This window comes from Fundulus heteroclitus, chromosome 22 (genome assembly GCF_011125445.2).
Source record: "Fundulus heteroclitus isolate FHET01 chromosome 22, MU-UCD_Fhet_4.1, whole genome shotgun sequence".
Taxonomy (NCBI): Eukaryota; Metazoa; Chordata; class Actinopteri; order Cyprinodontiformes; family Fundulidae; genus Fundulus; species Fundulus heteroclitus.
The window spans coordinates 8,690,537-8,762,625 of NC_046382.1; the positions used below are offsets into that span (position 1 = coordinate 8,690,537).

Genomic DNA, 72,089 nt, shown 5'->3' on the forward strand with positions numbered 1-72,089 from the left:
TTTTATTTTTTGCACGTTTAAAAAAACAGCTTTACACCTTCAATTTTGTGAGTATACTCTTTTTCTTATGTTATAAACTTGCTCCTACTGAGCAGTCTCACGTTTTGTTTTTTCAATTTTCTTCTTTTTTTGTGCTCAATGTGAATCTGCATATTTCCATTTGCCTTTCACTTTGCTGCATTTTGTCCTGAGTTTCTCTACTGTGGAGGAATAAAGGACCTATTCTATTGTGGTGACGAAAAGCCCTCCGCCGCTAGATGACGTGAGAACGCGAGCTGACGTCACTACGTTGAAGGCTATATGGCCAGAGAGCGCGAGAAGCCGTCGCCGGGTGCGGTGGCGCGCGCCTGTAATCCAAGCTACCGGGAGGCTGAGGCTGGCGGACCGTTTGAGCTCAGGAGCTCTGAGCTGCAGTGGACTATGCCGATCGGGTGTCCGCACTAAGTTCGGTATCGATATGGTGCTCCTGGGGGAGCCCGGGACCACCAGGTCGTCTAAGGAGGGGTGCATCGGCCCAGGTCGGAAACGGAGCAGGTCAAAGCCCCCGTGCCGCTCAGTAGTGGGATCGCGCCTGTGAATAGACGCTGTAGCGCAGCCTGAGTAATACAGCGGGACACAGTCTTTTTACTCCAGCTGCACCATCACAACACCTCTTTCACTCCCTGCTGCATCAACCAAACACCTGAAAGCGCCACAAACCTCATCTTTTACACCCCACGGCCACGCAGGAGTCATGGGCTCACAGCGCCTCCACCTGGAGAACCACGCTAATAACCACCAGCCGCAGCTCCACACAATTTAACAAAACTCTTCTCTCTGAGACTTATAACTATTGATTTAAAAGAAAAAAAAGATATATATATATATATATATATATATATATATATATATATATATATATATATATATATATATAACAAGCCTCCTCTAATAAACTAACAATAAACTATTGAAGGTCTAAAGCTGAAAACTACTTGGATGGACCAGGAAACGACAATCTCTAAACCCGGGTGCCATTTGTGGCCCTTGGATTATTTAGTGCGGCCCCCGACCGCAGGTCAAAAATAAAAAAGGAGAAAAAGGATCAACAGAAGTAGATGGACACCTTTTGTAGCTTTTGAAAGTTGAGGTTTTCAATGAAAAATGTCTATATTCTATATTCTCTCTGACACTTATAACTGCTGACTTTTTTAAGATTAATATAAAACAAGCGCCTCCATTTTTCAAATAAGTAAAAATAAAAACAATCGGATAAAAAAAAAAACAATTTTTAAATCCACCACAAGGTGGCGGTAGAGGTGCAACAAATCGTCGCACTTCTCTTCCGGCGCCTCAAACACGTGCTTCCGGTGTCGGCATGTCCATGTGGTAAACAAGCTCCTGACTCCCTGGAAGCCCCGCCATGGATTTCTCCACCAAGTGGGTGAACCTGCCTCCGGGGCCGAGCCTGAAGAACCTGACCGACGGAGGGTTCGGCGCGCTGGGGGACCGGCAGCACGCCGCGGTGCAGGACCTGACCAAGGCGCACATCGAGTCGTTCAACCAGGCTGTTACCGAGGGACTGGCCCGCGTCGTACAGGTCAGTCCCACCAGCTCTGCGCCGGGCTTAAAACACAAAGTCACTAGAATGCGGCGCTGCGTGGATTTATCACTCACACTATCTCCTTTCTGTCCTTCCACTCCATTTATCATTCCTTGTTTCCTTCTGATATGTCCACTTTCTTTTTTCCTTCCTTTGTCCTTTCTCTCTTCCTCACTTCGATCCTTCCTACCTTCCCTCCTTCTTTTCTTGTTCTTCATTATTTCCTCCCTTGTGTCGTTCACAATCCTTCTGTTCTTCCTTGTCTCCTTCTTTCCTTTACTCCTTATATCCATCCTTCCTACCTTCCCTCCTGTCCTTCTTGTCTAGTCTTTTTTGTCGTTCCCTCTGCCCTTGCTCTAGTTTGTCTGTCTTTCCTTGTCATATCATAACTTTCTTGTCTTTTCTTCCTTCTGTTTTGTGTCCTTTCGTCCATCCTTTCTCTCTTGTACCATTCCCTCTGTCTTTTCTTTCCTCCTTACTCCGATCCTTCCTACCTTCCCTCCTTCTTTTCTTGTTCTTCATTATTTCCTCCCTTGTGTCGTTCACAATCCTTCTGTTTTTCCTTGCCTCCTTCCTTCTTTCCTTTACTCCTCATGTCCATCCTTCCTACCTTCCCTCCTGTCCTTGTCTAGTCTTTTTTCCCCTCTGCCCTTGCTCTAGGTTGTCTGTCTTTCCTTGTTATATCCTAACTTTCTTGTCCTTTCTTCCTTCTGTTTTGTGTCCTTTCTTCCATCCCTCCTTGCATCCTTCTTTCCTATCTATTTTTCTGTGGGGTTCCAGTAGAAAGAGTCTTAAATCCTGTTTTGTTATATATATGTTATATATTGTTATATATATAATATACAGTGTTTCCCGCAGCGCTATCTTGGCGTGGCGGCCGCCACGCCAAACTCACGCTACCGCCACGCCAACATTCCAAAAAAAAAAAAAAAAAAAAAGTGCCGTTAACACGCGGTTTGTTGTTGTTGGTATTGCGCGTGCGTGAATGGCAGGGAAAAAAACACATGGATACCCCCGCTCCGCCAGTATGTCCGCGGAAAACGTGTTTTATCCCCCCCCCCCCCCCCCCCCCGCTCCGCCGAAAACGTGTCGTCCACACCCCCCCTCGCTCCGCGATTCGGTCCGCGGAAAACGTGTCGTCAACAAGCACCCCCCCCCCCCCCCCCCGCTCAGCCCCGCCTCGCATAAGCTAATTCCTGCGGGAAACACTGATATATGATATAATATTATATATATATATATATATATATATATATATTACCTATTTTGTCTCAGCATTGTTTGTATTTTAGCCTTTATGGACTGTTGAAAAAAAGCTACATAAACAAATTTTTGATTTGATTTGAATGCGCCCATATTATTACATTTGATTAAAAAAAATGGGTGTAAGACACTGAAACTGAAAGTACAACTAAATAATGCACTTTCCCCCCCAATAATTTGAGTTCAGAGGCCCCTGTAATAAAAGTTATTACCAAGGATAATAAAATTTGCGTAAGATACTGAAAACTGAAAGTACAACCGAATAATTAACTTTTAGCCCAATAATTTGAGTTCAGAGGCCCCTGTAATAAAAGTTATTACCAAGAAGTTAGTTGTCACCCAGGTTCTCAAAGTGTCTAACTTTAAATATTTAATTAAACCCGGCGTGTCTCCCAGGCCATCCCACCCTTGGAGTTCATGTTCAAACAGGACAAGGTGACGCTTACCTTTGTGGAGGCCACCATCCACAAGCCAGTGGTCACCAAAGGCAGCGTCTGCTCAGAGATGAAGGTGTACCCCGCAGAGTGCCGAGGACGACGGTGTTCCTACAAAGGAAAGCTGGTGGTAGGAGGCCATCATTCACACGTTTGCTGCCTGTAACTGTCAGACAAGGCAGGAAGAGGGGGGGGGGGGGTCGTAATAGAGAGGTTTGTCCTCTGATTGTGTGATCATGTCTCGTTGTAGGCGGACATCAGCTGGGCCATCAACGGAGTGCCTAAAGGCATCATCAAGCAGTCGCTGGGTCATCTGCCCATCATGGTGAAGTCCAAGCTGTGCAACCTCCATGGCTTGTCCCCCAAGGAGCTGGTAAAGCACCACGAAGAAGCAGAGGTGGGCTTTTCTCCTGTCACTGCAGTTAGTTATGTTTTAAAAATCTTTTCAAGTCCAATGCGGAGTGAATACGCACCAATCAAGTTGTTGGATATAATCTAGACACTTTTTTGTAGGTCTTCCTTATAGCAGGGGTGTCAAACTCATTTCTATAATGGGGCCACTTTGGCATCATGAAGTCTTTAAAAGGGCCATTTGCTCGTTTATAGATGATACTTTTGATTTCATAATTTAATTTCAGTTCATAGAGAAATATAAAAAAAAATGCGCTGTAACATAAAAGCAGCGCTATTATGCTCGTTTTATAAAATTTATCTGCATTAATGGGGTGAGTTACACTTTAAACTCATCATTCTGCACCAATTTTACTCATTTTGGACATTTCTGGGTTGTTTTAATGTGTTGTGGGGAAACTGACACCTAGTAGCAGGATGCTGTTACTACACAGTTAAAGAAATCAATATTAGCTACATGAGGCACAGTTTTAGCCACTTTATACACTTTAAAGGGATACATGCCTCTACTTTATGACATTATATGCCGTTTTTGGCTCTTGATGGCCGGATAAATTGCCTTGAAGGGCCGTATTTGGCCCACAGGCCTTAAGTTTGACACATGTGGTTTAAAGCATGGTGGTGGCTACATCATGCGTTGGTGGCGGTCCCCCTGGCAGTAATCCTGGCACATCCCACCAGAGTCGGCATAATTTAGAGAAGGGATTATGTCCAAAGCTCTGCACCAGACAGCAAACCGCATTAAATGATTCTTGTCAAATATTCAGCCATCATTACACCAGCAGCTTGGAGGATTCAATACCTAAGCACTGCGATTCAGCTGTCAAGCACGGTGGTGGCAGCATCATCCTGCGGAGCTGATTTCTTGCCAGTATTACTGGTGCATTGCACAAAAATTATGAATTATTCAGTAGTGAGCAAATATCGTGCCAGAATGATAGCAGGTTAGAAAAACTCTGCTTTTTCTCTGTGGCCCGCTGAGCAGCATTTGTCCCATCATCGTTGTGGATTTATGTTTAAAGTAGGGCTGGGCGATAAATCGATTTAATCGATTAATTCGAATTTACAATTCTTTAAGATTTCCTTTTTGGAAAGTCTGGATTTTATTTTGCCAATACACTCATTGGGTTCCCATGAAGAGAACAGCATGTGATGCTGAATATATGTTTAGGCAAATGTATTGTCAAAATATTGTTAAGTGTAAACTTTTTTTTACCATAATACGAGGTACTTCATTTACTTATTTACTTTTTTTTTTTACTTAATTTGAAGTTCACAAGTGCAGTAAAGCCTGTTCTTAGCTCAATGTGTAATACCACTAGCAGCAAATGTTTTGTTATATTTTCATTGTTTATAATGGCACGGCTGCCATCTTGTTTTATAAGCATGTTTCACAGCTTGTTTTTAGTTGCACTTTGAATTCAAGTCAACTCCCTGACAAAATGCTTGACATAAAAGCAAGGTTCTAAAATAATTTCTTTAATTTCTTTTTATGAAACAAAAAGGAGGAAAAAATCGATTAATCTGATTTGGTATGATAAAATCGGAGATTTATTTTTTAATCCATATCGCCCAGCCCTAGTTTAAAGTTGTGTGCAGTATAATCATCCCACAGCTTAAATAAATCATTAAAAACCCAGAATTATTATCCCCCGCCTGGCTTTGATGCATGTAGGTAAACTTCAGGCCACAGCTTTCTGAACTCAGGACTTAAAATCCATTTAAAATATGCTTTAACTCGACAGGAAATGGGAGGTTATTTCATCATGAATGGCATCGAGAAGGTCATCCGTATGCTGATCATGCCGAGGAGGAACTATCCGATTGCTATGTCCAGGCCTAAGTGGAAGAGCCGGGGTCAGGGATACACCCAGTACGGTAAATATACCGGGGCAAACCGGAGAAGCTCCGTGACGTTCAGCGTTGGCACCTTTTACAGGGCAGTCAAACTTTTTTACAGTAGCAGGCCACACACTATCAGGTAGGAGGGTGCACTTATGCCGTTGCCTGAGCCCCGGAGGGGAGAATTTAGAAAAATAGTCTCCCTAATGTGTTTTGGAAGCTTTCAAGACAGGTGATTATTTAAAGAATAGAGTCAGAGTGCATGTTTTAAATTGAATAAAAGGCAAAAAAAAGAAGTGAATGATCAATTCTTCAAAAACAACCTTTGTTTTTTTATTATTATTATTCTTAAAACATTATTTTTTTCACATGATGTTATCATGTTTTAACAAGGTAAGGTATCATGTAATCTCAGTTAATCTCCATTTGCATAAAATTAGTTTATTTTGAATTACTAGCACCACATAAAACAGATCAGATTTGGCGAGGTCTATTCATCTTATTATTATTATTATTATTATTATTATTATTATTATTATTATTATTATTCACAGTTCTTTTCTTCACGAACCAAGTCGAATTTTTATGATAAAAATACAGGGTTGGAATTTGAAATTGAATTTACATTTCAGTCATATCGCTCTTTTCGAAATCTCTTATCTCAGTTTAATTTCACTTGCACTCATCACACACACGGTATATCATCTACGAGGATTCTAGAGATGAACACAAAATGCATCCCCTGAAAAACTTTGATAATTTGCTGCTGTAATATTATATTATATTATATGTAATATTATAGATTTTTCAGAATAAAAAGCTAACAGATGAGCATAATCAAAAAATATCAGAAATACAATTATAGAGCATTCAGTATTGTAAGAAAGCCCACGCTGTTTTTGGATAAATACATTACTGTATGAGTTCTATTCCGTTTTATGCCTCTTTCCTTGTAAGTTTGAAATGTCCCATGCTCCTGAATGCACCATAGCTTTCTGACGCTCGTGAATGCATCACACTGGTCTATGAACGCGGTGCTGTGCATGATTGATCTTCTGCTTAAGACAAAGCTTTGCAGTTTCAAAACTCACGTCGGCTCTCACGGTTTTATTGCACTTTTCTGCATAACATCGGTCTGTGTTTTGATGGGAAAAGTAGCATCTCGGTTGGAACAAGGAACCCAATCACTCGTTAATGTTGCTCTCAGTGGAGACAGATGCTAAGCTGATTCTTGGGATGTATAATCGGGGAAAAGTAGGCGGCGGCAGGAGCTGCTATAGACGGTGATTTGCCGCCGTTGACCGGCTACTTTTGACTGCCCTGCTTTTAAAATGACTTTCTGTCCCCCGTCTGGCAGGAATCTCCATGCACTGTGTGAGGGAGGAGCACTCGGCCATCAACATGAACCTGCACTATCTGGAAAACGGCACCGTGATGCTGAACTTCATCTACCAGAAGGAGCTCTTCTTCATTCCTCTGGGCTTTGCTCTGAGGGTAAGACGCGCGTTTATTAAATCGCCTTTAATCTGCTCTGGTGTTCCACTTTTTGACTCCGTCCTTCGCTCCGCCCCTCAGGCTCTGGTGGACTTCACCGATTTCCAGATCTACCAGGAGCTGATCAAAGGCCGCGAGGACAACTCCTTCTACAAGACCTGCGTGTCGGAGATGCTGCGCATGGTGTCTGAGGAGGGCTGCACCACCCGCAGCAAGGTGCTCGCCTACCTGGGAGGGCGCTTCAGGGTTAAGCTGACCGTGCCGGACTGGTACACCAACGAGCAGTGCGCCAACTTCCTCTTGAAGTAAGCACACCACTCTGGATACTTTTTCTTGATTTTATTTGGTGAAGAAGAAGGGAACAAAGCTACCGAGGCCCCGTTTAAATTACCATACACACACGGGTATATCTGAAAAATAATTGTAATATCAGGGGAAAGTTCTGCATTATTTTTGTCACACACTTTAGAAAGTGTAGCTCATAAATCTTGTAGAAGGGGAAACACTGGGACCTCCTGGTGTAACACCCTATGCAGCTGAAGGTTTCCTGAGCGTCTAAATGGCCTCTCTGTCTGGGTCAGTAGGCGACGCCATCATGGCGAAGACGGCCACTGACCGGGTCGTTCTGAGTCCTGTAGTCCTGCATATTCATAGAAAGTTGAGAGGAAGGAAGAAATCTTGTAGGAAAGGGAACCAGCATCAGGGAGAGGATTGTCCCTAGACTGAGTCTGGATGGGCGCATCAAGATCCACGGCGTTCAGAGGAACCCTACACACGGGTTTACCTTGGCTGGGGAGAAAAAGAACCGGACTGGTTATCAGTGGTCCAAGGTTCTGGTTTCAGGCGAGGGTAAAGCACTGAGCTATATTATACACTGGAGTGCTAATCGCTGGCTGTTAGAACGAGTCGCTTTGAAGCCACCAGCCGCCATATTGGTACTCCCTATTTTCTTCCAGTGACTAGGGAATATGTGCGCTACAGGGGGGGCTTAAAACTTTTAAAATGTCAAATGCCATATACTTTTATGTTATGTTCTAAAACTATCAAGTACTGAGAAAGTCATGTGCTGAAATATTTTGCATTTTATCTATTTAAATATATATATGTATAACATTTATAAATATATAAATAACAATATACAAAAACATATATTTACATATATGTATACATATATATATACACACATACACACATACTATATATATATATGAATAACATGCAAAATATTTTAGCACCTAATTTCCTAGTAGTTGATAGTGTTAGTACATCCACTGACTGTAGAATTACCTGTGAAATATTTTCACACAGCCAGAAAACTGCTTGTTGTTGCAACCAAATTCTATGGGATTCTGTGAGAGTAGGGAGTAGCAAGATGGCGGCCAGTGACTTCAGTTTTTCGGCAAAATCAGCACTCCATTGTATAATATAGCTCAGTGGGGTAAAGTCTGGATGTATGTAGAAATCCACAGTAACATAAAAGTAGCACCCTTAGGCCCATTTGAACAGTTTATTTGCATAAAATGTTGATATTAAGGCAGAGTTACACTTTAAACTCATCATTCTGCATCACTTTTTCCTCTTTTTGGACACTTCTGGGTTGTTTTAATGTGTGGTGGGAAAACTGACCTCTAGTGGCAGGACGCTGTTACTACAGGGCGACTGTGGCTTGATGGGTTGAGTAGCCAGCCGTCTTGCAATCGGAAGGTTGCAGGTTCAATTCCAGCCTCCCCATTGTGACATGTCGATGTGCCCCTGGGCAGAGCACTTTACCCCAAGCTGCATATCGGTGTATAAATGTGGGTGTGATTGGGTCAATGTGGCTCTAGTGTACAGCGCTCTGAGTGGTCAATATGACCTGAAAAAGCACTTTTCATTCCATTTACAGGTAAAAGAAATCAACATTAGCTACAGGAGGCACAGTTTTAGCCACTTTATACACTTTAAAAGGATATATGCCTCTACTTTATGACAGGATATGTCTTTGTTTGGCTCTAGAGGGCCGGATAAATTGCCTTGACGGGCCGTGTTCGGCCCGTGGACCTCGGGTTTGACACGCGTGCTCTGAAGGGTTCTAGTCCACCACGTACTTCATGTTCTAAATGATGCGTGTTCTGTGCAGCGAGTGCCTCTGCATCCACCTGAGGTCGGACCTGGAGAAGTTCTACCTGCTGTGCCTCATGACCCGGAAGCTTTTCACCTACGCCAAGCAGGAGTGCATGGAGGAGAACCCGGACAGCCTGATGTGTCAGGAGGTGCTCACTCCTGGTCAGCTCTACCTCATGTTCCTGAAGGTACGTTCCCGACACGCTCAGTCCTGATCTCTGCCTCCTCTGTCCACGGTTCCTTCACGGTTCCTTCACTGATTTCAGTGTTTTCTCATGTTTCAGTAACAGAAGGAGCAGATTTTATTTATTTTTATTTTAAGATGTGTGTATATCTCCTCACTGCTGTCCTTCCCTCTAGCCTTACTTGGATCCTTTTGGTCTTCTTTGTCATGTCCTTCTTTCTGTCCCATAGTTTCCTTACATTCTCCCTTATGCATTTATTTGTTGTCTCCTACATTCCTTGTATAATTCCTTAGTTCCTCCCTTTGCCCTTTATGTCTTGATTTGTTCCCTTTTTTTAATTTATCCCATCCTTGTTTCCTCACTCCATTGCTTCCTTGTGTCCTTCCCTTGTTCATCCTACCACCCTTCCTTAGTCCCTTATGACCCTCCTTTCTATCATTCATGGTTTAATTCCTTTGTTCCCTAAAATTGTCCTCCTTCCTTTGTGTCCTCCCTTTCCTCTAACCTCCTTTTCTTGATTGTGATTACGTTCTTTCGCCCTCTCCTTGTTTCCTTCCTTTCCTCTTTCCATCCTTCCTTTCTCCCTCCTTTTCCTTGTTTCCTTTCTATCCTTCTTTGTTGTCTTTCTTTCTTCCTTTCTTGTTGCCTCCCTCCCTTTCCATGTTTCCTTCCCTCCCTCCTGGTTGTTTTTGTGCCATATTTACAGGTTGACCACTTTTGATGTACGGTGTTTGCTATAAATCCATAGTGAACTGTGTCGTTTATATTATAAAGTGGCTGAACTGAGGATTTGGGGGAAATGCATATGGCCCCTGTCATTAAATAAGCATGAATTAGTCGCCTAAATCTGAAACGTAAAGGTCTGACTCTCGCATTGAAACTGTCGCAGGAGAAACTGACGACGTGGCTGACGTCCGTGAAGCTGAGCTTCGACAAACGAGGGTCTAGGCTGAGCGGTGGATGGAGCCCCGAGAATGTGATCAAGATGCTGAACATGGGATCGGATTTAACCAAACCTTTTGAATATTTGCTGGCCACCGGGAACCTCCACTCCAAGACAGGTATGGATGGACACAAGGACCTCAGAGAGGATTGAAATGAGCTGCGTTCACCTAAGCTCCATGTAAACAGTCTGAAGATACGGTAAAACTTTGAAGGATTCATCCTTTCACTATAGGGTTTAGAGGAGGGGGATTTCTTAATATTTCACTAGTTAGGATTTATATTTTTTCAAATATACACATCAGTTAAAGCTGGTCAGTGATTTTTTTTTTTATTTATTTTCCGGAAGTTTCCCCAGGTACCTTTTTGAATAACTGCGCAAGACCGCCTTACCTCGGTCTTCCGCTCTTCAGGGGGATCACATGAAAAAAAATCTCCCAAATCCACTCTGGTCTTATTTCTTTCTACTGAGGCCTTCCTGTTTTTTTCATAAACATGAACATGGTTCGCTTCTTGTGACTCTCAGCCGTGTTCAAAGAATACGGTGAGAGTGAACGGCTAACCGCTAAGCTAACTGGTGAGCTAACCGCTAAGCTACCGGTAACATAGCCGCTAAGCTAACTGAACACAATAAAACTCTGACAAATCCCTACCCTTCAGACCGAACGGCAGAGATTTGTTATATTTTTTCCAGGCCTGCAGCTCCTAAAGAAAATGATTTAACCTCCTTTTCCTGAATACATAATGTATTTACTACTTTCAGGATGGAAGGACGATTTTACCCAGTGTAACAAAGTGTTTCCGAACAGGATTACTGACTATAGCTTTAAGGATTATACCTGAAAAAAACCACACACAACAAATAATATAAAGAATAATTTATTACATAATTCTTTATATTATAATTTTACGCTCAGACAAAATTTTTATGAATTGAGGAAGGAGTCGTCAGGAGGTGCTGATCAGCCAATCAGAAGCAGATGTGCAGAAAAATGATTCTATTGTTATAAAAAAAATTCTAACACTTTATTTAATAGGTAGATAAATGGATACATTCCTTTTGTTGTCCCTTGTGTCTAATCACAACAAAATTTAAAGACAGATCAGATCTTCTGTTCACTGAAAGCCTGGTTTCCTCCCGCAGGTCTCGGCATGCTGCAGAACACGGGCCTCGCCGTTGTAGCCGACAAGCTCAACTTCATCCGCTACCTGTCCCACTTCCGCTGCGTGCACAGAGGAGCAGCGTTCGCCCGCATGAGAACCACGTCCGTCAGGAAGCTGCTGCCGGAGTCCTGGGGCTTCCTCTGTCCTGTCCACACTCCGGACGGAGCGCCCTGCGGTCTGATGAATCACATGACCGCCAGCTGTGAGATCATCACCACCACCGCCTACACCACGGCCCTGCCCGCTCTGCTCTGCTCCCTCGGTGAGCCGGGAATTTGGACAAGCCCTCCTCCGCTCTCCTCCCATCCCGAGTCTTTGATTTCAACGGCCTCTCTCTCTGCCGTTCCAGGTGTGACACCAGTGGACGGATCTCCGGGTCAAGCCTTTTCAGACTGCTTCCCTGTGGTCCTGGATGGAGCGGTAGTGGGCTGGGTGGAGGCCGACTTGGCGCCGACTGTCGTGGACTCGCTGCGCAGATTTAAGGTGCGTGAGCTGCAGGACTGGAATTCAAGAATAGAATTTAAAATTCTTCTTCTAACATATAAAGCCCTTAATAATCAAGCTCCATCATATATCAGAGCTCTGATTACCCCGTATGTTCCTAACAGAGCACTTCGCTCTCAGACTACAGGTCTGCTGATGGTTCCTAGAGTCTCTAAAAGTAGAATGGGAGGTTTGTGAGGCAGACACCCCGTCTACTTTTAAGACTAATCTTAAAACTTTCCTTTTTGACAAAGCTTATAGTTAGAGTGGCTCATGTTACCCTGAGCTATCTCTATAGTTATGCTGCTATAGACTTAGGCTACTAGAGGACATCAGGGTCTATTTTTCTAACTCTGCTGATTTCTCCTACTGCTCTCCAATTTGCATTATTTGTTGTTATTTTACCTTTTAACTTATTTTTTTTTCTCTTCATAGAAGGTACACCTGGTCTGGCATTCTGTTAGCTGCGACATCATCCAGGGGAGGCAGATCATCCTCTATTACCATCTAATATAGAAAGTACTCCTAGATCAATGTGAGCTTCTGTGCTTTCTGTGTCTCTGCTCTGTCTTCTCTAAGCCCCAGTGGGTCGTGGCAGATGATCATTCACACTGAGCCTGGTTCTGGTTCTGCTGGAGGTTTTCCTCCCTGTTAAAGGGGAGTTTTCCTCTCCACTGTCGCTTCATGCATGCTCAGTATGAGGGATTGCTGCAAAGCCATCAACAATGCAGACGACTGTCCACTGTGGCTCTACGCTCTTTCAGGAGGAGTGAAGGCTGCTTGGAGAGACTTGATGCAACCTGCTGGGTTTCCTTAGAGAGGAAACTTTCTGACCAACCTGGAGGATTTGATGGAATTTGACTTTGGAAAGAGCCTTGAGATGACATGTTGTGAATTGGTGCTATATAAATAAAAATGAATTGAATGCGTTGCGCCTCTCCTGGCCTATTTGCAGGTAAATGTTGATGTTTGGTTTCTGCTTCCAGGTGCTCGGGCAGAAGAAGGTCCCTCCCTGGACTGAGATCGTCCTGGTTCCTAAAACAGGGAAGGCCAGCTTGTATCCAGGCCTGTTTCTCTTCACAACGCCGTGCCGCTTGATGCGACCCGTCCAGAATTTAGCTCTAGGGAAGCAGGAGCTGATCGGGACCTTTGAGCAGGTAAATCATCAACACTAATTAAAGTTTATCTGATTTTCTCACATTACAGCCACAAAATAGTGGACTAAATAGTGCATAATTGTGAAGTGGAAAGGAAAATAATTGTCTGATATCTTTAAAGTACTAAAAATATGCTAAATATGGCATTGATTTGCATCAGGAAAGGGCGTCCAGTGTAAAAACTGTAAGTCTGTGAGCAAGTTGTAACGACTTGCAGTGGCGACCCCTGAATAAGGGAGCAGCTGAGAGGATAAATACACCTATAGAAGATTTAATTGTAAAGCGGAGTTCATAAACAGTAATTTTAATCTCAGTATAAACATTTAAACATTTTGGAACAAAAGCAAATAAAAGTACAAAAATATTTTTAATAGAAATGGAGCAATTAAAACCACAATATAAATAACTTTAATATATAAACAAAGGTCTAAAACACAATATCTTGAATTAAAAAGTATGTAGGAGAGAGAAATGTCTACACTGACAAGATGGAAAATTATTAAAAACACTTAAATACGCTAAAAATATTATAAAATAATTTCAAGTATTAAATATTTTAACTAAATCCAAACTACATTTATATATTTTTCTTCATATTATCAATTTTAAGCAATTGGCAGAGGCCCCCACAGTGAATGAAGTGAATAAATATCTGTGCGTGTGAATCAGTTACAGGGAGGATCCCTTTAGGTTTCAGTGACCCGTTAAAGATTATGTTTATAATATATTTACATCCCGCTTTGTAATCTAGTGGAAGCTTTTCTCATGCGTGGCTCATTTTCAGACAGACGAGTTGGTCTCGTCTGTCTGACCTCAGGCAGGTTTCGCTGCAGCTTCACAGCTGAAGAGACGGTAAACTCAGAGCGGTCGGTGCTTTAACTCGCTGCCAAAGTCTAAAACAACACAGAGAACATTCACTGGTTTCTTTGCTTCTCGCTTTTGAATATGAAAAAGTCACTAGAGGGTTTAAAAGGTTGCTTAATAGTTGGCAGCGGCGCTGATGAAAGTAAGCGAGGCGCACATGTGAGAGCTGAACGTTAGCCCCTCCCATCAGTCCCCTCGGCGTCTGTGTTTCTTAAGGTGGAGAAGATCAGCAAAACAATGAAAAATTGAGCACGAGCTTAAAAATAGCGTTAAGAGGACCAATAAGGGTGAAGCTTGTCGGTTTGACGGTGTAAAACTGGGCCGTTTTGATAACGGGTTTCGGTACACATCCTACTACTGAGTCATGGAGTTTTTTCTACACTGACTGGGAAGCATTAATGAGAGAAGCAACCTAGAGGCCTCGGGTAACTCTGGAGGAGCTGCAGAGATCCACAGCTCCAACAAAGCAGTTTTACCGCAGTCCAAAGCTAAATACGGCCATTTGGTCATACGTGGAAAACTCACAACAAAGAAAACGGTGAACAAATGCACATAAAGCAGATGGCTGCAGCTAAAAACGGGACAATGGTGGAAGAAAACCTGTTTCCTGCTGCAGGAGACCTGAGATCAGGGCGGAGCTTCAGCTTTCAGCAGGAAAACAACTTTAATTGCAGTAAAAGGAGGTTCTAAAGCCCGTCTACGCAGCAAGTTTGAATACAAATGCAGGTTGTTTTTTTGTTTTTTGGGGAAAAACTATCATTGTACTTTAAATTAGGGCTGAACGATTTTGTAAAATAATGTAATTGCGATTTTTTTTTTCTTAATATTGTGATTTAATGCGATTTATTTATTTATTTATTTTTTTTTTCCAGTTTAATTTATCATGTGTCTCAAAATATATACAAACAACAAATCATGTGGATTAGTTGCTAAAAGACCCGCAGCATCTAAACTCAGAGCAGTAATGATTGCGTTCTGCCTTCAATATATTTCAACCAACATTGCAATTTTGACTTCTCTCTGCATTAACCACAAGCTACAAAAATGGCCTCTAAATAAAGATGTTTGTAAACAAGGACTATTTTAAACATCAACTTTTAATGTTTCTATTGATCAGAATATTATTCAAGAGAACAGCTTTTAATTTAATTGGACATCAATCCTTGTTGAACATAAAGTGCAACCAACAAGCAAGTCTATGTATTAAACTGATTGACCTGTACTTAATGATATGCACGATTATATAAACTCTAAAACAAGTAATAAAATTAGATTATCTCACTGCTGCAACCATCTTCCCTTACATGTGGAGCAAACCCACTTTAAACATTTTACCAACACCTAATGGACACGTCTAATTCCCTAATTGTTACATAGCCAAAAATTGCAGACTCTGCGATTTGGAAATTGCGTTGTTTTAAATCACGATTATATTGAAAATGCGATTAATTGTTCAGCCCTACTTTAAATTAGACCTTTTTTTGTGCTGTTCCATCGTCTAAAACCCCAATAAAAGCCACTTCTGTGGTTGTAACAGGACATACTTTAAGGCTGTCTAACTCGTCTATCAGACCCCCTCAGAGGCTAGCATTGACCCGTTTCTGGTGTTCTGATAACGATGAGAATGCGCCGTCTGTCTCTCCCGCAGCTTTACGTCAACGTGGGGATCTCGGAGGGGGAGGTGGAGGCCGGCGTCACCACACACCAGGAGCTGTTCCCTCACTCCATGCTCAGCGTGGTGGCCAACTTCATCCCCTTCTCAGACCACAACCAGAGCCCCAGGAACATGTACCAGTGTCAGATGGGTGAGCGGCGCCGCCGGCCCGCCTCATATAAAGAGGTTAAGTTCCCGTCTAGGGAATACTGAAGCTGTGGCGTTTCTAAGGGTCTGTTTGCGTGGCTCAGGTAAGCAGACGATGGGCTTCCCGCTGCACTCGTTCACCGATCGCTCGGACAACAAGCTGTACCGGCTCCAGACCCCGCAGAGCGCCCTGGTCCGGCCCTACATGTACGACCACTACAACCTGGACAGCTACCCCAGCGGCACCAACGCCATCGTGGCCGTCATCTCCTACACCGGCTACGACATGGAGGACGCCATGGTGAGCAGCACTGAGCTATATAATACACTGGAGTGCTGATCTGTCCGAAAAACTGAAGTCACTGGCCGCCATCTTGCTACTCCCTACTCTCACAGAATCCCATAGGATTTGGTTGCAATAACAAGCAGTTTTCTGGCTGTGTGAAAACGTTTCATAGGTAATTCTACAGTCAGTGGATGCAGGGTTCCCACGGGTCCTTGAAATCCTTGAAAGTTTGTGAATCTGAAAAAATAAATTCAAGGCCCTTGAAAGTTCTTGAAAACAGCCAAAAAAACACCTTGTCCTTGAAAGTCTTTGAATGCACTGAAATTGTGTCTTTAACAAAGGTTACAAAAGCCTGAGAATGATTTAAATATATCTCTGAGCAGCTTTCTGGCAACCGTGGCACTTTAAACAGAAGTAAAAAACTAGCTTAATCAAAGATGAAAGTAAGTGAAACAAATTGTTATAATTCTGAACATCTCAATGCTGCACTTTTTTCCATAAAATTCCATGAAACTGTAAACTAATGTACATCTTATATGTAATGTAGTATGGCATAGCCATGTACTATGGACATAAATGTAGGCTATGAATATGATCAATATCAATGTAGGCTATAAATTAAGTCCATTTTCTTGCATTGCTTCTGACCCAACAACTTCTATGCCGTTTAGTCTTTTATTGAATTTGCATTGTATTAAAATATGATAACCTATTCAGCGGTCACAGTAGGTAAATGCCGCCACATGTGTGGTCCTTGAATTTGAGGAAATTGGTCCTGGAAAGTCCTTGAAAGGTCCTTGAATTTGATGCTCACCAAGGTGTGGGAACCCTGTGGATGTACTAACACTATCAACTACTAGGAAATTAGGTACTGAAATATTTTACGTAATTTATATTACATATATATATATATTACATATATATAGATATGTATATATAAGTATGTGTATATGTATAAATGTATATATTTGTATACATATATGTAAATATGATTTTGTATATTGTTGTTTATATATTTATAAATGTGTGTGTGTGTATATATATATATATATATATATATATATATATATATATATATATATATATATATATATATATATATATATAAAATGCAAAATGCAAACATTTCAGCACATGACTTTCTCAGTACTTGATAGTTTTAGAACATAACATAAAAGTATGTGGCATTTGACATTTTAAAAGTCTTAAGCCCCCCCTGAACATGAGAAAATCCTCGTTATTCGATGCTGTAGTGCACATATTCCCTGGTTACTGGAGGAAAATAGGGAGTACCAATATGGCGGCTGGTGGCATTAAAGCGACTTGTTCTAACAGCGGGCGATTAGCACTCCAGTGTATAATAGAGATCAGAGGTAAGCGGTGTTTCACGCCCCGCCTTCTGTGCGCCGTTTCGGGTGAATGAATGCCGACTCTTTTTTTTTAATTTATTCTTCTTTTTCTTCTCGGTCTGAGCAGATTGTGAACAAGTCGTCGTGGGAGCGAGGCTTCGCCCACGGCAGCATCTACAAGACGGAGCTGGTGGACCTGGCGGAGAAGATGAGGGGGGAGGACAGCGTGGTGTTCGGGACCAAGCCAGGCGACCCCAAGGTCGGCGACAAGCTGGACGCGGACGGGCTGCCTCACATCGGCTCGGTGCTCCGTTACGGAGACCCCTACTACGGCTACGTCAACCTGAACACCGGCCAGAGCTTCGTCACCTTCTACAAGTAATCCTAAAGTATTTCTCACTTCCAGCGCTTTGCTAAAGTATTCACACCCCCTATTGTCACGTTACGACACAAAAACTTCACTGAGTTTGGGCCTAAACTTAGACTTAGGCAACTTTATTTGTCATTTTGTATGCACAGAGTGCGTACAGAACGAAATTTCGTTGCATACATATTGTAAATTGCAGTAAAATTAAATTAGAGTATAGGGTGCAGCAGTGTTTTAAAAGTAAACAATTTAAATGTAGACAATGCAGGAGAAGTCACAGTGTACAGGTGAGTATTTTAAAACCATTTGTATGTGCAGAATTGATTGTGCAAAGGGCATTTGTGCAAGAATACAGCTTGTAAATTACAGTAGATTTAAAATACAGTATAAGGTGCAGCAGTGATTCAAAAGTAAACAATTGAAATGTAAACAATGCAGGAGAAAGTCACAATGAAACTGGGCTGCACGTCGCTCTGAGCTTTACAGATTTGTCCTTCAAAGGAAATCCGTAAAAGAGACGAGAACATCTGGATGTTTAGTCTTAGGAATAAAGTCCGACACAACCAGCTGCCTTCAGACCTCCACCAATCAGTTTAATCTCCGTAGATGCAGCTGTTATGTGAAGGCCTCAGAGGCAGGACCACGACAGCTTCAATCAGGGAGGCAGCCATGGTGGCTCTGGAGGAGCTGCACTCACCCTCAGCTCAGTATAATCTGGTAATGGGTCACCAGTGATCACATCAGGCCCGTGTGGAACAGCCGTTGTTGAAAGACCAGAAAGGTTAACCAGCGTCGGACGGCGCCAGCCTGGTGGTGAAAACATGGCGGTGGCAGCATCATGCTGCGGGGATGTTTTTTCTTCTACGGTCCAATCCTGGAAGAAAACCTGTCAGAGGCTGCAGAAGACTTGAGACCCACGCGTCTAAAGCTACGTTCAGGGAAATGTGACACGGTGGTGTGAACGGCCCAAATCTCATCTCTTCACCCCCAAAAAAAGGGATTTTTGCCACTTCTATATATAGAACTAATTCAGATACGAATCTGATATTTTATTACTTAGATTACTTTATTAGAGTTTATATAATCAATACGTTTTTACCAGAAACTTTCAGGAATCTCACCACAGCATTAAGTACTGGTCATCAGTTTAACAAGGATTGATGTCCAAATCAATTAAAAGCTGTTGTCTTGAATAAGATTCTGATACATAAAAACGTTAAAAGTTCTTGTTTTAAATAGTCCTCCTTTACAAACATCTTTATCTAGAGGCCATTTTTGTTGCTTGTGGTTAATGCAGAGAAAAGTCAAAATCAAATGGTAGTTATGGTTGAAATATATCGTAGGCAGAACGCAATTATTTCTGCTCCAAGTCGAGACGCAGCGGCTCTTTTAGCGCCTGATCTGCACAGCGATGAAACGGATTGATTTGTTGTTTGTATATGTTCAAAAAGACATGATAAATTAAACTGAAAAAAAAAATCGTATTAAATCGCAATATTAAGAAAAAAAAAATCGCAATTAGATTATTTTCCAAAGTGGTTCAGCTCTAATCGATATACGTCTGTCGATTGAGAAAACAAACACTGTAACCTTTGTTCATTGGCTGTCTGTTATGCGTACTCTTAGCTGGATTGTCCAAAACAAAGAAATTTCACGACCGTAAAGAAGCTTTTGAAGTTTGTGGTCGTAACAAGAAGGAAACTTTTTTGTTATTATTTTTTTAACGACTCGCTGTCTATGAAATGAACCCCAGCCTTAAAGACGTTTGTATCTCTGCGTCTGCAGGAGCCAGGAGGCCTGTGTGGTGGACAACATAAAGGTCTGCAGCAACGACACGGGCTCGGGGCGATTCAAGCGCGTCTGCATCACAACGCGGGTGCCGCGCAACCCCACCATCGGCGACAAGTTCGCCAGCCGCCACGGCCAGAAGGGCATCCTGAGCCGCCTGTGGCCGGCGGAGGACATGCCCTTCACCGAGAGCGGCATGGCGCCGGACATCCTCTTCAACCCGCACGGCTTCCCGTCCCGCATGACCATCGGCATGCTGATCGAGAGCATGGCGGGGAAGTCGGCGGCGCTGCACGGCCTGAGCCACGACGCCACGCCCTTCACCTTCTCCGAGGAGAACTCGGCGCTCGAGTACTTCGGGGAGATGCTGCGGGCCGGCGGCTACAACTACTACGGCACGGAGCGGCTCTACAGCGGGCTGAGCGGCCAGGAGCTGGAGGCGGACATCTTCATCGGCGTCGTCTACTACCAGCGGCTGCGCCACATGGTCTCCGACAAGTTCCAGGTGAGGACCACGGGGGCGCGGGACAAGGTGACCAACCAGCCGGTGGGCGGCAGGAACATCCAGGGCGGCATTCGCTTCGGGGAGATGGAGCGCGACGCGCTGCTGGCGCACGGCTCCTCCTTCCTGCTGCAGGACCGCCTCTTCAACTGCTCCGACCGCTCGGTGGCCCAGGTGTGCGTCGACTGCGGCAGCCTGCTGTCGCCGCTGCTGGAGAAGCCGCCGCCGGCCTGGTCGGCCATGCGCCACCGCAGGACGGCGTGCGCCCTGTGCGGGAAGAGCGACTCCATCGACTCCGTGTCGGTTCCCTACGTCTTCCGCTACTTCGTGGCCGAACTGGCGGCGATGAACATCAAAGTGAAGCTGGACGTGAAGTGAAACCAGGCCGGTGTGTCAGATGTTAATTAACACGTTGAAGTTCTGATTTTATAAATAAAAGACGTCTTATTTTGAAGGCTGATTCGTGATCATGATAAAATGATTATCAGTGGGTCCTTTTTTTTTTTCTTTAGCTCATCACGGGACTGTATATCATTTATTTGATTCTTTCTTCTCCAGGTTGGACTCGCTTTACATCAAACTAATTAATTTTTCACCACATAATCGCTTTTAAGCACCACCGGTACAGCAGGAGAAGCCAGCCTAAAAGATACGTCGGCAGGACTCCCTCTGAGGAGGTGCGTTCAGGGACAACTCAGAAATATTAGGAAACCCATAAAATCTTGATTGTAAAAACCTAAATCCTGCTGGATCTCCATGCTGATACAGAACGGCACGTTAGGAGCATCATTTGACTCTGTTTGTATGGACCTTTAAACACCCACCAGGTGCTGGACAGTTAATAAACATATTGGTTTAACGCCATTGAACCGATATGAAAGCTCTTTATTGGTCCTCAGTCGTTTGCACGGCTCCCAGGTGTCGGTGCGCACGTCTTGACAGCATCTGGGCTTCTTATCTGATGACGGACGGTCTCCTCCCACATCCTGAGCTGGAACGCCAGCAGTCCCAGAACTATACTGGACTGACATCATCAGGGGAGGCAGATCATCCTCTATTACCATATAACATAGAAAGTACTCCTGGGTCAATGTGTGCTTCTGTGCTTTCTGTGTCTCTGCTCTGTCTTCTCTAAGCCCCAGTGGGTCGAGGCAGATGAGCGTTCACACTGAGCCTGGTTCTGGTTCTGCTGGAGGTTCTCCTCCCTGTTAAAGGGGAGTTTTTCTCTCCACTGTCGCTTCATGCATGCTCAGTATGAGGGATTGCTGCAAAGCCATCAACAATGCAGACGACTGTCCACTGTGGCTCTACGCTCTTTCAGGAGGAGTGAATGCTGCTTGGAGAGACTTGATGCAACCTGCTGGGTTTCCTTAGAGAGGAAACTTTCTCACCAACCTGGAGGATCTGAATTTGACTTTGTAAAGAGCCCTGAGGTGACACGTTTCATGAATTGGCGCTATAAATAAATATATATTACATTCCCTGAGCTCCTGAGAGCAACCCGTTCTTTCACCAGTGCTGGTAGAAACAACCTGCACGCCATGATTTAATACACCTGATTTGGATTATCTGGATGGGAGAGCGAAGACTTTGGGGAATATAACGGCATATAAACCCGGCTGACATGAACCTTCTGGAAACATCTTCCCAAAGCTTTAACCTCGGGCCCCATTGAGCCCTTGTGACCCAACCGTGGAAGCCGGGTCGGTGGCTGAAAATTAACCAAAACCTGCTGAGACGAGTGTTCATAAATGTGTAATGATTTATTTAAAAAAAGAATCCAGAATAAACAAACTGTGCACCCAGTTCTTATTTTATTTACCTGCAGTTGTAAAATCATCCCAGCATGGAACAAGAACAGTTCAAATAAATCATTAAAAGCTTCAATTAAAGATTTAACAACAGTCTCACCCATAATGTAAACATCTGACTTTCCAAAAGTGTAGCTATAATAATTTATACTTTCATCCCTGCAAAAAGTCAGTCAGATTTTCTTGAAATAAGTTGATTTCTCCTTGATGTTAAATGTTCTGACTTAAAATAGCAACAACTCATCTCCATCATCTTATTTTAAGTGCAGGATGTCTAATTATGTTATTCTAGGGGTAAAAATACTCATTCCATCGGCAGATCGTCTTATTTACCAAACCAGGGACAAATGACACTTTCGTTTTGTTCCCTTTCTGCAGCGATAAATTCTCTCCACGTAGTGTTTTCTCCTTAAACTCAACCTATAATGAATATAAAAATATCCGCGCTCGTATCAAGAGTAGAAAACAGCTTATATAAGCGGCGGCGTTACTGCAGCTGCGCCAGGATCCCCGGCAGGTCGAGCACCGTGGGGATGACGTAGTCCGGCTTCACCGCCGCGTCTGACGCGTCCCCCTCCGCTGCGTGGATCCACACCGTGGCCCGGACCCCGGCGTTCAGCCCCCCCCGGATGTCCGTGTCCAGGGAGTCGCCCACCATCACGCAGTCCTGCGCCTCCACCCGCAGCGCGCCGAAGCACCGCCGGAAGATGGACGGGAAGGGCTTCTGCTCGGCGTGGTCGCCGGCGATCACCACGGCGTCGAAGAACTCCTCGCACCGCGCCGCCTCCACCTTCTCCCTCTGGGTCTGCGCGTCGCCGTTGGTGAGCAGCAGCAGCTTGTAGCTGCGGCGGAGTCCCCTCAGGAGGTCGCGCACCTCCGGGGTCAGGCGCAGGGCCTCCAGGCGGCGGCTCTTCCACAGGTCGTAGCACAGAGAAGCCAGGCCGGACGCGGGCGGGCCTCCCGTGGTTTCCGCGATGCTCTCCTCCCAGTGGCGCGCCCGCAGCTCGTCCAGGGAGGCGCAGGGGAAGCCGTCGGGAGCCTCGTGCCGCAGCTTCAGCTTGAAGCGGTCGCAGACGCTGCGGACGGCGGCGTCGTCCAGGCTCAGCTCGGCCTTCAGCAGCTCCCCGGCCTGAAAGAGTCACACACGGGCAGAGCAGCTCGTTAGGCGGAGACGGAGGCGCATCTATGAGAGAGAAATCCCCTGATCATGATGCAGCCACCACCGTGCTTCAGTGTGTAGTTGTTTTTCCCACCAAGCCTCCTGCATACGGACCAAAGAGCGCAAGTTTGAGGGACATTCTAAAGCGCTTAACGTTGCTTAAGGTAGGAAAACAACGAGGGATCATCACCAAATTTCGCATGGCCATATCTTGTCATGAAGACTTAAGCCTGTCAAAAGAAATAAACCCAAATCCAACGATTATAGAAGATATCTCACATTAACGTTTTCTTCTTCATTGGCGCCTATGGCGAGAAAAAGGCTTAACGCGGTTTAATGTACCTAATCAACGATCAATGATCACCAAATTTCTCTTTCATATTGCTCCTCATAAGCACATAAAACTGTCAAAAAAAATCGAAACCAAATCCAATTATTATGGACGTTATATGACATTAAGCGTTTCTGCTTCATTGAGGACTATTGAAAGGAAAAAAGCTTAACGCGGTTTAATGTACCTAATCAATGATCACCAAATTTCTCTTTCATATTGCTCCTAATAAGCACATAAAACCGTCAGCGTGAAGGCCTCCTGGGACCAGCAGAGCTGGGCTGATTGTTGATTAGGTACATTAAACCGCGTTAAGCTTTTTTCCTTTCAATAGTCCTCAATGAAGCAGAAACGCTTAATGTCATATAACGTCCATAATAATTGGATTTGGTTTCGATTTTTTTTGACAGTTTTATGTGCTTATGAGCACATAAAACTGAAAGAGAATATGAAAAGAGAAATTTGGTGATCATTGATCGTTGATTAGGTACATTAAACCGCATTAAGCCTTTTTCCTTTTAATACAGACCTTAATTGAGAAACGCTTAATGTCATATAACGTCCATAATAACTGGACTTTGGTTTCGATTTTCTGATAGTTTTTTGTGCTTATTAGGAGCAATATGAAAGAGAAATTTGGTGATGATCCCTCGTTGTTTTCCTACCTTAAGCCATGTTAAGCTTTTTCACGTTAAGCGTTTTAGAATGTCCCCAAGTTTGATCCCAGCTAAAAGGAGGTTGGTGCCTCTCCTCGCTCCTTGAGGCAAAAACTCCAATTAATCTTAACGGCTTCCTCCAATTACTAGTTTTTCTTCAATTAAGGCCAGATTTGGAGATCGCTCGACCACCAGCTGCCCTGTCCACCTGAGCTGCTGCAGCTCCTCCACAGTTACATTATGCACCCTGCTGCACCTCTAACAGTGTTTTCTGTAGCTTGTGTTTGTCATGCATAATTCACTGCAAAAAGGGAACTAATAGTAAGTAACAAAATTCTTGAAATCAGTATTTTTCCTTGATTTGAGTGTGTAAATAATGGAATAAGATTTTTGCACTTAAAATAAGAACAATTAATCTCCATCTTATTGCAAGTGCAGAATAGCTAATGATCTTTGTTTAAGGGTAAAAAAATACTCATTCCATTGGCAAATAGTCTTCTTTAGCTGCTCAAATCAAGAAAGATATAGTAACTTAATGAAAATTTTACTTTTTAGTTCCCTTTTTGCAATGTTCTGATTACATTCATCCAATGAACCGCTGTTTTCTACAAACATCACTGAGGTTTACCCCTCCTTGTTTCTAATTCTGCCCTAAAGTTATGACAGCAATCACCTGCTTAGGGAAATATAGGGTATAATGTGTCATGATTTTAAAATACTTAATAATGAAATAGTAAAATATGATAAATACACTTAACTTCCAAGTAATATGCCGATGTTTCCTCTACGAATGATTTAAAAAGTAGGAGAAGCATGAACCTAGAGCATTAAAGCAGTGGCTTTGCCCCATTTACATCCAGATGAAGCACACAGGTCGGCAGGCAGGTAACAGATTTAATAGAATATGAATATGAAATGTCCCTTTGGGGAAATTTGGGTGCACCAGCAGCAACGTGAGAGGCAAAAAGAAGCATGCAGATGCACATGTAAAATATGAAACGGCAGACTGTACAGTAAGGGCTAATTGACATTACTAGCTTACTGTACAGTTATTAAAAAAACAGATTCAAAGAAACGTGCAACTGATTAATTTAAAAAAATGTACAAACTTGTGGTTTATCTATAAAATATATAGACCATATGGGACAAACCGCAAATAACAGCAGACTTATTGAGTTCGCTTGGAGCCGAGATAAAGTCTAACAGCTGCTGGGAGAAAGTAGCTGTGAAGATGTATTTTGAAATTAAATCGTCTCAGCTGCTTTAAAAATGTCTTAACAAATTAATAAAAACCGAATCCGTCTGCCAGGCAGTCCCTGATTTGGGTTGTTTTTAAAAAATCTAAGCACCGCCCGCACAGACGCGGCGTCCCCGGCATTCATGAGGGCAAACCCCTCCCTCGCCGGTCGTCTTCGCTTCTACCCGGGCCATGCGCCGGCGGACTGCCAAGGAGCGGACACCCAGCTCCATTCACTTCACCTGTGTCTTATCTCTCTGGTTAATTGTGGCGTAAATAATAAAAAAAGCGGGTCGTGTTCATTTGGTAGATTAAAAACAAGTTAACCGGGTGTTGTTTCCTTTAAAACGGAGAACTTTAGCTGCCACCATGAATGAGCCGTGAAGGTTTTTAACCCTGAAGCCCCGCCAGGAAAACCCCGCCGCCATCACCTTCTGCAGAGCCACTTCTCCCGCTAAAGTAGTTTCTATCAGCGTGTTGTCCAAATCAAACAGGATCGCCTTCACAGCTTTGGCCTCCATCGCTGAAGCACGCCGTCATTCAACGCCGACCAGGAAACCACAACAACACAGCGTTACGGAAGCGGTGCTGGGTGGGGAAGAGCATGCTGGGAGTTGTAGTTCTGGAGGCGTGCAGCTCGCGATTGCACAATGTCTCCTCTAGATGGCGCCAGTGCACATTGAAACGGCACATGGGCACAGAGATGATAGATAGATAGATAGATAGATAGATAGATAGATAGATAGATAGATAGATAGATAGATAGATAGGCCAAGAAATCACTAAAATGAGCTAGTTTGTGTTTTAAATTTAATCTCAAACCAAGTTTTCAAGTAATGTACAGTATAATTACCAGAATAGAATCAAATAGATCGGCTTTATTGTCAATATACAAATGTACAATTAGATCAGAAAGCTTCTCCTCTGCAGTGCGGATGAGTCTGGGTAGTAAAAAACATACAAACTGTAGGAATACTTATACAGTAGTATAATATATAAATATATTGCATAAATAAATGAACATGTTGCTCAGTGGCTGTGCAGTGGCCTGTTCTGTGATTGTAGACACTGCTGAGCTTCCCTGATGACCGCTGCCACGGTCCGGTTGAGGGCCTACCTGTCTAAATGTGTTCAGGTTTGACACTGTGATGTATAAATAGAGTGCAAACGCTAACTCAGCACCAAAATATAAACCCCATCCGATGCTCAACTTGTAGATGATCCTTTTTTTTAGCACGCTCCCTCTGCTGTGTGTGGCCCTGGGTAGAATGTCAAACTAAAGTCAAACAGCCGTGGCCAAAACTGGCTAAATGTGTTTCGTCAATTAGCATTTTGCGCTGAGTCTCAGTGTGATCAGATGTAACACAATAACTATGATTTCATGTAAATTCCCTTAATTACAAAACCCTAATTACACCGTTAGGGATATTCCAGTGATTTTTAGCTTAGCGAGAGTTTTTCTGATAGAGTTAGACTAGACCAGGGGTCTGCAACCTGTGGTTCTGGGGCAAATCTTAATAACTTTGGCTACAAATTATATTTTTATTATGGTATTTAAATGTAATAATGATAATAAATGCAGGTTTTAGCAGTTTTTTCTTGGAATGATTGATTTTAATATTCATAACAGAATGACCCTGAAAGTGCCAGTAATATTTATTATTAAATTAATATTTTTTTCATTATGTTGGAAACGATTTTTTTTTTACATCATCCACAAATATCAAAATCCCGTCCATACTTTTTCTTTTAACCTCAAAATAGACATAAAATGGTGTTTCCTTAACAATGACACCATATTTCCTACAGTAGATCTTTAAAAATTATAACATGTCTTTTTTCAAAAGTCCAGGCAACATTTGCGTCTCTGAACGAGTTTAATTCAAGTGGACTGGAGGCAAAATGGCTCTTTAGACTGTAAAGGTTAAAGGCCCCTGGACCAGCTGAATGTTTGCTATAAAAGGTTAGTGATGCCTGAAATCATTCTTCTCTTGTCAGTCACTGTTGCCTCTAATGAAATGTGTGTTATTATCATTGCTTTGCATCAATGGGGCTTCCAAAGCAAATAAACTGGTCCAGGTAAGGCTGCACATAAATCAACCACTGATCAAATCTACAACACCAAGGAGAGAAGTCAGGTTGCTTCGAGCTGCCTAAGAAACTCCAGCAAGTGTTTGGAGTGACTAATTGAAGAGGATAGGGCCATGCGGTCGAGTTACCACCAGTGCAGAGCTTGCTGACCTGGTATCAGGAATGGCAGTAAATCAACTATCTCAGCCCAGTAGAAATAAATACCAGGATTGGACTCCAAAAGACTAATGGATTAATGACGTTTTCTGGCCCAAAGCAGAAAACCTGAAGGTTGAAGAATAACTTTGGACAACAAAAAAGGAATTATTTGGGAACAATTGAGCATTTCTGTCACAAAAGTCAGAACTGATAAGTTCAGGGATAGAAATTCTTGAAATGTTGTGTCCATACTTAGGACAATCCCTGGAAAAATAAAAGTTTTTCTCTAAAAATCTCCATGAACAAAGAACGTGATCAAACATCCTGCAGGAGCAACTTGCTTTTTCCAAGACAGTGAAGCAGCATTTAGTTCCTATGCTCCACTGATCTGGAACAAACTCCCAGAAAACTATAAAAGTACTGAAATCCTGAGATCCTTTAAATAAAGATTAAAAAAAACATTTCTTTAGGATGGCTTCGACTGTTCTAGTTAAACTGTTTCACTGAAACATCATTAGTTCAACTTTGTAGTTCAACAGTTTTTAATGCTTGCTTTTAGTTTCTATTTTTCCCATGGATTATTTTGTTTAATTTCTTGTACATTTTCTTCCAAGCTTTTATTCTGTTTTTATTTTCCTATATTTTCCTTTTTTATTCAAGATATTGTTTATATATATATATATATATATATATATATATATATATATATATATATATATATATATATATGTTATGTATATAATGTTTTTATTGCTCTATTTATATTAAAAATGTGTACTCTTATTTTGTTTGTTTTGTTTTTGTTCCAAATGTTTAAAAAAATAAACCAGTTTGTGATCAGGATTTTTTTTACCCTGTTGTTTGATTAAAAAAGTATTGATGATTGTACCGACAAAATACCGGAGTAGTAGTATCGATGAATCCTTAACGATACTCATCCCCACTGATACCGCTGTTTGTTGACCCAAAACCTATAGATTGACTATAAAAACAGAGGAAGCACGACGTTTTTATCAGTGACTTTGAGATGTGGTGAGGCACTCTCCTGTCAACAGAGAAGCAAACCAATTTCCTAAAAGTCTCTGAAGTAAAACCAACCCTGACCAGAGGCCAGAACCAGCTGCACCGGTTCCAAGATGGATAAAAAAGGCATATTAATGCCAGGCTGGTAGTTTAGGTTCTGACATAAAAGTATATAATGGCATTCGATGACAAAATCTTGATGCCATGAGAAGACAAGTCAAACAACCTTCTATGACAAACGGTGTTTATCTGTACATAGCAGGTCTACAGCTGAGGTCCTTCCTGTGAGGACCTCAGCTGTAGACCATGTAAAGCACTTTGTGTTGTTTTTGTACTAAAATGTGCTGTACAAATAAATTTGCCTTGCCTTGAAGCACGGAGTCACAAATCAAAAGTGACAATTATGTGGCTCAGGGGTCCGTAGCCAGGAGGATTCCGACATGTTTATTCCCATTTAGACCCTAATTCTCCTTAAAAGAGCCGAAAAACAAACATTAAGCCACCAGTGCAGCAAGAACCTGAATGGCAGAGCGAACTGTAGGAATCCTAAAGGAGTCGAAGTAACCAGTTGAAACATATAAAATTTGTATTTTTTTTATATTATTATTGGTCTTCAAGCCCTATCAACTTTCAAGCATTTATTCTGTTTGACGGGGCGTTGCAGCTTACGCTGTCTTCCAGATCTACTTTTAGAAACTCCATGATGCCGATCAGCTGCAATCTGGAAACAGTAACCTCACTTTTCTAAATAAAACAAACACACACACTCACACACACACACACATGCAAAAAAAAAACTCCCTACGTGACTCCTGAGCATGCACGTCGCCAATTTAAACAGCATATTCCGTGACACGCAGCCTTTGAAAAATAAAAACATTCCTCAGCTCTTATGCAACCCGCGCTTTAACTCGGCCTCTTATCTGGCGCGGGGCCAGAGGTTCACACGCAACGGCGGGCAGAGTGGTTGCACTACCATGCAGAAGCGTCCAATCAGATATCACAACAAGCCTTTCTCACATTACCGAGCGGTTCTGATTGCGGTGCAGGTGCCTGTGTGACAAAACAAGCCTGGCCTAAATATTGCCAACAACACCTGCTGCTCACACGTTTTTTTTTTTTTTTTAAATGAAAGACTGCTGCGAAAGTGAAGCTTTTAATTGACTTTAATAATAAAAAATGGAAGTGAAACACGAAGGGGGATGCTTGAAACGAAAAGTTAGAAGTTTAAAGATGGAATTTCCCCCTCTAATGTGAAGGAAACGACTTCCTTAAGACTTCTCAGAAGGAGAAGACATCCAAAGGTGTCTGCACGACACCGTTGCTTCGTCTGTCAGTGTGGGTGGCCGTGGGTGCAGAATCTCACGATATCTCTCGCCTGAAGACGCACATTAAGCGTGTCAACGAGTCTCAGCGCTCTCTAATGTTGCTTTGGAGAGGATGTATTCCAGGTATATCTGTTTTTATCTCAGTGCTGGTGGAGAAAAGGTTGCAAAGCTGCACTTGTTGGACCCATTTGGTCGCTTTAGTGAAGGATTATCCAACATCAGGCATGTGCACAGATGTTTTTTTTTTTTTTTGAGACACAACATGGACTCCTCTCCCCAAAGTTGTTCATAAAATGATAATAAAGAACACATTAGGAGATCTTTAACTTATATATTTGTTTATGTTAACTCAAACAATACACGTCTAATCAAGTAGGGTAACTTAAATGATCACAATGGACAGAAGGGAGCTTTTATTCATGCTTTTTATTAACTAAATAATGTTATTTTATTCAGTAATTATTGTATACAAAACAAACACTACAAAGGTATTAATCTACATAATAATATTCAATTAAATAAGAGAATACATAGCAGAGGAGAGACAATTTAACAATAAAACAACAACAGCAACAATAATACTAACAATTAATATTATTATTATCTTCATCTTGGCAGTTGTCGTCTGATTTGCATTATTTTCCTTTTCTGTATTACTTGTTGTGATTCACAACCAAACAGGGTTGAAGAATCATCAAAAATATTCTTGCTTAAAACCCATTCGATCCTTTGCTCTAAATAAATAAAATAAAAATAAAGTATCCCATAATCTCTGTGAAATATACCTATTTACAACATGAAGTGAGGGAAGCGGGATAATTTTCGCAGACTGATGCTGCGTAAAGTAGCTTTTAGTGTAACTATTTAACATTGACGTGTAAATCGTGTGTTTATCTCATATCATGCAACCCTTCCTCAGACCGAACACCAAAAGGTAAAATTTAGCAGTCATCTTTTCCTCATTACAATCACAAATTCCAATGTATTTTATTTTTCGTAAAGCACAAATGTAGAAGTCACGCATAACTGTGACGTGTAAGGAAAGAACCACATGGTTGCAATTTGTTTTGCCGTGGATTTAGCTGAAATTTATCTTTACGCTGATAGCCTTGCATAAAATCCAGTCCATTTAATTTCCTTCAGAAGTCCCCTTACGTCTCATCTAATCTTAGTTCATCAGATTAGACAGCAGGAGAGGTCTGCATTAGTCAGAGAAGCAGCCGAGAGCTTCATGGTAACTCTGGAGGAGCTGCAGAGATTCAAAGCTCAGCTGGTCGGGTGTCATCAAAACAGACCTGAGGGTGTAAAACACTATGTGGAAGAAAAGTAACACTGCACATTACTGTAAACACACTACCCTCATTGTGAAGCACGTTAGTGGCAGCATCATGCTGTGGGGATGGTTTCCTCCTGCTTAATCAGGGACGCTGGTCAGAGTTAATGGGCCAATGGTGCAAATGTGGTAGAGAACCTGTTGGAGGCTGCAAAGGACTTGAGGATGAGGTGGAGGTTCCCCTTCCAGCAGGAGAATGGCCCTGAACATAAAGCAGGAGCAGCAATGGACTGGAATGTTGCAAAGGCCCAAATCCACAAGGGAAGCGCCGGTAGGACTCACATGCTCTCCATCCAATCTGCCTGATCTTGAGCTAATCTGCAATGAACAATGGGGGGAAAAAAGTCAATCCGGAGACGTGCAAAGATGGCGGAGACACACCTGATTAAGGTGGTTCTACAAACCACGTCACATTAAGCCCCTTAAACATGGGTAGTGACAAAATCTGGAAGAGTTGATGCGGTACGAACGTCTCTGCAAGGCACCGTGATTTTCGAGCAGCAATGCAAACAGGATTCTTCTTCAGCCCTGACAGATTTGGATCGAATGTCTGTGTGACAGGAAGAGATAATAGAGTGATAACTAGAACTCTGGTAGCCTTTTTTTTTATTTTTTTATATTGTCAGGGTGATCCAATCAGACCTTTTCTTCTGATATAGAGACAAACTCTGGCCACACAGAGATGTGAGATTTTATCAAAGTCAGGGGAATGTATGAAGTACTGTCTAAATAGAAAAACGGCGGCGTGTCCGATGGCCCTGTTCACGGTTACAGGAGGAGAATGGATGCAACCGGCACGTACACATAAACAAAAGCAGCACCAGCGCGGCAGCATGGTGCCATGCTGCAGATGGTTATGTAAAGCTCTTTATGATAAAGGAGCGATAGCCTTACCTGCAAAGTCTATGTAAACTGCCCATCCGAGTGTTTAAATCTGCTTCAGTTGCACGCATCATTAGCTGCAGAAATAATGCACGTGTGCATATAAACTGCACATTTTCACTGTTGTTTTTTTTTTTTTTTGCAGATAGATATCTGCAAAAAAAAAGTGGATCGTTGTAATGTTCCTGCCATTGAAAAGATTGGACCTCCCGTGGTTGTCGGGCAGATTGCCAGCGTTGCTGTTCTGATGCACCTGAGTTCCTCTGACCGGCTTCTGAACCGTCGCAGCAGCAGGGAGGCTGGCAGACTGCTGGACCCCGGAGGATCACTGACACTGAGCTGTGCATGTGTGGCGTGTTCAGCTTTAACACGGTTATGTGGTTTTAGTTGCTGCTTCTGTTGGCATTATATGCAGGAAACCAGCTTTTATTAAGCTGCTAAAACAATGTCTGCAACAGGCAAAGCTAAAAATTTATTAAAATTTGAAAAAGTTGAATGCAGCAGAATGCATTCAAAGACGATGCCATGCACTGTGATAAAGTTCAGGGTCTAAACAGCATCACAGGTCCTCCACTGTACTTAACAGCATTGTTTTATTTTCTACCTTTTTATTCTCTTCTTTCAGGCCAAACACAGCAGTGTTTGCTGCAGCTCCTGTTAAAGTCACTGCATTTTGAGGTGAACCCATCAAATTTTAGCTTTTTCAAAGTAGGAGAGGGAATTTTTTTTCTCTGCATGCATCCCGACTCTGGCGAGTGTCAAGCCGTCCATCAATCTTCCTCATCTGATTCCTTATACACCCAGAACGATGCCTCTCTCTACATCCTGGGCTTCACCTCTGCATCTCGTGTTTGTCTTTCAGACGTGGTCGAAGCGTTGACCGTCAGCGAACGCTGGGGTCTGAGGTCAGGGATCTCAACCAGAACCGGGTGGACTGCTCCCTGTGGGTCGGAGCGCAGGAGTCAAAAATGTATGCCGCTCATGAGCAAACGACACTTATGAATGTTGGTGAAGATTCACAGTCATCCAGGTCATGGTCATTCCAAAAAAGTTAAAAAACAAAACAACTGGACCTTTCGCTGCCTATCCAGGAAGCTTTCTCAATTCAAAAAGTCTGGAGTAGTGTGGAGCTCCAAGCTTTATAGTACTGCCCAACAAAGGCCTTGTAATGGCTTAGATAACATGCAAATTGAACCGAAACAGGTCCACGTCTCTGCAATGGGGAGTCGTTAGGGTCGTTATTGGCCTGACTTACAATAACGATGTTTTGATCACCTGCATGGAGGTGAGGACTGAGGTGATAATTGGAAGGAATCAACCCTATAGCTGTGTTGTAAGTCTTTGAGAGTTGGAACCTAAGTCCTCCTCCTTATGACCTTAACGACTCCCCATTACTAAGGGGTGGACCAGTTTCAGTTTAATTTACAGGTCATCTAAGCCATTCCTAGGCCTTTTTTTTGGCAGTACTATAAAGGTTGGAACTCCACATTACTCCAGACTTTTTGAATTGAGAAAGCTTTCTGGATAGGAAGTGGAACGTCCTCAACTTATGAACCGCCTTGTGCCTGAATGCGGTGCAGATTGTCGTGTTTTACGGCGTCTTATGATTGCTGTAGATAGTGTAGAAGACGATTAATGTTTCTCTTTGCTGCAGTTATCAAACAGGGATTCAGAGATTTTTTTTTACCTCTAATTGGACCTCATCAGTGGTTTTAACCTTTTGAATTTTTCTTCTGATGGCAGATAGGTCGACATTCAGTCCACTAGTTTTTTTACTTGTCATTTCCTGAAATATGAAGATAAACCTGCGTCTGCTTTACTTGAATGACATGTTTTCTTATCTTTTCCATTTAGAAGAGTAGCTAAGAGAAATGGAAATCTGCATCTGATCACTCTGACGTCCTCTGGAAAGAGGAAGTCATACATTAAAGGAATTGTTAGGGATGGGTACTTATTAAAGAGGTCGCCACCCCAAATGAGCCATTTTAAGATGATCCGTTGGGGCGTTATTCGTCTGGCAAACACTGAGCTCATAACTTCACAGGCAACACGGTGGCCTTCTGCAGACAACAGTTGAATATTAGGCTTTCAGAGTTGCTCCCTCTTATTAAAACGTCATGGATTACATCATTTTTTTGTTAGCAAACACTAACTACAATGTCTCCTCTCATCCTCCTACTGCTTACAGTAATCTGTCTGCCTATATGGTCTGTATGCTTTGCAGAGACACGTCAGCCGCACTCCCGATGTTCCCGCTGTGCAACCTCGCATTCCTCTGGTTTATTCGCAAAAGGTGCTGGATTAAAGTCTCTGCCTCCACATCACACTTTGCATGCGCCGTCTCTGGCAGGCAGTGTCGTTCAGATTCACATTTTTTTTAAAATCGAAACCTCCTAAAAGGAGCTCCGCCGCTGTGCCAGTTTGAGTGTTTGCATGTTTGAGTAAGAGCTGCTTTAATCCACCGCCGGAGTCTTAGTCTGGATTCTGGATCACGTCACCAGATCCCAAAGGTGCAATTTTAGGGCTGACTGGACGGGGAGGCGGGAACAAGCCGGGACAGAAGACAGACGAGTGGGGGGGGGGAGGATCAGAAGGTTTGATGTTTTACTCCAACACAGGCAAAGAACAGCAAAACATGCACACACATCTTAGAAGGTCATGTATTCTGCAGCCAAGCTATCAAAGAAATTTGCCTCAGTGCAGAAGCAAATGTCTGCAAACCTCTAGAGCACACGTGTCAAACTCAAGGCCAGCGGGCCGAATCCGGACCGTCAAGACAATTTATCCGGCCCTCAAGAGCCAAAAAAAGGCATAAAGTAGAGGCATATATCCCTTTATATTGTATAAAGTTGCTAAAACTGTGCTTCCTGTAGTGAATGTTGATTTTTTTTTTTGACTGTGTAGTAACAGCATCCTGCCACTAGATCTGATCTTTCCCAAAACACATTAAAACAATCCAGAAATGCCCAAAAATAGGGAAAAGTGATGCAGAATAATGAGAGTTTAAAGTGTAACTCACCCCAAAATCAACCTTTTTTTTTGCAGATAAATTGCATAAACTGGGCCTAATGGTGCTATTTTTATGCTACTGTTCATTTTTTCTGTACTTCTATGCAAACTGAATTAAAATGAAATCAAAATTATCATCTAAACACACGCAACCAGCACTTTTAATGACTTTATGATGCCAAAATTGCCCATTATAGAAATTAGTTTGACCCCCCCCGCTCCAGTACATGAAGAGCACATCTGTATTACACCTGAGGGTGTCCTTTTCCCCATGACAGGGGAATCACTTGCCGAGGTTAAATAGAGGCGTTCCAGATGCCTTTGATGACTTCATGTGGATTTTCTGTGTCACTCCTGCCTGTTTGTGCTCATGGTTTTAATGGGAGATCCTCGTTGTCCTGCCAACAAGTTTGTGACAGTATTTGAAACTGATCACAACATGTTAAAGAAGTGTTAAAGGCTCCAGATGTGAGGCTGCCCCTGGCTGGTTTTGATGCAGTTTTTGCTCAAAGGTTGCTTTCCACAAATGAGATTAGCTCTGACGTTGCTGCACAGGATGAGGAGGTCGACCCACAAGTAAAACGTTTCTCATTTGAAACTTTACGACAAAGCTCAGATAATAAGTCATCGACTGTAAATGAACGGCATGAAAACTTTAGAGAATCTGGTCAATAGGATTTCACCCAGAAAAAGGTGGACTGCTCCCTCCTGGCTGGGGGGGAGAGTCTCTTCCTCAAGCACAGGCTTTGACTTGATGACTTGACTCGAGTCAGTTTAGAGTCACAGGTTTGACAGCTGGAGGCTCGACTTCATTACCTTAGAAAAGAAATGTGACTCGACTTTGACTTGATCGTCTTATTAAAATCAAAAACCGGGGTTAGGGAGCCCATCCCAGCTGCCAAGAAGCAGAAGGTCGGGTTTCATCTGAATAAGTCGCCACCATTGAGGGGCTGAAAGCCTTCAAGAAAGAAGTTAAACATTATGCACTGCAAAAACGGAACTAAAAATAAGTAATATTTTCTTAAAGTTAGTGTATCTGTCCTAGATTTGAGCAGGTAAATAAGATTATCTGCCAATGGAATAAGACTTTTGCACTTAAAATGGGAGCAATTCATCTCCATCGTCTTATTTCAAGTGCAGGATATCTAATTATCTCATTTTAGGGGTCAAAATACTCATTCTATTGGCAGATAATATTATTTACCTGCTCAAATCTAGGACAAAAATACACATTTTAAGAAAATTTTACTTATATTTTAGATCCGTTTAGCTTTTATAGGTACGTGTAGCGTTTCAGAGGGTAGCTTATTATGTATGACCTTTTTTTAATGACTTGAAATGTAAACAACTTGGCTTGGGACTTGTTTGTCTTGACTTGGGAGTTGACTGTAAAGATTTCAGACTTGTGATGTGGGAAGTAATGACATGGTCCAGCCTCTGTATCCAGGTACGATGAAGAAAGTGTAGAGCCGAAAAAGCTCTTAATTTACTCCATCTGTGCTTGAACCCTTATCCGTGACTGTGAGTGTTGGACCAGGACTGACAGAACGAGCTAAAACGAGCCTACTCCACGGGTTTATAAAGTCCCTTAACTCATTTCTAAGGCTGAACCTTAGAAACACCTGGGGGTCTGTACACTTTCTCTTAAAGCAGAGGACCAGGTTGTGATAATGACCGCTGACAGATGGTTTTATCTCACCTGGCTGAGGAGAACAGGGCCTCTGGGAGCTCAATAGACCCTTGTTGCTGGTGTGACACTGCCTGCAGTACACATGTCCAACCAAAAGGGCTTCTCTACATGCATCTGATACCAGGTGTGTGCATACGCAGCAAAAACAGACAGGTGACCTGCACTCACATGTGATCTCCTTATTTAAAAAAGGCAGATATGAAAAGATTTACATGTTCTAAGGCAGCAGTCAATGCAGTCCAGCCTACCTTTAGGGCAGAGAGAAACTCCACTTTGAAGCCCACCTACCTCCAGCTGGAGCGCCCATTGGCACAGCTGGGGGGTACAGTTTGAATCCAGATCATTTGTTTTACAACCTAGTCTGAGAAAACATTGGATAAATGCAGCCTTTTGGTCACCAGCAGCTCATCTGCGTCTCCACGAGAGCAGCGCATGTTTGACGCGTGGACACAGCAAGTATCTGACCTGGCAAGGAGAATCTCGCAGCCTTTCGTTTTCACCCTGTGTCAGCATTAGCAGTTTGTTGGGAAAGATGCGTAATGCGTGGGAGGATGAGTCGAGAGGCAAACATAACTGTTTCAGAACCTGTGCCATTTTTCCATGACTGCGGAGTAGTGATTGATGTCGTGTTAATGTGAAATGTCATGGGTTCCTGACGGCTACACGGGGGTTTACTCAGATGATCAAACCATGCACTCATTACTAGTTGGATGCCAGTGAGTCAAATGGTTCTTCAGAAGAACATCATGTTCTTATTACCTAATACTGCTTTTTAATGACTTACAGTAGCTCTCAGAAGGCATTAAAAGAGAAGAACCTCTCTTTCAATGCCAGTTCTTTGAAAACCTCTGACAGGTTAGTGCACAACATTTTAGGAAACTGGAAGCACACCTGGGGATGTATTTTTAGGCAACACCTCAAACTGGCTGCTCTCTTGTGACGTCAGGGGAAAATACGAGGAAATCAGGCAAGATATCAGGAGCATTAATCTGTTTCATTCTCCTATATGGCTACACTTGTCTAAACACTCCAGGTGTTTAGACATTTAAAAACAATAAAAGATAACAAATAACAAGACATTTTTATTTGTCTTTTAGGACATAAATCCCCAGAATTAGAACATAAAAGCTGAAAACGTACAATAAAATACTAGACTTCAAAGAGAGTTAATATAGCTGTAAAAGACGTTGATCATGAATTGAAGACCAGTTTACACAGATGGGTCTTGAGGCGGGATTTGAACATGTCCAGCGAATCAGTAGCTATGTTTACATGCACAACATTTCATGATCAGATTGAAATGTATTTGGATTAAAAAACAAAACAAAAAAAATAATCGGGTTGTACAGTTTTTATAGGCACACAATCAATTAATCTGATCATAATGTCTGTTTCTATGCACCTGGCTTTACTCAGAATAGAACCACTCTGACATGTGTTAAATTTCCCTTAAAAAAACCAAACAAATAAAACAAAAAACAAAGAAGAATTACCGTATTTTTCAAACTATAAGGCACACTTAGAATCCTTAAACTTTCTCAAAAACTGATGGTGCGCCTTATAATCCGGTGCGCCTTATATGTGATTAAAGTTGTGCTTACTTTTATGTGGTACAACGCGCTCAAAAATCTGTTAAAATATATAAGTACGACTGGTTAGCAACGAAGATGCTCCTCTCATTTGTAATTCGGAGCAATAAAGTACACTGTGTCACTACCTGACAGGACCCCTGAGCTGTCTACAAGACTGCCTGACTGTAATGTCATCACTAGAAGTGGACAGAATAACTTGATCCTGACAAGCGTCTACATGCATGTCGATTAGATTATCAATCGGGAACCTTTTTGAATAATTGCACATCTGCATGACCATCTTATCTGCTTCTCACCTCCTCAGGGGATCACATGAAAAAAAATCTCCCAAATCCACTCTTAAATCTTTCCACTGAGGCCTTCCTATTCTTCTCATAAACATGAACGTGGTTCACTTCTTGCGACTCTCAGCCATGTTCAAAGTCTACGGTGAGATAAGTGGAGCTACAATGAACGGCTAACACCGAAGCTAACCGCTAACCTAGCTGCTAAGCTAACTAGATACAAACACTATAAATGCGCAGCCAGCAAGCGGAAACTAAAAAGGAACGAGCACGCACACTGATGTTACGTAAGTGCGTCAGAATGATTGGCATTAGGGACAACCAATAGATGAGGTGTCTGTCCCCAGACCTTGTGGGTGAGAGCAGAACTAAAACTGACCAATCAGACCTAACGTCAGGGATTGTTTTGAGTTTTTTTTGGTCTACAGCTCCCGCAGAGAACGATTTTTTTTTATAACATACTTTTTCTGAACACATAATATGGAAGAATTAAAGTCATGTATTGACTACTTTCAGGATGGAAGGAGGATTTTATCGAGTATAACAGAAAGTGTTTCTGGACCGGATCACCAACTATAGCTTTAAATACTGCAGGTGTTAACCGACTCCTACCAAAGAAAACTGGATTCTGAAACTGGATTACCGTATTTTCCGGACTATAAATCGCTCCGGAGTACAAGTCGCACCAGACATAAAATGCATAATAAAGATGGAAAAAACATATATAAGTCGCACTGGAGTATAAGTCGCATTTTTGGGGGAAATTTATTTGATAATATCCAACATCAAGAACAGACATGTCATCTTGAAAGGCAATTTTAAATAAAAATAGAACGGAGGCAACAACAGGCTGAATAATTGTACGGTTAGCTTACGCTACATGACACAACTGAGAACGTGCCTGGTATGTTAACACAACATATTAAAAGCTATTCAGATAACTATAGCATAAATAACATGCAAAGAAGTTAACCAAAGCGTCCGTGTCACTCCAAATAACTAAAGTCCAGTGAAATCTTCATCCTCGGTGTCACTTTCAAATAACTCCGTTAACTCCGGAGGTAGAAGATGCGGCATTCCGCTTCTACGTCAGTTACGTCTGATTCAACAACACAGGCCTAGAGCGCCCTCCTGTGGTTTGGTGGGAAAATAACAGGTGTAATGATATACCGGTAAAAATGTGTAATAATTTCACACATAAGTGGCTCCAGAGTATAAGTCGCACCCCCGGCCAAACTATGAAAAAAAACCTGCGACTTATAGTCCGGAAAATACGGTAAATGGTTTTTCCCATAAATAAAAGTTCACCTGGCTGTGCATCCATTAAGTGTGTACTTATTATTGCTGCTTACACCTTTCTCACAACCAAATGAGTTTATTTCTCATATGAACTGTTAAAAACTGTTAAAAACTGTTAAAAACTGCAAGCAGGGGTGTGCAGACTTTTTATATATCTGGTGCATTTCACATCAACCTCGTGACATGTTCCAGCAGAGAGTTTACACAATAAGACATAATTAAGATCAAAACAAGCATCCAGTCTCAAAAGCACATAATGCTTCAGAGGGTTGTTTTTTTTATAGCTTGCAACGTGATGTAGATATAATTATTTGTTTATCAAGATCCACAAATAAAAACAAAACAAAACAGGAAGCTGTGAGTGGTTTGATAAAAACTGTCAGACAAAATGGCACCACATTGTTGTGCGCCGTACCTGTAAACTGCTTTTTTCCCCCCACTGACTCTAACCGAAACATCAAGGGCACCGAGCCAACAGGGCAGACACAATGGCAACAATGCAGCAGTGTTAAAAATAAATCTATAGTCGTATCACGTAGCTCTGCACAGGTAGACATGTGGTCATTGTCTTGTAAACATGTGAAACGGTGCATGGAGCTGATGGGGCACGAAGGCCTGGAGATCCAGAAGGTTTTATTCCATCATCCGGTGGTTTCTGGAGTCTCCTTCACACCACGTTCCAGTCGAGGCGTGCTGCTTATTTTCCCAGGGTGGATTTAGGTGCTTGAGTGCACTTAAAAAAAATCCACGGGTGACTTGGAAGAGTGACATTACAAACAAGCTCATCTCACGCCAAGCAAGACGGAAACAATGTGTGCAAATTAAAAAAAATTAAAAATTCTTCCAAATCTTCTCTTTTGGCTTCATCTTTTCTAGATGCACTGGAGAGGGATGCAAAGCAGCAGATGTGGACTTCGATTGGCAACCAGTAAACATTTGCAAACAACGGCGCGTCACTGACTTCTGTGGAAAGTGTCAGATTTAGCACACGCTAGGTAATGTCTGTGGGGGACCGGTGGGAATAGGATAGGACAATGGCAAGCTGGACAGCACTGCCAATGGTCGTTCAATCAGAAAATTTCTGCAGCTGCACTGGAGGATGGAAACGGGCTTTGATATCGCAGAAATCGGCCCAATCAGCGGAATTTGCTCTGAGATGAGCTCAGGATTTCTGAAGTGAGGTTCTGGGTTCTGGCACGATAACTCTCTTGGTACCCCCGCTTAGTATAAATTCACATTTTGCCTCTCAATAAATTAGATCACAATGAAAAAGTTGATTTATTGCAGTAATTTAAATCACAGCATGAAACCCGTAAGTTGAAGTGATTCATCATCAAACACCAAATCATATATTTCAAGTGTTTTTGTCACTTTTGACAAATATAGTTTACGGCTGATGAACACACAGAATTAAGCTTCTCAGAAAATGTGTATATTAACCAAATAAAATTTTCATTACGCAAATATTACATTACGACTCACACAAACATTGAAGGACTGGACTGACTTTGCAGTTGCCCAGCAGACAGTGACCAGCTCATTCACAAGGAAGTTAAACATGAACTGGAAATCAATGCATGTTAATGGAAAGTTACAGCTCTCACGTTGCTTCTGCTACACTGCAAAAAGAGAACTAAAAATAAGTAGAATTTTGTTGAAATGAGTGTATTTTTCCTTGATTTGAGCATGTAAATAAGATTATTTGCCAATGGAATAAGATTTTTGCACTTAAAATAGGGACAATTCATCGCCATCATCTTATTTCAAGTGCTGTACATCTAATTATCTTATTTTAAGGGTAAAAATACTCGTTCCATTGGCAGATAATCTTATTTACCTGCTCAAATCAAGGGCAAATACACTCATTTCAAGAAAATTCTACTTATTTTTAGTTCTCTTTTTGCAGTGTAAGCCACTCCTGAACCAGAGACAGCAATATAAAGCATGTTACCTTGGTTAAGGAGAAACATGACTGGGCTGCTGCTCCATGCACCGATTTCCGCTGAAGGTGAGGTTTGCATTTAAATTAGAAATTAAGATCCCAGAGTTTGGAGGAAGAGTGGAGAGGCTCAGAACCTGTGCTGTTCCAGGTTCAGAAACACATATGAGTTTTGCCCTTTTTGGGACGATTCCTTCAGTTGAGCGAGAATTTTTTAGATCAGGCCAAGTTTCACCTTCATGGTGCGTCCTGCATCGTGTAGCATCCAGGGGGTAACGAGGGGCGATTAGCTTCTCACCACCACCTCCTGATCAGGAGTCGTACGGTTTGATCAAAATCAAACATGTTTGAAATTCAGTCATTTGATAGATTAAATATACAATATGGTGGTAATAAAAAATTAATTCTTAGAATAGCAACAAACGAAATAATGTTATAAAAAGATATTTAAGCTCATTACAGGTGGTTTACAAATTCCAATAAATGTATTAGAGTTCTATATCTAAACCTCCCAAAACTACTTTCTAAATTATACAGAACACTGTCTAAACTAGAGGATTCAACATCTCTTCGTATTATGAAATGGGAAGAGGATTTATCTGTCAGCTTTGAACAAAACTCCTGGTCTCGGATATGTTTAAGAACTTTCAGAATGACTAGAAACCCGAATTTACAACTAATAAAATACAAAATCCTCCACAGAGTACACTATACAGGTCAAATATTATTCAGGAAGGGTTTTGCACTATCTAATATCTGTTCACAATGTACAGGGAATAATCCTGACAATTATATTCATGCGTTATGGTTATGTACACCTGTTCAGAGGTTCTGGGTCCAGATTTGTAAGCACATGTCAAAGTGCCTGAGATGTAAGATGTCACCTTCCCTATCAGTTTGCTTCTTTCAACTCTTTTCAAAGACTGCAGTGAGAGCAGCAGAGCTACAATTAACGGCTAACGCCAAAGCTAACTGGGTGCATAAACACTAGAAGTGTGCAGCCAGAAAGCAGAAACTAACAAGAAACGAGCGTAAAGGTGATGCCTCTGGAACTTGAAGGACAGAGGAGGGTAAGAGCAGGACCAACACTCTGATTTTTGAGAATATATTGTACTACTGTCAGGATGGAAGAACCATTTAACCCAGTATAACAAAAGGTGTTTCTGTGTTAGATATCTTGTTAGATATTTTCATAGGTTTATGGAGGTAGGTAATCATAAAGTTGTTAAAATCTCATGTATAATTTGATTCTAGATTATGTTATTATGGTTTTTACATTGTGCTCTAGCTCCACTGATTGTGGTTCTGATCCATATTTGGGCCGGTCGTTACAAAAGATAGAACAAAATTGAACTTCAGATATTATTCCTCTGAACCACTTAATCTGAATCCATTACAACAAACCTTTAACAGATTTTTAAAAATGTCCCGACCTCTGTGTTTTTTCCCCCGTATCCTGCAGTCTCACCAAAGACAAATATATGACTAACATTAAAATTATAGACGTCTCTATGGTTTAACATGTGTTTTCTGGACTCTGGTGTAAAGAACTTAAAAAATATATATTTATGCTCTTTGTACTTTTCCATATTCTGAATGTACTTTTTTTATTTCAATGCATTTTATTTAGATTTTTATGATATATCATAACTAATTAGCACATAATTGTAACATTGAAAGAAAAAGATGCATGTTTTGAATAATAATAATAATAATAATAATAATAATAATAATAATAATAATAATAATAATAATGATAATGATAATAACAATAAGTCATTGGATTTTTGGTTAATTATAAGCATTTTTTTGTTTCAGTTTTTTTTCTGAGCCCATCTATGATTTCAATCAAACCCCAGACATGCATGTAAACCCTCCTCCTCTCTGATGTGACAGAAACCTGAAGGTTTCTTCATCCAGAGGCGGCACTGCTCTGCAAATCCTCCCCTCCCTCTCTCGATCTTTTCGTGAGAAGTCGGAGCAACACAGAGCTGTCGGGGCAGAACCTTCACACGTGATGGTTGCGCTGCAACAATAAATCCTTCACAGCTCATCTTACCGCTCAGCGCTCTGCTTCCTTCTCTACTGCACACACCAGTCAGTGAGCACAGGTAGCCTCACACCGCACAGAGAGGAACAAACTCAGACAGAATTCGTTTGAATTCGAAATTTAAAAAAGGAACATTTATGGCTGAAATCCCTGCAATCTTTGTTTTAATGCATGTGCAGCTGCAGTCTATGATTCCCAGAGCAAAGGCTGCTCCAGCCGCTGCACGCTCGTCAATCCTGTTTGGTTTCTTCCATTCAGCCTGACACAAACTCAATTACCTGGCTTCAATCAGGAATGTAAACTACCAAGAATGACAACGAGGAAAAAAAACAAAAAAAAAAAACACTCAGCTTACATGAAAGAAGAGACAATCTCATGAATGAACACGGCTGTTCTCACCCACCATTCATAAATCAGGCCTGAATGGAGAGAAATAAAAAGGTACAAAGTTACTTCAAATTAGATTTAAAAATATGTTTCGTCTGCTGGAATGTATATCCATCCATCCGTCGTCTGCCCCTGCGTGTCCTTGCAGGGTTTCAGGCAGGGTGTTGGCAGGTGCCTATCTCTAGCGGTCATCAGTACACCCTGGACGGGTCACCAGCCCGTCATAACTCAGAGAAACACAACTTTGCACGCACACTTTCACACCTGAGGGCAGTTTAGAGGAACCAGTCAATAATTAACAGTCACGCCATGGGAGGTGGCTGGAGTACCCGGAGAGAACGGCTAGAGCTCCACGAACAAAGACCCGAGGCTGAGAATCCATTATGGACCTTCTTGTTGCTGCCAAATGTTGCACCATGCAGGCATCTGTGGGAATTTCCTGTCATGCAATGATATTTATTTGCATTTTTTTATTTTTATTCATTAAAGTACCAGAATTTGCACGTACTTTTAAATTTTTTCCTCTCACTCTGATCGCAACATTTTCTATTTCAATTTACAGTTCAGACGTTGTGATCAAAACATAACATACCAAAGTAACGCTACTCTTAGTTAAGCACAATTTGTAGCTACTGTGCTCATTTCTTGTGCTTTTAAAATATCCTGCTGCACGCTGAAAATTATCTTTAGCTTCAACAGCTTTAGTGTCACCTGAAGACGATGCTCTTTGCTCTGTGCAGATTGAAAGCTGAGTGTCATCAGGGTTCACGCATGGAGGAAGCAGAGGCTCCTTCAGCTACGTTATTCAGCCTGTCTGTGCATCAAAGCCCTGCTGTGACAGAGGTAATCCAATCTCACCTTGTTGTTGTCAGATGGACCTCTGCAATTCCAGCTTGTTCGCATTTGCAACCGCGGACTCAACATTAACTTTAGACAGTGGCTGTTCTAGACCAGATTTACCAGGGGGGGCCAATGTGGGGCCAGTGTTTTTTTTTATAGGGCCGCAGAACAAAAGAATGAAACAATAAAACAGGGCAATATTTAATTGTTTAATAATATTAAGTGAGCCACTTGTGGCTCTGGAACTGCAGGTTTCAGATCCCTGATCTAGCAGATGAAAGCTGTGATCCCAGCTCAAGACGGCTGAAGCTAAACGTGAAACACCTTCATTTTTAAATCCTTCTTAGAGTAAAACTGTAAACGTAAAAAATTTAAATTGGTCAAAGTGATTAATAAGTTATGGTTTCTTCACCGGTGCATATAATCGTAAGAAGTGTATTTAATGGTATGTCTTTAGTACAGGGGCCATAACAGGGGCTAGGACCAGTTCTACAGGGGCACCGGGCCTGACTTTAGATCAAAGTCTGGCGTTCTGCGTGTTTGAGATGATTCCATTCTTAGAACTCCCTCGATCACATAAACCGGTCTGCAGGACTTGAATCAGGTGTGTTGGAGCAGGAGCACACCTGAAACGTTCAGGACCAGGAATGCCCACCCCTGGTTTAGATGCACAGATCTGCAGAATGAGATGCAGGGGAGAGGGATATGGTGAAATCTGGAAAAGGGTGCAAGATATGTAAATGGAGATCAGGTATCCCTGTTTGAGGGGTTTTGCTGTTTTTATTCTTGTTTTTATTACAGTGGTTAAGAAACTTTATTTCACACAGCCTTCTTTCTATCCATCATAGCAGTCCAGTTTGAACCCATCTCCAGTGCTTCTGGACTTGCTTCCTTTATATCTGCTCTACGCATAAGATATCTACCTTAGTTCTTTCCATCATGTCCTCCTATAAAGAAAAAGAAGAAGAGGTGTACCATCTAAAACAAAACCACATTAATATTACATATAAGAGTGAAAAAAAAAACATTTAACTCGTATCTTATAATATTATAGAGTGACCATTTTTCTATGCTGTTTTTGTTTTGTGAAAAAACACACATATACTCCACACTACAAAAGAAAGGGCAGTGGTGTCCATCTGATTCACTTGTAAATGTTGTTGGAAATTAAAAAGCTGTCTACAGAAATCTTGGATGTCTGAATGAGGCTGAAAAGTGGCTAATTAGTAATGATCAAAAAGACTCCAAGCAACACAAACCCTCCGTTTCTTCATTAAGAGTAAATTTAAACAGAACAAATGTCAGGGGGGAGGAAACGGTTCGTTCAGAGACAGGTTTGTTCCTAGGGGCTGGAAATTATCCACATCTTTCCTTTAATTTGTCGCCTTTTCTTAGTCTTGATGCGATTTTCTTTATTATGTTCCCATAAAGTGTTTTGAATGACTTTGTTTATTGTCATCTTGTGGCTTCTGGTTCTGGTTTCCTGACGTATCTGAGGTTTTTATGGATTATGGATTACGGATTAAAGTCTGCAAACATGAATCATGACATGTTTAGAAAGGTGTGACGCAAATAAACTCACAATGTCTTAATCGGGGACTTTATTATTGGAAGAACTACTCACATCAAGAGAAAGGTTACTGAAAGTCATTTCAGTGGTCATGGTCATTTTTTCAGTGGTCAAATGGTCATTTTTGGACTTTTATGGTTTGTTTGATGAAAATTGATGAATATTAAATGTTTGCAACCTTGATATATATACATACATATACATAAGTATACTGTATATCCCTGGTCCTCTTCTATTGTGTGTTAACAGCAAGTTTAATGTCAACCTTTAGTTCACTTCCTGTAGCTTTTTATTTATCTAAAATATAAACGTTACATTTATTTTATCCTCATGTTTGTTTCTCTTCAACAATTCTTCTAATTTTATGTGTCTAATCATGTTGCAAAGCCTTCAGTCCAACTGTTTATCCGCAGATCTTCATGGGTGTCGGGATGAGTTGATACGGTGAGGATAAACCATGAACGGCTCAAAGAAATAAACATTGTGTGATAATTTAAAAGCGACCCCGAGTCGGTGCAGAGGAGAGGGAGGGCCCCCGTTCAGCTAAAAGAAAAAAGAGCCACCCTTGATTTTAATTAGAGTCCAGTCTGAGTTATTAGAGCATGTCGGCCGTTGGACTCGGCACAGAGAGGACGGATATCTACATAAATCGGACCTCAGTCACACCCGTCGGGTGTTTGCTGTGGGTTCATTCAGGTTTTTCTTATTTTTAATTTTTAGAAACACAAGTGAGATTATTGTACCCTGTCTGTTAGGACAAGACCAGCCACAACCACGATCAAATGAGGTAATATCCCTAGAAAGTTAATCAGTCTTATGGTGCTGAAAGAGACCTGAGAGATAATCATGAAAAAAAAATATCTTAACGGTCTTTCTTCCCAGCAAATAAAAAACATCTCACTTTACATTTTACATCTTAGAGCGACCATTTCATTGCGCCCAGACCATAACCTCTGCCCCTCATCTTTATCTGCAGGAAGCTGAGGAGCTGTGACATTCTGACAGTGTTGTGGCAACATCATGTGAACGTTATGGTTGAGAGACCCGTTGTCGCTGCCACTCAGTCAGCCTGTGATGGAGGCGCGAAAACTGATCCTTTAACAGGACACAAGCTTTGAAAAAGGTTTAAAACCGGATGATTTCACGTTTCTCATTAAATACATATATATATTAATTTATACACTAAAAATATCAGACTAATTAACCTTGCCCTGCAGCTACTTCCCATCCCACTGTAATTTAAGTACCCTCTCACAATCAATTATAATCATAAATCTTTTGGTGACAATCTTAAACCTAATATTAAGATAACCCAGAGTTGGGTTGAACATAATTAGATTTAGTTTTCATTACTACATTAGTCTTCTTTATTCCATTTAATTCATTTTTTTTTCAATTTTATTTACATAGCACCAATTCACAACATGTCATCTCAAGGCTCTTAACAAAGTCAGATTCCATCAGATCCTCCAGGTTGGTCAGAAAGTTTTCCTCTCTAAGGAAACCCAGCAGGTTGCATCAAGTCTCTCCAAGCAGCATTCACTCCTCCTGAAAGAGCGTAGAGCCACAGTGGACAGTCGTCTGCATTGTTGATGGCTTTGCAGTAATCCCTCATACTGAGCATGCATGAAGCGACAGTGGAGAGGAAAACTCCCCTTTAACAGGGAGGAGAACCTCCAGCAGAACCAGAACCAGGCTCAGTGTGAACGCTCATCTGCCTCGACCCACTGGGGCTTAGAGAAGACAGAGCAGAGACACAGAAAGCACAGAAGCTCACATTGACCCAGGTGTACTTTCTATGTTAGATAGTAGTAGAGGATGATCTGCCTCCTCTGGATGATGTCACAGATAACAGAACACCAGACCAGGTGTACCTTCTATGAATAAAAAATGACAGAGAACAAAAAGTTAAAAGATGAAATAACAACAAACCTGCAAATTGGAGAACAGTAGAACTCAGCAGAGTGAGAGAAATAGACCCTGATGTCCTCCAGTAGCCTAAGCCTATAGCAGCGTAACTATAGAGATAGCTCAGGGTAACATGAGCCACTCTAACTATAAGCTTTGTCAAAAGGAAAGTTTTAAGATTAGTTTTAAAAGTAGACAGGGTGTCTGCCTCACGGACCAAAACTGGGAGTTGGTTCCACAGGAGAGGAGCCTGATAGCTTTGCATTGTAAGCTGTTTGTTTTGACCACATGCCAGCTCTGAATTAGCTTCAAAGCTGATCAGACATTAATCCAAATTCCTAAAACAAACCGAGATTCTTAAACATAACATATGTAATCTCACTGAAATGTGATGTTACAGCACAGATTTATCAGTTTTTGGGTTTTAGTTTTGATTCTTTTGTCTATTTCTTCCGTTTATTAATTTTCCTTAATCTCTTGATTTTGAATTTGTAGTTTAATAGACAGTTACTATCTTAAAGAGTTTCTTGACTGGTGTATTTTAACTTGAAGTTGAAGTATTTTGTTGCAACATTTGTATGTTTTGGAGAGAAATTGTGTTTATTCTGCATATGTGTGAAATACTTGCTGTTTGAGAATGCCAGTGCATAAATTCAGTCCTTCATCTGTTGTTCTATATATCTAAAAGTCTCCATGCAGGTTTTCATAAAACAATAATTAACAGAAACTGAGAGCCATTTAGTTGTTACTTCCTCTTCAATCTGGTGGTGTCCTAATTTGGTAATTTTGACTGAAATCATCAACTTTGTTAATAACTGACTTTGGTACTTACTAATAATTATTAACAGCCTGACAAAACCTGTAGTTGCTCATCATCTCCAAAGACACTGTTTTCAACAACAGAACACAGTACCCCGTATGTTCCTAACAGAGCACTTCGCTCTCAGACTGCAGGTCTGCTGGTGCTTCCTAGAGTCTCTAAAAGTAGAATGGGAGGCAGATCCTTTAGCAAAGAACAGAAATTACAATATACGTGTAATAAGATAATTTACTTAATTAGTGATCAATGACGTTTTGGACAACTGATTCTCATAAGTGACGTTTACATGGACAATAGTAATTGGAATAAAGGACCGATCGGAATAAAAACGTGTCATGTAAACACGGCAATTGGAATATGATGATCGGATTAAGCTCAATCGAAATTAAATTGTAATCTGAATGAAAGTTGTGGTTTATAAGATTGATAATCCAATCAAGGTGCATATAAGCGCTCGTCAGGATTCGTCAAGTTATTCCGAATGTGGCAAACTGACCCAGGTGCACATGTGCGCCTCACGTCAACGTGACGTATTTCCGCGTTGGTGAGTGGTGGAAATACGTCAGAAAGCAAAACTGTCGGTGCTCCCGATTAAACCTTTCTGCTCGAAAAAAAGTAAAAACTCAAAATTGTTAATGCAAGCTCATCCCGGGCGCTCAGAAGACAAACAAACTCGTATAATACTGCTTTGTTTGCTGTTTTTATAGTTTAGCAAAGATGGAAGTTCTTCTACTTGTGTGTGATTTTTTAAGGGAATTTGATATCTGCTCATGTTAGAGTGGTTCTATTCTGAATAAAGCCAGGTGCATATAAAGGCACAATATGATCGGATTAATTCAATTTGTGCCCATATAAACCGTTCAATCCGGTTATTTAAACCGAATACATTTTAATCGTGAAATTGATATGTAACCATAGCTAATGTGAGCAAACTAGCCATCACAGGAAGTGGTGGACTAATACAATGGCAACTTAAAGTAGATACAGACACACTGATGCAGGCGTTATAATGTCCCGTAAGGAATTAGCGGTTCAGTATGTTATAAATCTGTAAGAAAAGATCTGCACTTTTACTTATTTACTGATGAAGCTGATGCTGATGAACTTTCTGCATCTTTTTTCAAGTGCTGGAAACATTCATACTCCAGCTGAAAAATGCTGCAACAACGTCAAACTGAGGTAAATTAATTTCTTCCATCTTGATTTTAGTTTGTGATCACCAGCCTTATGAAGTTCAGGAAGTTAAACTTGCGTTGATGTTGTTGTTTATTTTGGCTCTTATGTTTGACTCCTGGTGTATTTCAATGGGTTTCCTGAGGAATAAACGATATTAAAAAAAAAGTAACGTAATATGTGCTCTGTTTTTAGAGCAGATGATAAGGTTGATGGGGATTTTTCCTCCACCCTTCCTTCTCAGTATAGAGTCAAATCCTCTGGGATGGTATTTTATTTCTGTCGGGGGTTTTTACTTTTTTTTTTTTTAGGACGGAGACATGGGTGGAGAGGAAGAAGTGTTGTTTTCCTTCCAGAACAGCCAACCCAGCAATGCTTGGGTTGGCACAGCCTCATTGCTTTTGATTTTCTCTGTTTATCGCATGGAATGAATTATTTATATTCCAAAATACAAACAGATCCATTAAGATAAAAAACAAAAACAACAAAAAAAAAAACTCCATCAAAGTGCTTTAACAGAGTATATGTCTAAAAGTGATAGAAATGCTGTCTAAATGCACAGTGACAGAAACATATGCAAAAAACCTAACAACTATGTGTTCTGATTTAGAAATAAATATATTTTAAAAATAATTATTTTCTGGTGTCAAAATTGATGAACATTAAATGTCTGCAACCAGTTTAAAAATGTTGATTAAAGGGACAAAAATCCCGCTTTTCAGTTCTTCCATTTCACATGGAAATCATTCAGCTCCGGTCTGTATAAGGTGGAACTGCAATGCTTTGGTCTGAATTCTTCGTTAATTCACCCCCTCGTTCCCTTTTTTTACCGCTCTTCTGGGGTACGTATGAGAGCAACTCGTTTTGGTGCCGTCTCTTTAAATCTAAAGGAGGCCCCGCCCCCCTCCAGGTCCTAGGGCATTCCACTCTAGCCTCGTGAGACCATCCTGATCTCGCGAGCTTTCAAGGTTTCACTCGCAGATCAGTCTGGCTACTCTCCGTTAAAGAAAATTTGGAGCCGTTCACCAAACGAACGTCCAATCAGCGTTGGCTTTGAGGCGGGTTGAGGTGTGACGCAACGAGAAGCGCGACAGTTCAGTCTAAAGAACATGGCGGCTTCAGCCGATGAAACTAGCGTTAGCGTGGCTATCGCGCAAGTTTTATCGGAATTACAGAGTATTTCTTTGCTGAGCTAACGAGCCTTTACCTGCAGCAGCAAGAGTAGCTTGGCTTGTGGTTGTGTTTTCATCGTCGCTCTGTTACGAGCAACAACGAATCTGATTGGTTCATTTGGCCCGTCTATCACCAACATAGGCCAATCAGCTGACCAGTATTTTCGCCCCTTCCCAAAATTACTTCAACGGAAGGTTTCCAGATGGATATGCGGAGCAAATCTATCTGGCGGAGTCAGGTAAATTCCACTCCACCCTGATCGGCCATTTTTGTAGTAAGCTGGGGGACGGTGTAATGAACAAGCGCAAAAAGAATAGAAAGATATACGCAGCACCCAGAGAGACTACATTAACATTTTCTGCCTTCCTAGAGACTCCAAGTACCCAACAAAATATATTTAAGGACTAAAAAAGTGCCTCTTACATGATATGTCCTTTAACTTCATTTGGTTACAGCATTCACTCATTGAGAGGAGTCTCTTATATTACACCTTGACTTTTGCTTGACAACATTTGCTCACTCTGCCTGGCAAAAAGTCTGAAATCTATCTGATTGTGGGGACGTCTACTCTGAAAGATCTAGCTCTGGACTTTGACTAGGCCATTCTAAAAGTTTAATTGCCTTCTGGCTGTTCACTTGTGGTTCTGGTCTCGCTGGGATGCTGAAAAGTCAAACCCCTCTTCATCTTCAGCTGTCTGGCGGAAACCTGAAAGTTTTTGGGTCTAAACTGTCCGGTACATAAAACTGTCCTCAAATTTCATCCAGCTCAACTAAAGAAAAGTCGCCCCAGATAAACATGCCACCACCACCGTGTTTCACATTATGTGATCTTTTCGTGTTTGTACCAAACCTAGTTGTCAGTTTTTGAGAAAAGATTTATTGTTTTCCATGAAACTATATCTTACGTTAAATTTAAAGTGGTGCAGTATGTAGCACTGTGGCCTTATAGCGAGAAGGATCTGGGTTCAAATCCCAGCCAGTGGTAACTCTGCATGGAGTTTGCATGTTCTCCCAGTGCATGCATGGGATTTCTGGAGGTTGTTTGTCTCTGTATCACCCTGTGATGGACTGGCGACCTGTCCATGGGGAACCTCACCGTTACTCTAATGATGGAGATAGACACCCGTCCCTGCAACTGGGTATAGATAATTGACAGATTGAACTTGTTTTCTATTGGTGTGTAGACATTTTAGATCCTCTTGGGTTCTTATCTTGTTGCTCATCACTTTATGCCTTTGTTCTCTTCTGTAGCCTTACCTGCAACCGATGTCAACATGCATACTTTTACGAGGTAAAACATTAATGTTTGTGCTGGGTCAAAGGTTAGAAGTCGAGACGCTAAATGAAAAGGTTGATTGGGAGGGGCTTTTAAAAGCCCATTGAAGTGAAGTAAGGTACTTTACAACATGATGTAATCTGGCTTCATATTTCCCGTGTGACGAACTGTGAATGCTGTATCAGCAGCAGCCGCACGCCCAAAGGAAATAACATCCCCCCGTGAAACAATGAGCCATGAATTTACAGTTCAGGGCTCATGGGACTTCCTTTTTCAAGACCCGCTGGAACATAATGCCCTTCAACATGAAGATTAATGGTAAAAACAAACAAACAAAACAAAAAAACACAGCAGCTGTGGAGCTTTTATGTCTTTGATAGGTTTCATTGACTGAGGACTTTGTGAATCTAATACCTGCCCTTCCACACCTCTGCCCCGCAGTTCTCAGTTAGCATGTCAGATGTTACAGTTCAAAGCAGATGATCATAATCCCGAAGCAGAGGCCGTTGTGATTTCTCTGCGACCTCGTGAGATCCGGATAGAGTCAGAGAGAAAACTGCTGCATCCAGGTTTGACGAAAGCCTTTTGTGGACGGTTTATCGTCCAACAGCGGTCTTCCAGGACCTGACAATGTTTCTGGAGACTGCAGCTTCTAGCTATAGGATCAAACCTTACCGTAAGTCCTCGTATGTGACTTAAATACTAACTATTGATTGATTTACCTTTATTTTTTATACCCCAACCTGATCAATATAAGTGTAATCTGTTCATGCATTTGCCTGTAAAAAACACACTCCTAGCACATTTTATTCAGGGTTAAAATAATAGATTAACTCATTTTAACGACCTTTAGGTTTCCCGTCCATTCAAGCTGCATTCTGTTTTCTATGTTGGACAAAAAGGCAACACTTTTGCCTGATTCCACCTCTGCGGGCCTCAGCCAATAGGGCATGACCGGTCGTCATCATTATTCTCTTGTGCAAAGCCACAGACAGGCCTTGGGAGGTAAGGGGGGCTCTTAAGAATGGGCTTATCCTCCCTTTGAGTGCTTCTTCACCTTTGACGTCTCACAGAGGGGAAGAGACAAACACAAGGGAGGGGGGACTTCTAAGCCTCAGTGACTTTAAAAGAGTGACCTGGTTCGGGTTAAAACAGCAATATTGTCTTCCTGCAGAGTCTAGATGGGATTAGGACTCATCAGGAGGATGAGGGAAGAGTGGCAGCCTGCGGTGAAGCTCTTTTCTCTCCGTTAGCACAGGAAACATCGGTTTGGAGAACGTAACGGCCAGCAGACGCTTCGCTGTCGGCATTAAATGTGTCGCCACAAAGCTCTGATGTCAGAGGTCCTGATCAAACCTAAAACAAAATTTCCGAATCACCCGAATACACAGAATTATCCTCCATCATTAAAAGGCATTCAGTCCCTTCCCCTGGTCACTGTCCATAGGATTCTGCTCGGTGGGCCAGGAACAACAACAGCAGCGGCATAGAGAGACGCGGGCACGGCTGTTTTCCGTTGGCCAGGATCTGAAAAGCGCAGTCATGCGGCTGAATACGTGAAAAGCCTCCTATTCTTCTCAAAGAAGCACCCGTAGTTCAGATGGAGCCAGCTGACCCTGAGAGGGTCTCTCCTTTAGCAAGACAAAAACAGCACAAAAAAAAAAAACAAAAAAAAAAACGGTCGCCGATTCAGGATTCAAGGGGAAAATGCCCTTTTAGTGTGAGAATGGAGGGGAGACGCCTTCACGCGCTGCTGACTACGCTTTGGCAAGCGCCTCCGTAGCCCTTAGCCAGAGGGGGAAAAAGGACCGTAGAGATGGAGGTACCTCGATGTGCACTCAGCTAGGCTGCAGGATCATTAGGGTTCCTCAAGCACTCATTAGCGTCGTTCTCATGGACCTAGAAGGAAAAAAAAGACAGGATTTGAGGAACTTCTGGGAAATATTGGGTAGTGGGTGTTTTCGGGGCGGCGGGGGGGTTGTTGTGACAGTTCGACATTTGAAGTCACCGGGGTCATCCAGTCGTAATGAGGCGCTCGCGGTCGGACCAAAGTAAAGGGGTTTTGCCCCGGCGCTCAACTCTGTTTGACTCATAGCCAACCGGTTTAGTTTGGTGGTAGTCGGACCAATCACGCGGCGGCAGGTCGATTCATCTCTGGTGGATGGTAATCGACATGACAGTGTTGTACAGACAGTCCTGATGCGTGTGTGTGCGCGCGTGCTCGTTTCTGGTCGTCTCCCAGCATGTGTACGTGCGTGCGTTTTATAAATGAAAGATCCAAAACGTAAGGCCAGGTTTTGCACGAAGGGAATTTACAGACGAAAGCAAAACTCAAGAGAGACACAAAAACAAAACAAAAAGCAAAACGGCAGCAGCAGGAGGAAGTCAAGGGTAGATATGCGACGAAACGAGGCAGACGTGGCCTGGAGGAAACAGCAGGGAGGGCTCATCAGGAACCTTAGTAGGGAGTAGAGACTGACGGGGAAATTTGGAAATGAACGACAGAAACCAGAGAGCTTTCGTACAGCGGGGGAAGAGAAACATGTGGCTGATTAGCAGCATGCTGCAGCTACCAGGAGCCGGGGCAACTGAGAGGAGAACACGACACACAACACAAGATCAGCATAAAATACAAACTAACCAGACGACACAAAATTTAAAATTTTTCAGCTGGAGTGTTGGATATGGTCAGAGTAGAGGAGCTCTGGTGTGAACAGGGTAACGTCATGAAAAGGGCCGCATCGATGGAGGATGGAAGCAGCGGCGGTGGATCACCAGATCTCAAACGGACATTTAACCCAGATTAACTGTGTTCCAGCTAAAGGCTGGTGAAACCGTGGCAAGGCTAACTATAATTATCAATTTAAGCTTTCAAAGTGTATTTTAATCAGCGTTTATTATGATAAATTTTAATACTGTAGCAACGCCTTCACTTACAGCTGGTAAGGCTGACTATTAAATAAGAATATGTGTGCCTTTTGAAAAGATCAGCTTTTAAGGAAGAAATAAACATAGTTTCTATAAAGCCCGCATTTTTGTGTTAAAAAAGTAGTTTTTTTATTTGTCTGGTGTAATATTCTAATAATCAATTGATCAATCAATCAACCAATCAATCAATCAATCAATCAATCAATCAACCAACCAATCAATCAATCAATCAATCAATCAATCAATCAATCAATCAATCAATCAATCAATCAATCAATCAATTTTATTTGTCAACTGCAATTTGCATTGCAATCGAAAATAATAATAGATGTTGTGTTTTTATTAACTGTAAGCAGAAAAGCAACACAATTAACAGAAATAAAAGCTTGAAAAACATTGGCCTGCCTCTTCTTTTTTTTGTAAGGAGAGGCGGCCATATTGGAGCTGTAGTCAAAACCCCGGAGAGCACTTATGGTGGTTATTATTATTTATATTCTTTGGCCTGTTAATAAGGATTAAAGCAAAACATTTCAAATAAGCTGTTTAGAAAGAAATAGTAATACTAGAATTAGTAAGAAATATATTAGCTGTACAAATACAGCTAATTAATTTACTCAAAATGTACTCAAATTAAAGATTTTTTTTTGAATGGGACCAAATTCTGAATAAACTTTTTTCGCTTTGAGTAAAATTTTCAAATTTACTGTATTTAGTTATCATATATATATATAACAAGTTTTGTTTGTTGTAATTCGATTACTAATTAATTTTTCTTTACTTTTATTTCTTACTGTCCTTAGACTGAGAGCAACTACACACAGGAATGGGTGATTTGACTGAACCACCTGGTCCTGATGAAGGGTGAGATGCAGACATTTAAAGTAGTTTTTTAATATTGTGTTATAGATCAATATTTGATATAAAGTCTTAATTAGCTCATTAATAAACCTAAATGTTCTATTTTTGTTCCGTTTGCAAGTGTGTTGTGTTTATTTACCACCATTGTGTTGAAACATTTGGTCCTTTGTTTGATCAGTTATGTTCTCAGTTTATGGTTGTGAATTCGGCTCCTTTCATGAGCTCAACGCTCATTAATTGTAAACATTATTTTGGGATTAAATAAACAAATTTTCCTGTAAATCACACCTTCCTGCTCAGAAAGGCAGCAAAATATGAGTCTTTGTTCAGCGTTTAATCACAGTTATGTTTCTTTTTAGGCACATTAATTATTGCTATGACTGTAAATGTGAGCAAGATTTGGAAAGTAGCAATTTTTATATTTGCCATTTCCTGAAATATAAAGATTAACACACATCTGCCTGATTTATGTAGGATGTTCTCTTGTCTTTCTTTATTTGAAGAGTGGCTGGTGCCTATCTCTAATGCCTAAGGGCAATTTAGAGAGGCCAATTAAGCTAACGCCCATGTTCGTGGACTGAGGGGGGAAGTTAGAGTACCCAGAGAGGACCCACGCATGCACAGGGAGAACAGATTGGTATTTGAACCCAAGACCTTTTTGCTGCAGTGCAGCAGTACTTCCCACAACCTGCCACTTAAATTAAATTTATCTTATTTAGGGCTGGGCAGGTTAACGCGTTAATTTCGCGTTAATTCATTAGACTATTACCGGCGATATTTACTTTATCGCGCATTAACGCATGTTGCTCACATGCTTTCAGTCAGTGTCAGTCAGCAGGCGCGCTGACTGCAGCGCGCTGTCACGGCAGCACTCTCCCGCTCCCCCTCCCCTCTCGTACATGGCTCAGCGGCGCCAGCCAATCAGCACGCAGACTCAGCCTGGCCCGCCCACTCAGCTCTCACACAAACTTAACACACAAACAGCTGAGAGAGACCGCAGCAGCGAAAAAACATGAACAGGGGAAGTAGCACCGTTTGGCTTTATTTTAATACCGTAAATGAAATCAAGCTGTATGTTTTGTAAAAAGCCGGTTCATTTCAGTGGAAACACAACAAATTTATCTAAGCACGTGAAAAAACATGAAAACGTCGAGCCCCAGAAACGGAGAGAGGAGACGAAACTTCTCTCATTGCCCCGACAGACCCACAGACGTCTCTGACTGAGGCATTTCAGTCCTCCAGGGAACATCCAGGTAGATCAGTGGATGGATGGATGGATGGATGGATGGATGGATGTTACTGGAGCCCACACATAACATGTAATTAAGACCTTGAAAGAACCCAGTACATATATTAAAAAGTGTTATTTAAGATAAGATAACATTAGCTAATCCTTTTTTTATCCCACGACGGGGAAATTTATAGGATTAAAGCAACAGGCAGGTGCACACAACACAGACAAAATTACATAAGGATTGAAATATATAAGAGGTGGATTAGCGAAAAAACACTGAACATAACATTATTATTATTATTATTATTATTATTATTATTATTATTATTATTATTATTATTATTATTATTATTAAATTGTAATAATAAAATAAAAACCACAAAACCCAAAAGGTCAACAGTTTCATGATACATCAAGCTTAGGGACTGGCTAATATACAGCAGGTCAAAAAAGGCCATATTTTGGCTGCAGTGCTTGCTGTTCTCTTATGAAGAAAAGATCAACTAGTGCACTAAATTCAATAGATGGGTTGAAAATATCCAGTATAAAATAAGTGCTACAAATGTTACAACACTTTTGTTCATATGGCAGCAGAACATTAAAATAAAAGTGCTCTTTACACTACTTTTGAATTCATTCTTGGAGTTTGTAAATACAATGCGATTAATCGCGATTAATCGCGATTAATCAGGGCGATTAATCGCGATTAAATATTTTAATCGCTGCCCAGCCCTAATCTTATTTATACATCTTTACCAGGAGGAAACTATAAAAATGATTTATGAAACACACTGACCTAGCTCTCTATCAGGCTAAAAACGCTAGAATAAAACAAAATGTGCAATTAATTTTACAAAAACAATAAAACAGCAACATTTAAATAAAAAAAACATTAAATTAAAAACACAAGACAGTAAAGATGTGAAGCAACTCTAGGACAAATACATCTTTAATGAACCATAATGAATCTACAGAATATGTTTTTATTTAAAGGCCTAATTACGAAGACTGAATTTTGCACAAAAACATATATGCTGTCATGCTAAATATGCATTTTATTGTCTTTTAGTGGGGGGCCTGTACGTAATGTAGCTGTCAGCGTTCCCTCCGCTGTAACTGCAGTATGAAGCACAAGTGTGTGACATCTCCTCACCCGCTGAACAGCTCTAAGCTGCCCTCTGTTCCTCCTTCACCCTGAACTTCCCATCTTTACCCCAGATATGACCCAAAAGCCTGAGCAGGGTTGTAAAACGCCTGCTTCTCCTCCGAGCTCTTGAGAAATCTTCCAGTAATAGCGCACATAAATCAGCCTGAATGGCCTGATGTTGCATTTCTCACTCCTGTTTGCAGATTACGTCACTTCCCGGTAATGTTTTTGTTCCCACTCCTGTACGAAAGTATGTCATGAATGTCAGAAATGTTGAAATCACAAATGCGCTCCCAGCCCCATCAGGCTGGAACTTCCTCAATGCAACTCTGCACTCTTTTTTTTTTTTTTTTTTTGCGTGAGTGCAAACCATCAACTGCAACACACCTTCCTGCGCTCCTGCATGACCTCTATGCTCGCTCACACGCGATGAACATTTGAGCTGTCAGTCAAGCAGGAGGGAGGAGAAACTGCCGGCAGCCAGGAGTTGTGAGGGGCCACAGCCAGGGCCCACAGTTTACTCTGCAGCTGGAGGTCACCAGACTGCACCCTTGAGAGGATTACCAAGCTATTCTGCTTCCAAACACCAACAGACGAGGGGATTTGGGCCTCTTTTTAAGAGTCACTCAGAGTTTATGTAGCGATTATTGCAGGAGGGAAACTGCAACAATAACTAATGAATGATAATTTATGGTTTTGTTCTCGCAAAAATATGCACCACCCAGAGGAGAGGCAGAGGGGGGCAAAGGCCCCTCCTATAAATGCCCACAACCAGATTATAACACAGCATAATATTATTTATCTACTATGTCTTTAAAACTCACTTTTTATGAACCTTAGGATTATTAGCGGACCCCCTCTGAAAACTGGAGGTGAGCTCATATTTGTTGTGTGTTCAGCCGAAGCAAACCAAATCCTCTTCCACTGCCCACATGACCTCAAGCTAAAGAAATATTCTCTCACACACAAAAGCTGAAGGAAAGGAAAATGAAGAATATAAAACAAAACAAAGTTTTCATTAAATATATATATTTTGAGTCCTTAATGGAGCGTAGAAACGGTCCTGTTTCAAGAAATCAGGAAGTATGAATTGAAAGACAGCTCTTTGATTGCCTTTGAAGTGCCACTAGCAACATTCAACATCATACATTTGAACCAAAAGGAGATAAAAACGCATCTTTTGACAATGATGGTGCACAGGTGCACATTAGATATTAGAAATATTAGAAACATTATATTTTAAAAGGGAAACTTGTTTGCAAACATTAATTACTCACATAGTGATTACATTTCTTTCGGTTATGACTTATACCTAAAAATCCCAAATTAAGTGAAATATTATAATAATGTGGTTTCCAAAACCATACCTCAGCTGCTACAGTTGTGGAAATTAGTCTACTGGTGGTCTTTCTTCCACTAAACCTTTAGTCAAGATACATAGATACAGCACCAGCTCCACTTCTTTTTTTGTGTGGAGAGTGTTAATTGACTGCTGGACAACTAACTCAGAAGTCTTACCCATAATTACGTATCCCGTAATACAAAAAACAAAAAAAACAAAAAACAAAACACGTTCTATTAATCTTTCACATTCTGAGAAAGTGACTTTGTTTGTTAATTAAATTTAAACCTCAATAATCCAAATTAATTGAAAGAAAGGCCTTGATATACACCACTCTATGATATCAACATTTTGAATTGAATTGCTGAAATAAATTAACCTTTCGATGATATTACAATTTATTTAGGCACACCTTCAATACCGGCGTCAGCGATGAACAAAGAAGACGTGTGGATCAGATGTGATAAGATAAATGTCAGTTTGCTTCAAATTAAAACAGTAAATTAAAACAAGAGTCACACATAATTTATGGTCAATCTTCCTTTACATAAATGCATTTTATATTAGGTTAAATATATTTCTTCTATTGGTATCTGGTTTGGTTCTTGACCCCGGTGAGTGGGAGAGGCTGGAACCATTTCCACTGGCTTGTCTCCACCCTCGTGGATCCACGGCTAGTAAAACTGTGGCTCACAGAGGGGCATCATGTCAGAGTTGAGACAGGAGGGTCTTCACGCAGTGAGTACGCCTTTTATTAATTTCATCTTAAAATTAGTGTATTTGAGAATTGAAAAGCAAATAAAATGTATTATAACATATATTGTATTATAATATATTATAAATATGTATTTTTGACAGCTGTTTATCATTTAATGGAAATCAATCGACAGAAACATTGATGTTTAGGCCTGGGTGTTATTCAAATAATACTCAAATACTACACGATTTAAAACTATTTCTTCTTCTTCTAATGAGTCTAGCAGAAAAAACTAAGCAAATTAATATCATCAAATCAAAATTACATTTATAAATATCAAGACTATGGACTTTGTGTATAAATACTGAGGAATTTAAAAAGCTCCATGTTGATTATAGTAAAATATACCAACTTATGTCTAGCCAAAAGGACAAAGCAGTGTTTATTTCTTATTCTCTACAGTAGAAAAAAATTATAATTACCACTCACTTCACTCTAAAAGGAGAATGCAGCTCCAACTTAAATGAGTGACTTCAATTGGTAACAAGTACCTCAATTACGTTTACCCAACTTAATTTATTTCAATTATGTAACTTGACAGATAAACTAAATAAATTAAGTTGGATTAATTCAATTACTAAGTAATTACTAACTGAAGCAATTCATTTATGTTGGAGGTGCATTCTTTTCAGAGTATATGGCCGGAACTGATGGGCCAACTTCCACTGACTCTATGCATGAATTTGTTACATCTACACAATTTCATTTTAATGCCTGTTTGTGTTTATTTCGTTGAGCTTGTTTTTATTTGAATTAAGATGCTGGAAGCTGTTTAGAATTAAGTTTGCATGTGTGAGAAACAAAAACAAACAAATAAAAAAAAACCCGATAAGATGACGGAGCTGAGATGAGGGTCAGGCAGCATCTTCAACGGGTTGGAGTGGGCCGCTGTCCGCGGTGCTGAAACCGGTGCAAAACCTCACAAATCCAAGCAGCAAGGCGGCCAATAAACAACACACCTGCAAAAAATCAATACATAAATAAATAAAATAAAAACATATCACCTAAAACAATAATACTCGTTTAAAATAAAAGATAAAAAGCCGTTGTGTTGACTTAAAAACACACTCAGAGTCGGGATTCGTGTGTTTTAGGGCCGCAGAGACCATCAGAATAGATTTATTATTACCATTATTTTTTTTTTTTTTTTTTTAGTGTTATAAATGTTATTTACATCTGAATCGGTCGTTTAATTAAAAAAACATTTAACCCCGTTTGATTAATAGATACAGCATTTCCTAACGTGTTCATCCTCCAGGTGGATCCACATCAATGTTGCTGCGGACAGCGGGCCGTCCCTCAGGGCCACGCCGCCCGGCGCCGCTGATCAGCGGGGGATCACCGAGCAAAGCAGCGGGGTTCGCCTCCTCCTTGTGGCTTCAGGGGAGAACGCACCTTAGCTGCGATTTTATGCTGATATAAAAGCAGCCTGGGCGGCGTGTGCAGCCGGTTTACCCGCCTCACTGTTGAGTTGACTAAAGCTGCAAAATCCTTTTTATATCACGACTTCCTTGTTTGTAATTTAGACTTAAATCTGTTCAGGTTTTAAACTTTTTTTTTTTTTTTTTTTTTTTTTGGAAATAGGAAAACGCCCGAGTTATATCAGGCGGAACCTGACGCAAAAGCACCTTTAAAGTTGAGGGACATAAACGTTTCCTGTTGCTGTAGTTGTTTTATAGCGCCTCTGAGAACAGCTGTGAACCAAAAGCGCAAGAAGGAGCCAAAGTATCGCGATATGAACGAACCCATACTCCCAGGAGCAGGCTGCAACTGTTTATACAACAGATTACTGTAGGACTACTATATATATATATATATATATATATATATATATATATATATATATATATATATATATATATATATATACACGTTTTCTTAATCATCATAATAATGATCTATGGTTGATTTGATTTATCTGAATGTATTATTTTAAAATACTAAAATACAAAATATTACATAATAATACGAATGTTTATAGTAATAGCAGTATGGCATATACAACATATAATAATAATAATAATAATAATAATAATAATAATAATAATAATAATAATAATAATAATAATAATAATAATAATAAACAATATTATTGATAATAATAATACAACTGTGTTTTAGTTAATTTATTAAATTTATTATTTCTAAATATTAAAATACATAGTAATAATATTCACAATTTATTATTATGATCAGTATTATTTTTAGCTGTAGCATTATTTAAGGTTATAATTTATCCCTTTATTTAATGTACTATTGATAAACGATTCTTCTAGCATAATAATAATAATAATAATAATAATAATAATAATAATAGTAATAAAATAATAATAAAAATAAAATAATAATAATAATAATAATAATAATAATAATAATAATAATAATAATAATAATAATAATAATAATAATAATAATAATAATAATAAAGTGCAGTTTATAACCGGGACATGTACGTCTGCTGCTCGTGAGAAGCCTGAGGCGGGAGGCTGGCAGGCGGCAGTCAGAGAGAGGTTGATGGAGGAGGTGATGGTGGGAGGGGAGGATGGCTGACCCCCCCACCCCTTGCAACAAACCTGCCCACTGTAGCCGCCAGAGCCGCTGATGCTGCAGCCATTTGCAGATAAAAGACGTGATGCGGTGCGCTGCAGACTTAAAGCGCTGCAGCTGGATGCCTGGATGCTCATCAGGCTGCAAACCCTCCACAGGACTTTAAAGCAGACACGTAGGGAGACTTTACCCATTACAAACAATAAAGAAGAGTAAACATTTCGATCTATTTATTGAAAATATAAGCTTGAATGTTTTTTTTTATTATTATTATTTTATTATTTGAATTAGATCAGACTGCTATCTTTAGTAATGAGCTCATATGTTTTGCTCCCGCAGGATCTGCGTGATGGAAGTGACTCCGGAGCACATCCCCGCGGTTAACCCCTTCACGCCCAGGGCTGCGCTGGTGGCGTGCCTGGCTCTGCTGCTCTCCGTGTGGCTCCGGCTCCGGCTCCGGCAGCGGCGGGCCCTCCCCGGCCTGCCGGGGCCCTTCGCCTGGCCCGTTATCGGGAACGCCGCGCAGCTCGGCAACGCGCCGCACCTCTACTTCTCCCGCATGGTGAGCAAATACGGCAACGTGTTCCAGATCCAGCTGGGCAGCCGCGCCGTGCTGGTCCTGAACGGCGACGCCATCCGGGAGGCGCTCATCAAGCAGGGCCTGAACTTCGCCGGGAGGCCGGACTTCACCTCCTTCAAGCACATCTCGGCCGGCCGGAGCATGGCGTTCGGCACCGTCACCGACTGGTGGAAGACGCACCGCAAGGTGGCCCAGTCCACCGTGCGCATGTTCTCCACCGGCAACCCGCAGACCAAGAGGGCGTTCGAGCAGCACGTCGTCGGCGAGTTCAGGGAGCTGCTGCGGCTCTTCGTGGAGAAGACGCGCGGGGAGCGCCACTTCCAGCCCGGCGCCTACCTGGTGGTGTCCACGGCCAACGTGATGAGCGCCGTCTGCTTCGGCAAGAGGTACGCCTACGAGGACGCGGAGTTCCGGGAGGTGGTGGGCAGGAACGACAAGTTCACGCAGACCGTGGGAGCGGGGAGCATCGTGGACGTGATGCCCTGGCTCCAGTACTTCCCCAACCCCATAAAGACCATCTTCGATGACTTCAAGAAGCTCAACCAGGACTTTGTGGTGTTCATCCAGGACAAAGTGACGGAGCACAGGAAAACCATGGAGTCCGGCATCACCAGGGACATGACGGACGCGTTCATAAAGGCTCTGGACCAGATCAAAGAAACCTCGGGGCTCCAAGGAGGGACGGACTATGTGACCCCCACGATAGGGGACATATTTGGAGCCAGCCAGGACACCCTGTCCACTGCGCTCCAGTGGATCATCCTCATTTTTGTCAAGTAAGCAACTCTTCAATCCGTTTTATTATTAACATATTCTAGATCCTCCAAACGGGATGAGCTTTTCCATTTGAAAGTCCAACTTGTTTAGTCCAATTTACTGAATATTAACCAATAAGCAAGCAGATATTTAAAATCACCTCGATTAAATCTATATTTTTGAGCACAAAATTCACATTCTGTAGGGCACCACAATCCACAGCCAGATTTATAAAAAATAACTATTTGTAATGAAGCATTTTAATATAGCTGACTATTATTTTAACTTTTATGTCTATTTAAATCATCCACCTATCCATACATTTTCCACACCTGCTTATCGGTGCGTGCCCGTCTCCATCAGGCAGTGGTCCAGATGTCTTAATCATCGATTTTAAAATCATACAAGCCCCTCGAGATGTTGCTAATGTAAAGTGCAGAACAATAAAGCATTATTATTGGTATTGTGATATTAAAAGTCAGGCCGGTTAACCCATTTGATTAAGCTTTAACTGCCCTGTGAGCAAATCTTTTAAATCAGGTTTATTAAAAAAACTGATTGACAGCTTCCTATGGCTAGTTATGGTTGGTCTGTCCAAAAATAATCAAAATATCGGAAATGTCTTGGTTTGGGGATTTAGTCATTCCCAGCCACCATGTCGGGCTTCTGAATCGGTTTAATTACTTCAGATCCTCCAAAAACCAGACCCTTGTCGGCATGGTTTCCGGTCCGGTCAGGCTCGGCTTGTCCCACGTTTTAATTAATCACATTTAGGCATCCGTAGATTTCCTTTCAGCCTTTCAGCTTTCAGCCACTTTGTTTAGACGCAGGAGGGAGGGGAGTGTCCTGTTATTCAGACGGCTGTTCAGTGAAACCTCAGACTTTGTTCAACGGTGCAACAGGCGGCTACAAACCAGGGCTCCCAGCGATGTGTTAACACAGCAAAGGTATGAGGAAGCGCTCTGGCCCCGGCGTTACGCAACGGCACCGTGGGGGAGCCGAGGCAGAGCCGCAAAAGGAGCCGAGCGCTAGTGAAAGTGAATGACTTCCACAGTCAGCGGCTCGCGGCGTGTTCGTGTGTTCCTCGGCTGTTCTCCACAGAAGGTCGCTCTGGTTTAGGTCTCACCTCTGCAGTCTCACCTCTGTCTTCAGGTACCCTGAGATGCAGGCGCGCCTTCAGCTGGAGGTGGACAGAGCTGTGGACCGGAGCCGCCTGCCCTCCATCGAAGACCAGAGCCGGCTGCCGTACGTCATGGCCTTCATCTACGAGGTGATGCGCTTCACGAGCTTCGTCCCCCTCACCATCCCCCACTCCACCCTCACGGACACCTCCCTCATGGGCTACGCCGTGCCGAAGAACACCGTCGTCTTCATCAACCAGTGGTCCATCAACCACGACCCGGCGACGTGGTCCAACCCGGAGACATTTGACCCCGAGCGCTTCCTGGACGCCCAGGGGGCGCTGAACAAAGACCTAACCAGCAACGTGCTCATCTTCTCGGTGGGACGGCGGCGCTGCATCGGCGAGGAGCTCTCCAAGATGCAGCTCTTCCTCTTCACGTCGCTGCTGGCGCACCAGTGCAACATCACCGGCGACCCGCTCAGGGCCCCCACCCTGGACTACAAGTACGGCCTGACCCTGAAGCCGCTCGACTACTCCATAGCCGTGTCCCTGCGGGAAGACATGGCTCTGCTGGACGCAGCGGTGGCTCAGCCGGACGCAGCGGCGGCTCAGCCGGCGAGAGACGAGCGCCCAGCAGGCGTACAGGCGACGGGTTAAAGGAGAAACTGTGAGGACTCAGAAAATGAAGAATGACGGAGGGGACCCGAGCGTCGGGTTACGTCTACACAGGCGGCAGACACACAGAAAAAGCTATAAACACCTCTGGTAAATATATGTACAGGGCCTTGAAATGAACCTCAGAAGTATAACCTCGCACTGAAATACGGAGAAGAGTCCCGCTTTTAACTTTAGCAGATTTGAGTGATCTCTGCGTGGATTTGACCGCATGTGTTGGACCGATAGGCTCACTGAGGACCAGAGTTCAGTCCGCCAAAGCTTTATTAAAGATGTCCTGACATTGCAAAGGTTATGCCAAAGGTTTTTTCAGAGAAGCAGGCCCACAGCATCACAGATCCTCCACTGTGCTCCACAGTGGGCCCGAGACACTTCTCCACATCCTCAGCCTTTGATTGGCACACAACCCGGCTGCAGCCATTGTTGCTAAAAATCTCAATCTCAGTCTTCATTTTAAGGCTTTTAGCACATCTTTACCAGGGGTTGCCAGCATCTGCGTCTGCATCCCAGCTCTCACGGTCCCTCCCTTGTGCGAGACGGAAGCATCTGCTTCGCAGGAGGCGCGGCGCAGAGCCTCCACCCACATGCAGCGTTAGTCAGCCGTGCCGCACAGCAGCTACCCGTGATCTTCTGATTGATCAGAGAGGAGGACTGCAGTCAGCTGCTTGGTAACCAGAGGACGGTCTGGGGAAAAGACGCCAAGCAGGCAACAATGAAGCTCCGATTTCAAAGACAATAAAAAAAAGAAAAGCTGCTGTATAATGTATCTTTGCAAAGTTTGTACCGCTGCTGAAAAAGACAAACTTGTACTCGCAGGTTGTTGCTTCCCTTCCCAGCAGCCTGGGGAAAATATACTTCTTCATCGAGCTTTTCGGAGGAATCTCCTCCGTTTAGCCACAGATTTCAGTTTCACTTTGTTAAACAACAACTCAGCTGTTTCTCTCGCATCTGCCGCGTCGTCACAACTGTGATGTCCCACAATGCCGCGGTCCGAGGGACCCGGGTTCAGGTGAATAAGCTCCTCTAGTGCATCAGCTCTTAAGCTTCAGCTCTACTAACGAAAAAGGTTAAGTAGCACCGTGTAAATGAATATATTATAGTGCAAGTGTATTCCTCAGGTAATAAGAAAAAAACGAGTCAGATACTATTTAATCTAAAATGCTTTAAAAGTCTAATATATTCTGGAAACTTTTGTACTGCTGCTGTTATAAAGGGTGCCGTCCACAGACGGTCGGCTTCACACATAAACAGGTGTTAGCGCAGTGTTATTCAGCTGGTTACTCACTAGTTTAGGTCAAGTTAAGCTTTACACTGCAAACACGGATATATAAAAATAAGTAAAATGTTCTTAAAAATGTGTTTTTGTCCTAGATTTGAGCAGTTAAATAAGATCATGTGCCAACGGAATGAGTATTTTCACCCCTAAAATAAGATAATTAGACATCCTGCGCTTGAAAAAAGATGATGGAGACGAGTTGTTCCTACTTTAAGTAAAGAAAATCTTATTCCATTGGCAGATAATCTTATTTACCTGCTCAAATCAGATACACTAATTTTAAGAAAAATTTACTTATTTTTAGTTTGGTTTTTGCAGTGTAGGGTTACATCACAGGCATGGGCCGGTCCAAGACTCCCATCTGATCACAACCCGGGGTAAAAATGCCAGAGTTTCCCAGCAAAGATTTAAAACAGAAGCTGTTCAGGGACAGGAGTCAGAGTGGGAGGTGTGGTGGCTTTCTTTCAGCCAGCTGACTGGCAGCGTGCAGCAACAGGTGGGGAAGGGAAGGCCAGCACAGTGCTACACGTCTCATTAAAAGGGCATTTAGCTGTGGGAACTTCATGATGGAGAACTGTGACACTGGAAACCAACCCATGCCTGTTATGTAACCTATTCATCACCCATTCTGGGGTAAAAGGGCATTTTTAGTCATGATTGCGCAGCAGTCTGATTCAGAATATCCCACCAACCGAATCCAGTGATGTGATTCCAGTCAATCTTCTATGTAACTGCAATAAACTAAAAAAAAAATATATATATATATATGTATATTTACAGGTCTGAACATGCATGCAAGCTCAATGTTGTTTTCAGTCCACTGACAGAAAAGCAAAGTTAATTTTTATGTTGTGAAAATCAAATAAAATGTTCTATCCAGCTCCTGTTTTGGTGTGACTCTTTTGTCTGGACCCGTGTAAACACTGTTTTCGTGAAGGTTATGTGGTGCAGATAAAACCCAGCATATCTAAAACCTATACTGCTCTATACCCACTGCAGTCCTCACGTTTAACACAAGATGTCACCACAGGAAAATGGGCCTCTATTCAAAGACTGTTAGCAGCAGCAGAAGAAGAAGAAGAAGAAGAAGAAGAAGAACATTCATAGCTTCGCAGTTTGACAGGCACTCACTCTGTGGTCATATTCTATGTTTTAACTTTGAACAGCTTAGAATTCACCTTACAGTTCCTCCAACACAAGCTATTGTATTCAGTTTATGATCCGGTATATTTCATATGTGAGGCCCCTGGGTTCATGCATGAGGGTCTTTGCAGTGGGTGCATCCACCAACAGAAGCCTTCCCAAGTTCTGTTCTGGCCCACAGCTTGGCATGGGATGATAACCATTAATTAGGTTAGGTGTCGAGGTAATGATTTATTCAGGGGGGCCGGAGCAAAGAACTCCATGAGTTTTTGAACCAGAAGGTAGGATCCTTGCACAGTGCACGACACAAACCAGCTGAAACAACCGGACCCAGCTGTCTAGACGCGCTCTCTGCCGTCGTTTTCGCTGCAAGACGGACAACGAAGACGAGCATAAAAGGTCCAACTCCATATCCAGGAGTTCCCTGCTGGCCTGAGAGGTTTTTTTTTTTGTGTTATAATATCAGGCAACTTTAAATACTTTGTTTTCAGGGAAACAATTTGAGCGGTACAGTTGGCAGCACTGACGCAGCACGAAAGGTTCTGGGTTTAAATCCCAGCCTGGGGTTTGCATGTTCTCCCTGCGCATGCGAGGGTTCCCTCTGTGTACTCCGGCTTCCTCCCACAGCTCAAAAACACGACCGTTGGATTAATTCATCCTGTTATATATCCTGTTGTCCTATAAGGACTGCTCCAGAGAGGCGCCAGTCGATCTCTCTAACCCTGCAAAGATAAACGGGTACAAACAGATGGATGGAAATAAATTGACCATACTACTACACATTAAAGCAGTTTAAGTAAACCATCTTTTTTATCACCTTCATGCACTTTTCTAATCAATCAACCTATGAACAAAGAGGATAAAATACAATAGGTACGTTTTCGTTGGCAAACAGTTAAACATGGATGACCCAAACAACCTCAGCTCGGCTGTGTCTGCAATCTTTAATGCAAATAAATTTTGGTCCATGCAATTTTTATTCATATCAAAAGGATGCGGGGGAATTGTCCCCCCATATGATCCTGAGTTTAGCTTTATAAGAAGTAGGGCTGCACGATAATTCAATAATATATATCTATCGACAGACGTGTATCGATGATAGCGAAAAAAGCTCAATAAAAAGTTAAATAGAATAACAGTTTTCCTTTCTTTTGCATTCTAGCCAATCATGTAGGTTAATATTACAGTCATTACATCCTCCCAACCAATCACAATGCAGAGCGGGAAGCTCCGCCCCATTCAAAGAGTTCAGAGAGCACGTGTTCTTTTTTTCTTTTTTTAAAAACTTGTAGTTTTGGTAAAAAGTTGGTTGAATAAAGGTTTGAGTTTGAATTCAGCATTTGTGGGTACTTTATCTAAAAATAGGTCGCTAAGAAACAGCATAAAATGACCAGGGCTGCACTTAAATATGTTTTTATTTGTTGATAATTATCGATATCGATCGATACGATTTCTAATTTATCGATGTGTTTCTTTTCTATATCGTCCAGTCCTAACAAGGCGATATGTAATAAACAGAATATATTCTCCCCTGTTTCATTTTCTATTTGCTGAGCAGGTTGAGAGGGGAAAGCTGTCCACCAGCGTGGCCGTGGTCGATGCTCTCCAAGTATTCCTGGCCTGCTGCCAGGTCAGGTGGGAAGTGTTTCTAAGATTCCTCAGCCTGCGCAGTCTCTTTTTTTTTTTTTTCTTTTTTTTATCTCGGCCTGCCAGAACATCCTGTACCCGTTCAAAGTGAGGCACGTAGATACCGTCTAACCAGAGCGTGACAGAAGATGGCTGCTGATACGGAGCGGCCCGCTCTCCCTCTCTCTTTCTTTTCCCTCCCCTTCTTTACAAACACAAAAAATTAATTCCCAAGACTAAACAGCCCCTGAAGAAACGTGTGGCCGAGCTCCAAAAATAACCTTTATGAATGGGAGTGAAAACATTGTTTTCTTTGGTCGAACTGCAATGACAGATCATCAAATGCTGAACTGAGACGGTGCATTTATACAAGTAAAGATTTAACGGTGTTTGCAAAAGTATTCCCACCCCTTTTAGGGTTTTTTTCTCGTTACAACCAGAGACTTGTATTTAATTTACTATATTGGGATTTCAAAGACTGTCAAAACCTAGACTAGTGGACCCAAAACTAAGTGTTTTATTCTTCCAAGTCGATGTGGAGTGTATAGTCACTGAGGGCCAAGGCCAAGTCTGATGATAGAAATAATAATTTTTTTTCTTCATTAAGTCCCCAAGATCCAGATAATTCACTCACTTTACTGAAATCTCACTCTCAAATACGGAGAAGAACCCTGCCTTTTGGCCATTTATGGCCATTTCGCATCATTATTTTGCACTGCCAACATTGCTGAACTTTTAAAATTAATGCCTTTTTTGCATCATTATTTTTTTGCACTGCAAATATTGTGGAACATTCTTCTGCACACTTTTTCAAAAACTGTTTTCTTCTGCACTGTTACATTCTTGTCACTTCTGCACTTTATATTGTAATGATGATGGAAATAACTCATTCACTCACTCTACTGATTTATAGGAAAACCAACAGAGTGAATGATTCAACAGAAAAATGCTTCGCTGTCTTTGTAACAAGTTTACACCAGTTTATTAAAATCTACATCATATTTGAAACATTTGTTCCCAATTCTAACAAAGATGTTCAGACTTAAGGTATGAATTACCACAATAGTTGGAAAAAATGACT

The 72,089-nt window shown here is 41.7% G+C and overlaps 3 protein-coding genes and 1 long non-coding RNA gene across 6 annotated transcripts; 3 read left to right on the top strand and 1 right to left on the bottom strand.

Annotated features, from left to right (window-relative positions):
• Positions 1-1,402: 1,402 nt before the first annotated feature.
• Positions 1,403-20,509, top strand: polr1b (RNA polymerase I subunit B). Its single transcript, XM_036126399.1, has 15 exons — positions 1,403-1,579; positions 3,242-3,409; positions 3,530-3,676; positions 5,436-5,568; positions 6,890-7,026; positions 7,108-7,331; positions 9,146-9,317; positions 10,204-10,375; positions 11,401-11,682; positions 11,770-11,903; positions 12,890-13,060; positions 15,573-15,729; positions 15,830-16,026; positions 17,488-17,738; positions 19,513-20,509. The coding sequence occupies exons 1-15, from the start codon at positions 1,403-1,405 to the stop codon at positions 20,393-20,395; spliced, it is 3,405 nt and encodes a 1,134-aa protein (XP_035982292.1). The 3' UTR covers positions 20,396-20,509.
• A 1,347-nt stretch (positions 20,510-21,856) lies between these two features.
• LOC105926180 (N-acetylneuraminic acid phosphatase) lies at positions 21,857-25,802 on the bottom strand. The gene is made up of 2 exons (XM_012862400.3): positions 25,643-25,802; positions 21,857-22,957 (listed from the first exon to the last, which is right to left on the bottom strand). The coding sequence occupies exons 1-2, from the start codon at positions 25,730-25,732 to the stop codon at positions 22,316-22,318; spliced, it is 732 nt and encodes a 243-aa protein (XP_012717854.2). The 5' UTR covers positions 25,733-25,802; the 3' UTR covers positions 21,857-22,315.
• Positions 25,803-47,742: 21,940 nt separating this feature from the next.
• Positions 47,743-57,564, top strand: LOC118557206. Its single transcript, XR_004927699.1, has 3 exons — positions 47,743-47,789; positions 50,520-50,573; positions 56,745-57,564. It is a non-coding gene; the product is annotated as an uncharacterized LOC118557206 (long non-coding RNA).
• Positions 57,565-61,161: 3,597 nt separating this feature from the next.
• On the top strand, positions 61,162-67,714 carry LOC105926177 (cytochrome P450 1B1). 3 transcript variants are annotated; one of them, XM_036125833.1, is made up of 4 exons: positions 61,196-61,263; positions 62,541-62,682; positions 64,169-65,185; positions 66,318-67,714. In XM_036125833.1, exons 2-4 carry the CDS (start codon positions 62,555-62,557, stop codon positions 66,943-66,945), a joined length of 1,773 nt encoding a protein of 590 aa, XP_035981726.1. In that variant the 5' UTR covers positions 61,196-61,263; positions 62,541-62,554; the 3' UTR covers positions 66,946-67,714.
• Positions 67,715-72,089: the final 4,375 nt, after the last annotated feature.

Coding starts and splice junctions, on each gene's coding strand:
- polr1b (XM_036126399.1), top strand. CDS start 1,403: ATGGATTTCTCCACCAAGTGGGTGAACCTGCCTCCGGGGCCGAGCCTG. Junction 3,677..5,435: donor AGCACCACGAAGAAGCAGAG/GTGGGCTTTTCT, acceptor TTAACTCGACAG/GAAATGGGAGGTTATTTCAT. Junction 11,683..11,769: donor CGCTCTGCTCTGCTCCCTCG/GTGAGCCGGGAA, acceptor CTGCCGTTCCAG/GTGTGACACCAGTGGACGGA.
- LOC105926180 (XM_012862400.3), bottom strand. CDS start 25,732: ATGGAGGCCAAAGCTGTGAAGGCGATCCTGTTTGATTTGGACAACACG. Junction 22,958..25,642: donor GAGAAGTGGCTCTGCAGAAG/GTGATGGCGGCG, acceptor TGACTCTTTCAG/GCCGGGGAGCTGCTGAAGGC.
- LOC105926177 (XM_036125833.1), top strand. CDS start 62,555: ATGTTGCTGCGGACAGCGGGCCGTCCCTCAGGGCCACGCCGCCCGGCG. Junction 62,683..64,168: donor CAGGGGAGAACGCACCTTAG/CTGCGATTTTAT, acceptor TTGCTCCCGCAG/GATCTGCGTGATGGAAGTGA. Junction 65,186..66,317: donor ATCATCCTCATTTTTGTCAA/GTAAGCAACTCT, acceptor CTCTGTCTTCAG/GTACCCTGAGATGCAGGCGC.